At 39.6% G+C, this 72,089-nt stretch overlaps 2 protein-coding genes and 2 long non-coding RNA genes across 11 annotated transcripts in view; 2 read left to right on the plus strand and 2 right to left on the minus strand.

Annotated features, from left to right (window-relative positions):
- Nucleotides 1-15,308: 15,308 nt before the first annotated feature.
- On the minus strand, nucleotides 15,309-17,702 carry LOC131696396 (uncharacterized protein K02A2.6-like). The gene is made up of 2 exons (XM_058984940.1): nucleotides 16,952-17,702; nucleotides 15,309-16,684 (listed from the first exon to the last, which is right to left on the minus strand). Exons 1-2 carry the CDS (start codon nucleotides 17,700-17,702, stop codon nucleotides 15,309-15,311), a joined length of 2,127 nt encoding a protein of 708 aa, XP_058840923.1.
- Nucleotides 17,703-31,035: 13,333 nt separating this feature from the next.
- On the plus strand, nucleotides 31,036-31,763 carry LOC131678067 (uncharacterized). Its single transcript, XR_009303579.1, has 2 exons — nucleotides 31,036-31,285; nucleotides 31,345-31,763. It is a non-coding gene; the product is annotated as an uncharacterized LOC131678067 (long non-coding RNA).
- Nucleotides 31,764-34,029: 2,266 nt separating this feature from the next.
- On the plus strand, nucleotides 34,030-42,111 carry LOC131678066 (uncharacterized). Its single transcript, XR_009303578.1, has 5 exons — nucleotides 34,030-34,272; nucleotides 40,774-40,863; nucleotides 40,943-41,196; nucleotides 41,290-41,421; nucleotides 41,492-42,111. It is a non-coding gene; the product is annotated as an uncharacterized LOC131678066 (long non-coding RNA).
- Nucleotides 42,112-57,248: 15,137 nt separating this feature from the next.
- Nucleotides 57,249-72,089, minus strand: part of LOC131678068 (uncharacterized) — a 133,498-nt gene continuing 118,657 nt past the window's right edge. For 6 of the 8 annotated variants that reach the window (XM_058958201.1, XM_058958203.1, XM_058958198.1 and 3 more), the window contains 5 exons: nucleotides 60,252-60,329; nucleotides 59,730-60,197; nucleotides 59,364-59,669; nucleotides 58,886-59,311; nucleotides 57,249-58,834 (listed from right to left, as the gene is read on the minus strand). In XM_058958201.1, coding sequence (XP_058814184.1) covers nucleotides 58,653-58,834; nucleotides 58,886-59,311; nucleotides 59,364-59,669; nucleotides 59,730-60,197; nucleotides 60,252-60,318 — 1,449 coding nt within the window. In that variant the 5' untranslated portion in view covers nucleotides 60,319-60,329 and the 3' untranslated portion in view covers nucleotides 57,249-58,652. Of the gene's footprint in view, nucleotides 58,835-58,885; nucleotides 59,312-59,363; nucleotides 59,670-59,729; nucleotides 60,198-60,251; nucleotides 60,330-60,438; nucleotides 60,568-72,089 lie in introns of those variants that run through there. The other 2 variants (XM_058958205.1, XM_058958200.1) reach the window with 2 other exon arrangements.

The raw sequence follows: 72,089 nt of genomic DNA on the forward strand, positions 1-72,089 counted from the left end.
AGCCGGGATTAGGTTGACGTTTTTCAGAGTGATTGCATAACCTTTCTATATGAGAAAGGCAAAAATGTGCAAAATCCAAAAACGTGAATCTTCGTCAAATTTTTTTCGTGTTTGCATCAAATCTCGACGTTTTATGCACCTTGAATACATTTAGCATCAAAAATAAAAATTCTATTTTTAATTTTTCCTATAGTTTTTATGCGAAATTTCTGTGTGGCCGCACTCTGAAACCCGTAATTCCGGAACCAGAATTCCGATCGATCCAAAATTCAATAGCAGCCGATGGGAAGGTTGCACCTTTCATTTGAGACTAAGTTTGGGCAAATCGGTCAAGCCATCTCTGAGAAAAATGAGTGACATTATTTGACACATACGCACATACATACACACACACATACACACACACATACATACACACATACACACACACATACAGACTTTTTCCGATCTCGACGAACTGAGTCGAATGGGATATGACACTCGGCCCTCCGGGCCGGGATTAGGTTGACGTTTTTCAGAGTGATTGCATAATCTTTCTATATGAGAAAGGCAAAAATGTGCAAAATCCAAAAACGTGAATCTTCGTCAAATTTTTTTCGTGTTTGCATCAAATCTCGACGTTTTATGCACCTTGAATACATTTAGCATCAAAAATAAAAATTCTATTTTTAATTTTTCCTATAGTTTTTATGCGAAATTTCTGTGTGGCCGCACTCTGAAACCCGTAATTCCGGAACCAGAATTCCGATCGATCCAAAATTCAATAGCAGCCGATGGGAAGGTTGCACCTTTCATTTGAGACTAAGTTTGGGCAAATCGGTCAAGCCATCTCTGAGAAAAATGAGTGACATTATTTGACACATACGCACATACATACACACACATACACACACATACACACACATACATACACACATACACACACACATACAGACTTTTTCCGATCTCGACGAACTGAGTCGAATGGGATATGACACTCGGCCCTCCGGGCCGGGATTAGGTTGACGTTTTTCAGAGTGATTGCATAACCTTTCTATATGAGAAAGGCAAAAATGTGCAAAATCCAAAAACGTGAATCTTCGTCAAATTTTTTTCGTGTTTGCATCAAATCTCGACGTTTTATGCACCTTGAATACATTTAGCATCAAAAATAAAAATTCTATTTTTAATTTTTCCTATAGTTTTTATGCGAAATTTCTGTGTGGCCGCACTCTGAAACCCGTAATTCCGGAACCAGAATTCCGATCGATCCAAAATTCAATAGCAGCCGATGGGAAGGTTGCACCTTTCATTTGAGACTAAGTTTGGGCAAATCGGTCCAGCCATCTCTGAGAAAAATGAGTGACATTATTTGACACATACGCACATACATACACACACACATACACACACACATACACACACACATACATACACACATACACACACACATACAGACTTTTTCCGATCTCGACGAACTGAGTCGAATGGGATATGACACTCGGCCCTCCGGGCCGGGATTAGGTTGACGTTTTCCAGAGTGATTGCATAATCTTTCTATATGAGAAAGGCAAAAATGTGCAAAATCCAAAAACGTGAATCTTCGTCAAATTTTTTTCGTGTTTGCATCAAATCTCGACGTTTTATGCACCTTGAATACATTTAGCATCAAAAATAAAAATTCTATTTTTAATTTTTCCTATAGTTTTTATGCGAAATTTCTGTGTGGCCGCACTCTGAAACCCGTAATTCCGGAACCAGAATTCCGATCGATCCAAAATTCAATAGCAGCCGATGGGAAGGTTGCACCTTTCATTTGAGACTAAGTTTGGGCAAATCGGTCAAGCCATCTCTGAGAAAAATGAGTGACATTATTTGACACATACGCACATACATACACACACATACACACACATACACACACATACATACACACATACACACACACATACAGACTTTTTCCGATCTCGACGAACTGAGTCGAATGGGATATGACACTCGGCCCTCCGGGCCGGGATTAGGTTGACGTTTTTCAGAGTGATTGCATAACCTTTCTATATGAGAAAGGCAAAAATGTGCAAAATCCAAAAACGTGAATCTTCGTCAAATTTTTTTCGTGTTTGCATCAAATCTCGACGTTTTATGCACCTTGAATACATTTAGCATCAAAAATAAAAATTCTATTTTTAATTTTTCCTATAGTTTTTATGCGAAATTTCTGTGTGGCCGCACTCTGAAACCCGTAATTCCGGAACCAGAATTCCGATCGATCCAAAATTCAATAGCAGCCGATGGGAAGGTTGCACCTTTCATTTGAGACTAAGTTTGGGCAAATCGGTCCAGCCATCTCTGAGAAAAATGAGTGACATTATTTGACACATACGCACATACATACACACACACATACACACACACATACACACACACATACATACACACATACACACACACATACAGACTTTTTCCGATCTCGACGAACTGAGTCGAATGGGATATGACACTTGGCCCTCCGGGCCGGGATTAGGTTGACGTTTTTCAGAGTGATTGCATAACCTTTCTATATGAGAAAGGCAAAAATGTGCAAAATCCAAAAACGTGAATCTTCGTCAAATTTTTTTCGTGTTTGCATCAAATCTCGACGTTTTATGCACCTTGAATACATTTAGCATCAAAAATAAAAATTCTATTTTTAATTTTTCCTATAGTTTTTATGCGAAATTTCTGTGTGGCCGCACTCTGAAACCCGTAATTCCGGAACCAGAATTCCGATCGATCCAAAATTCAATAGCAGCCGATGGGAAGGTTGCACCTTTCATTTGAGACTAAGTTTGGGCAAATCGGTCAAGCCATCTCTGAGAAAAATGAGTGACATTATTTGACACATACGCACATACATACACACACACACACATACACACACACATACACACACATACATACACACATACACACACACATACAGACTTTTTCCGATCTCGACGAACTGAGTCGAATGGGATATGACACTCGGCCCTCCGGGCCGGGATTAGGTTGACGTTTTTCAGAGTGATTGCATAACCTTTCTATATGAGAAAGGCAAAAATGTGCAAAATCCAAAAACGTGAATCTTCGTCAAATTTTTTTCGTGTTTGCATCAAATCTCGACGTTTTATGCACCTTGAATACATTTAGCATCAAAAATAAAAATTCTATTTTTAATTTTTCCTATAGTTTTTATGCGAAATTTCTGTGTGGCCGCACTCTGAAACCCGTAATTCCGGAACCAGAATTCCGATCGATCCAAAATTCAATAGCAGCCGATGGGAAGGTTGCACCTTTCATTTGAGACTAAGTTTGGGCAAATCGGTCAAGCCATCTCTGAGAAAAATGAGTGACATTATTTGACACATACGCACATACATACACACACACATACATACACACACACATACACACACACATACATACACACATACACACACACATACAGACTTTTTCCGATCTCGACGAACTGAGTCGAATGGGATATGACACTTGGCCCTCCGGGCCGGGATTAGGTTGACGTTTTTCAGAGTGATTGCATAACCTTTCTATATGAGAAAGGCAAAAATGTGCAAAATCCAAAAACGTGAATCTTCGTCAAATTTTTTTCGTGTTTGCATCAAATCTCGACGTTTTATGCACCTTGAATACATTTAGCATCAAAAATAAAAATTCTATTTTTAATTTTTCCTATAGTTTTTATGCGAAATTTCTGTGTGGCCGCACTCTGAAACCCGTAATTCCGGAACCAGAATTCCGATCGATCCAAAATTCAATAGCAGCCGATGGGAAGGTTGCACCTTTCATTTGAGACTAAGTTTGGGCAAATCGGTCAAGCCATCTCTGAGAAAAATGAGTGACATTATTTGACACATACGCACATACATACACACACACATACACACACACATACACACACACATACATACACACATACACACACATACAGACTTTTTCCGATCTCGACGAACTGAGTCGAATGGGATATGACACTCGGCCCTCCGGGCCGGGATTAGGTTGACGTTTTTCAGAGTGATTGCATAACCTTTCTATATGAGAAAGGCAAAAATGTGCAAAATCCAAAAACGTGAATCTTCGTCAAATTTTTTTCGTGTTTGCATCAAATCTCGACGTTTTATGCACCTTGAATACATTTAGCATCAAAAATAAAAATTCTATTTTTAATTTTTCCTATAGTTTTTATGCGAAATTTCTGTGTGGCCGCGCTCTGAAACCCGTAATTCCGGAACCAGAATTCCGATCGATCCAAAATTCAATAGCAGCCGATGGGAAGGTTGCACCTTTCATTTGAGACTAAGTTTGGGCAAATCGGTCAAGCCATCTCTGAGAAAAATGAGTGACATTATTTGACACATACGCACATACATACACACACACATACACACACACATACACACACACATACATACACACACACATACAGACTTTTTCCGATCTCGACGAACTGAGTCGAATGGGATATGACACTTGGCCCTCCGGGCCGGGATTAGGTTGACGTTTTTCAGAGTGATTGCATAACCTTTCTATATGAGAAAGGCAAAAATGTGCAAAATCCAAAAACGTGAATCTTCGTCAAATTTTTTTCGTGTTTGCATCAAATCTCGACGTTTTATGCACCTTGAATACATTTAGCATCAAAAATAAAAATTCTATTTTTAATTTTTCCTATAGTTTTTATGCGAAATTTCTGTGTGGCCGCACTCTGAAACCCGTAATTCCGGAACCAGAATTCCGATCGATCCAAAATTCAATAGCAGCCGATGGGAAGGTTGCACCTTTCATTTGAGACTAAGTTTGGGCAAATCGGTCAAGCCATCTCTGAGAAAAATGAGTGACATTATTTGACACATACGCACATACATACACACACACACATACACACACACATACACACACACATACATACACACATACACACACATACAGACTTTTTCCGATCTCGACGAACTGAGTCGAATGGGATATGACACTCGGCCCTCCGGGCCGGGATTAGGTTGACGTTTTTCAGAGTGATTGCATAACCTTTCTATATGAGAAAGGCAAAAATGTGCAAAATCCAAAAACGTGAATCTTCGTCAAATTTTTTTCGTGTTTGCATCAAATCTCGACGTTTTATGCACCTTGAATACATTTAGCATCAAAAATAAAAATTCTATTTTTAATTTTTCCTATAGTTTTTATGCGAAATTTCTGTGTGGCCGCGCTCTGAAACCCGTAATTCCGGAACCAGAATTCCGATCGATCCAAAATTCAATAGCAGCCGATGGGAAGGTTGCACCTTTCATTTGAGACTAAGTTTGGGCAAATCGGTCAAGCCATCTCTGAGAAAAATGAGTGACATTATTTGACACATACGCACATACATACACACACACATACACACACACATACACACACACATACATACACACACACATACAGACTTTTTCCGATCTCGACGAACTGAGTCGAATGGGATATGACACTTGGCCCTCCGGGCCGGGATTAGGTTGACGTTTTTCAGAGTGATTGCATAACCTTTCTATATGAGAAAGGCAAAAATGTGCAAAATCCAAAAACGTGAATCTTCGTCAAATTTTTTTCGTGTTTGCATCAAATCTCGACGTTTTATGCACCTTGAATACATTTAGCATCAAAAATAAAAATTCTATTTTTAATTTTTCCTATAGTTTTTATGCGAAATTTCTGTGTGGCCGCACTCTGAAACCCGTAATTCCGGAACCAGAATTCCGATCGATCCAAAATTCAATAGCAGCCGATGGGAAGGTTGCACCTTTCATTTGAGACTAAGTTTGGGCAAATCGGTCAAGCCATCTCTGAGAAAAATGAGTGACATTATTTGACACATACGCACATACATACACACACACACACATACACACACACATACACACACACACATACATACACACATACACACACACATACAGACTTTTTCCGATCTCGACGAACTGAGTCGAATGGGATATGACACTCGGCCCTCCGGGCCGGGATTAGGTTGACGTTTTTCAGAGTGATTGCATAACCTTTCTATATGAGAAAGGCAAAAATGTGCAAAATCCAAAAACGTGAATCTTCGTCAAATTTTTTTCGTGTTTGCATCAAATCTCGACGTTTTATGCACCTTGAATACATTTAGCATCAAAAATAAAAATTCTATTTTTAATTTTTCCTATAGTTTTTATGAGAAATTCCTGTGTGGCCGCACTCTGAAACCCGTAATTCCGGAACCAGAATTCCGATCGATCCAAAATTCAATAGCAGCCGATGGGAAGGTTGCACCTTTCATTTGAGACTAAGTTTGGGCAAATCGGTCAAGCCATCTCTGAGAAAAATGAGTGACATTATTTGACACATACGCACATACATACACACACACATACACACACACATACACACACACATACATACACACATACACACACATACAGACTTTTTCCGATCTCGACGAACTGAGTCGAATGGGATATGACACTCGGCCCTCCGGGCCGGGATTAGGTTGACGTTTTTCAGAGTGATTGCATAACCTTTCTATATGAGAAAGGCAAAAATGTGCAAAATCCAAAAACGTGAATCTTCGTCAAATTTTTTTCGTGTTTGCATCAAATCTCGACGTTTTATGCACCTTGAATACATTTAGCATCAAAAATAAAAATTCTATTTTTAATTTTTCCTATAGTTTTTATGCGAAATTTCTGTGTGGCCGCACTCTGAAACCCGTAATTCCGGAACCAGAATTCCGATCGATCCAAAATTCAATAGCAGCCGATGGGAAGGTTGCACCTTTCATTTGAGACTAAGTTTGGGCAAATCGGTCCAGCCATCTCTGAGAAAAATGAGTGACATTATTTGACACATACGCACATACATACACACACACACATACACACACACATACACACACACATACATACACACATACACACACACATACAGACTTTTTCCGATCTCGACGAACTGAGTCGAATGGGATATGACACTCGGCCCTCCGGGCCGGGATTAGGTTGACGTTTTTCAGAGTGATTGCATAACCTTTCTATATGAGAAAGGCAAAAAGTGCGATAGAATGAGAAGGAAGAAGACAGAGAGAGTAGGGCAGTGATGCTTTCGTATGTAGGAAATAAAGGTGGCACATTTTATTGTATATATTTGTGGCGTACAATTTGCTAGGCGGCCGACCGAAGCATTTCCATTTCGCAGAGGTCGTTTCACAACACTGCTTTCTAAAAACGTGACCTGGCCTGTTGGAATCTCGCACTTGCTTTGAAAGTTGGATTTTTGATGCACTTCGCATTCATACTTTTTTCACGGTTGCCAAATGAAATGATATGAAATCGACTAAAAATTAACGTTTTGGATCAAATATATTATAAAAACCGGGATACTGGCAGCCATGCTAACCTAGCAGCTACTAAAAGTGCCAGATAACGGCAATATTACATTGGGAGGAGATACTTCGCAGTATGAAAAGTTGAACATAGAATGTACTGGAAATAATCAGTTGCTAGTAAATATCGCCTCAATTGCAAGGCCAGATGTTAAAATTAAGTATATGCTTGATACAGGAGCATTCCTTAATGTAATAAGATAGGACACTCTCCCGAAAATTGGAGCCAGAGTCATCCATTATCGAGATAAAATAAATATTACTGGTTTTAATCTGACACAAACAGAAACTATTGGGTCAGTAGAAACCACTTTCATAATTGGGAATTCCAAATATAAAATAAAGTTTTATGTCGTAAAAGATCTATGCGTTCCAGGAATTATTGGAGCAGAATTTTTAAAAGAGCACACAGTTTTTATCTCTCAGCATTTGGACTACATTGCTCTCAGTAAATCGAATGAGTTCGACAAAAAGTCAAATGAAGATAAGATACAAAGTTCTGATAGGGGAGACTGAGGAGACTTGATCCCCTTTTTTATTTTTCAGTCCAACTCCGTGGAATGATAAAAAACTATGTATTTTTTTGTAGTTTTATATTGTTTCTAGGGATGACTAATAATCATAATAAAATTACATAGAAATATTATACTGGACATGAGCTATGAGCATTTCTGGAAAACAACAAAAAAATGGAAAATTCTTAGATTAGTGGAGACTCGATCCCTAATTTGGGGACACTTGATTCCTTTATGAAAACGTGTTTAAAAGAGGATGTAGGGTAATAAGCCTATTTTTGCCCTGTTTCTACTATCATCCTACCCTACCCATCTGAAGCCTTTGGTTAGAGCAGCGTCTGCCATCTTTGCTCAACGCATTGTCTCAAATGGTATTGCGGTAATGGGGGTACTCGATTAGAGATTTTTCTGCGCTTAAACAGAAGATTTTCACCATTCTCAACACAATTTTATGTTATATTGCTTCTTAATAAGAGGCGAATGACCTTAACGTTAAAACCTCTATAATCGAAATAAAAAATGGACCTTAATAGCAAATCAAAGAAGCTGAAATAATAAAATTATTGTAGTAATAATGTGGTACCCTTCTTAATAGGGCAAAAACGGGTACATTACCCCATTCAATTTTATAAATGGATTGTAGTATTGATTAAATTGTTATGATTGGATATTGTTATATCTCACCTGATTTTTTTACGAATTCCCACAAATCTCCGTGCAATTATTTGAAAGCTGTCTTTATTATGGTTGAGGAACGTCAAATGTGGGATGAATAATTGCTACGTATACTGTAGTAAACAATTACAGTTATGTTTCTTTACGATGAAGCGTTCATTTTTGACATTTTTTTATGACAACAATGACTTCAATTGTTCTGGTGTAAATTTGGTTATTTTCAGTGGTGTGTATGAAGTATGGCGAAGGGGATCAAATCTCCACGAATTTGAAGGGATCAAGTGAACCCATAGCATCTATTTCAGCAAACTTTAGTAAAAATATAGTTAAACAAAAGAATCAGCTCAGTCATAACGTATTCATATAATTGACATTCTCCTGTAATTCTGTATGCAAAAGTAAAGTATGTAGTGGGTGATTTTATCAATTTTATAAAAGTTTGAAAATTTGAAAAATAAATCTTCTTCAGTTCTTCTGAGACTTGTTTTTAAATTGGTAAAAATCCGGTTACACAAAAGTCCAATTTCTTTTTTCTGTGTTAATGAAATTTATGTTTAGATAAAACTACGCAACTTTATAGTATATTCGATTAATGTATTCTGATCCGCCTTTGAGTTACAATGATGGGATCAAGTCTCCCCGGGGATCAAGTCTCCTCAGTCTCCCCTAATATCAAGTCAATAAAGGCAAATATTCCGTACAACACGGATGGAATGAGTTCAACTAAATATGTTGAAGAAGTACCACGTAACAAGACCCCAAGAAGGGATGCGATAAATAAGAAAAATCAAAATAAAATAACAAAAAGCAATGAAATGTCTGAAATATGTCGCGAAAACGCGAAATTCTAGCCGAAAAGGTAAGCCAGAGAGAGGAAATTATAAAATATACTGATGCTGGATCTCAGTACAATATGGAAGAACTAAAATATCAAATTGATACACCTCATAGAAGAAAGTGTATGACTAGCATGATTCCGGAATGCGGATCAGAAAATATGATGGTAGACCACCACTTCAATGATAACGAAACTGATAAGAAAACTTACTTTAAAAATAATTACAAAAGAAACAACAACGAGTATGCCAGAATAATTAAGGCACATGGCAACACACCAGAAAGAATAGAATTACGTATGAAGCGGGACATCACTAAGTTACCGCGAATAAAACTAGATAACGGGAACGAGCCGCTAGGAGATGTAAATTTCCTGTTGGACACAGGAGCAGGAGGTAGCATGATCCGAAAGGACATAGCTGAAAGTATAGGTGCATCCAAAATTGATAAATCGGAAACGATCAGATATACAGGAGTGGCAAATGTACCCAAAACTAGTTACGGTACGGTAGAGATTACTTTCTGGATAGCAGGAAGAGCCTTTCCAGCCAAATTTGATGTGGTGGAAGACTTGATGTTAGAAGGGATTTTGGGGGCGGACTTCATAAACCAATATGTGGTTATGATAAATAATGCCGCTGGTACTATAACAATCCAGCAAGACCCAATAAAATTTAGTCCAAAGTTCGAGCTATACTCGCTGGACAGTTTTTTTTCCGAGCGAAGGCCCAGGGAAAAATGGGACTTTCTTCGCGGAAGATGTATTCGTAGAGGAAAGTACATCTGGCACACAACGATATGATCTACACCAAAGTACATAACGTTGTTGCTACGATTCCACCGATTAAAAACAATAATACCGCGGAAAGGACCCACAACAAAAATGGGTTTAAAAAGACAGCCGAGGAATATTCAAACTATAATGAAATTGACCTCGAATTACGCAAGGATTTCGATTTCATGGAAAATGCTAAGTTCAGACCTTTACTCGGACAGTATAGAGTGAAAGGTTTAGCTAGCGAGTTAGACCTTAGCCATTTAACGGAAGACATGTTTCAACCAATCAGGAACATGGTTGAAAATTATAATGACGTGTTCTTTTTAAACGGCGATAAGCTATCACATACGAATATCGCTATTCACGAAATAGAAACATCAACTAATACCCCCATCAACAAGAGACAATACCGAATTCCGGAGTCGACAAAGACCCAAATCGATCAACAAATCGAAGAAATGGAGAAACAAGGCATCATCAAACCTAGTAGAAGTCCCTGGAATGCCCCGGTCCTTTGTGTGCCGAAGAAACCGGACGCTAATGGTAATAAAAAGTATCGAATCGTAGTAGACTTTCATGCTCTATTTTTTTTCATGAAACGTTTATTTGACACGGCATTTGCAAAAGTTTTTTTACGCCGGGTTTTTTTTTACATAACATGTTACAAAAGTTCTTAAGACTATCAAATTCACTTTCTAATGCTAACACTGAGGATAATCATCATTTTGAATATTTTTATTTACACTCTATTTTCTTGAATTTCATTGTAAACCTATTGATAGTTTTTCTGTAATTTTTGTTTATTTTTTTTCTTTATTTATATCGTTTTATCTAACTTAACTAACTGCGAAGAAATCTAAATTGTTTGTGGGTAGCAAGGGAAAAACTAGCAACATTGTGGGGATAATTATATTTGAATATTTATTGTTTTCAGGAAATGATAATTATGGCCCATGTATGTAAGATCTCGTAAAGCGAGGATATCACGAACAGGAACATAGGGTGGTTTTCTTCTGGCTCGTAAGGAGTCTATTAATTGGGATCTGGCTTCACGATATTCAGTGCAAGACCAAACAATATGTTCAATGTCTTCGTAACCCTCTCCGCAAGCACATTGATTATCTTCTGCGATCCCAATACGGCGGAGATGCGCATTCAACGTATAATGGTTGGACATGAGCTTAGACATCACACGAATGAAGTTTCGACTTACATCCAACCCTTTGAACCATGCCTTCATTGATACTTTAGGGATAATTGAGTGCAACCACCGTCCCAGATCTCCATTGTCCCATGATGTTTGCCAACTAGTAAGCGTCCTCTGACGAGAAGCGCTATAAAATTCATTGAAGGCAATAGGTCTTTCATAGATGTCACCGTCCAGTGCTCCTATTTTGGCTAAATTATCCGCTCTCTCATTACCCGGTATGGAGCAATGAGCGGGAATCCACACTAAGGTAATTTGATAAGATTTATTTAGTTAAGTATTCTCGTATCTTCTTCAAAAAGAACGGAGCGCGATTGTCAAGCTTTAATGAGCGTAGTGCCTTAATTGTGCTGAGGCTATCTGTGAGAATGAAATAATGGCTCGGAAGTAAAGTATCAATGATTTCCAGACTATAGTGAACTGCTGCTAGTTCGGCTGTGTAAACAGAGGCAGGTTCTGCAAGCTTGAAAGAGATCGAGGTGTTATTGTTGAAAATACCGAAGTCAGTGGCCTCATTGATTCGTGACCCATCAGTGTAGAACATTTTATGGCAGTCAATGTGTTGGTATTTAATTATGAATATTTTAGGGATCTCCAGAGAGCGCAGGTGATCCGGGATTCCACGAATTTCCTCCTGCATGGACGTGTCGAAAAAGTGGAATCGGGAGTATCTAGTATATTAACACCTGTCATAACATAACTAGAAGGTGTTATTTCTTGTGACATGTGATTGAAGTACACTGTCATGAATCTGGTTTGGGATTGAAGCTCGACAAGTCTTTCAAAATTTTCAATTACCAATGGATTCATAACCTCACATCGTATAAGTAAACGAGAGGAGAGATCCCAGAATCGATCTTTTAAGGGAAGAACTCCCGCTAGTACTTCAAGACTCATCGTATGTGTCAATTGCATGGAACCTAAGGCGATTCGTAAACAACGATACTCTATTCGTTCCAATTTAATAATGTGAGTGTTTGCAGCTGAACGGAAACAGAAGCACCCATATTCCATTACTGAAAGTATCGTTGTTTGATACAATCTTATCACGTCACTTGGATGAGCATCCCACCAAGATCCGGTTATTGTTCGGAGAAAATTTATCCTTTGTTGGTACTTCTTTATCAGATACCTAATGTGGCCTCCCCATGTACCTTTAGAATCGAACCAAATTCCGAAATATTTAAAGGTCATGACTTGGGCTATCGTTCTACAAACCAACTGAAGCTGAAGCTGAGCTGGATCACGCTTCCTTGAAAAAACAACCAACTCTGTTTTTCCGTAGAGAAATCGATGCCTAGCTTCAATGCCCAACTTGATAAATTATCCAAACTATCTTGCAGTGGTTATTGTAAATCCATGGCTTTTGGTCCTGTAACAGAAACCACGCCATCATCTGCAAGTTGCCTTAGAGTGCATGGCCTGACAATACAATTATCAATGTCATTCACGTAAAATTCACGTAAAAATTGTAGAGAAGGGGGCTTAAGCAAGAACCTTGTAGGAGACCCATGTAACTTAGTCTGAATGTTGCCAAATCGCCATATGAAAAATGCATGTGCTTTTCTGACAATAAGTTGTATAAATAATTATTAAACATTGGTGAAAGACCACATTGATGTAGTTTCTCTGAGAGAACATCAATGGAAACAGAGTCGAATGCTCCTTTTATGTCTAAGAACAGACGCCATTTGTTCTTTTTTTGCGTAAGCGAGTTGGATTTCTGACGAAAGTACCGCCAGGCAATCATTCGTTCCCTTTCCTCTCCGAAAACCAAACTGGGTATCTGAGAGCAAGCCGTTCGCCTCAACCCAATTGTCGAGACGTCGTAGGATAATTTTTTCCAACAATTTCCTGATGCAGGATAGCATTGCAATCGGTCGATACGAGTTATGGTCGGAGGCTGGTTTTCCCGGTTTTGGAATAGCGATAACTCTCACTTGTCTCCAGTCGTGCGGGACAATATTCTGCTCAAGAAGCTTATTGAATAAATTCAACAAGCGTCTTTTTGCTAGATCAGGCAGATTCTTCACCAAGTTGAATTTAATTCTGTCTGGACCCGGAGCATTATTGTTGCATGAGAGGAGTGCAATTGAAAATTCCATCATTATCAAAGGCCAATCTATGGAATCGTTACTTGTGGGAGCATCGCGAATGATTTTCTGCGCAGGAGCAGAATCTGGACAAACTTTCTTGGCAAAATTAAATATCCAGCGATTCGAAAAATCTTCGCTTTCATTAGTTACGTTTCGATTCCTCATTCTTCTGGCTGTGTTCCAAAGAGTACTCATTGATGTTTCTCTTGACAAGCCATCAACGAAACGTCTCCAATAACTAGACTTTTTGGCACGACGGAGACTGTCAAATTTGTTTTGTAAAATCGAATAATTTTCATAATAATAATTTTCTCACGTGTACACCCTTTCCGTTTCATATTTTTTTTGTAAGCAACTTGTCTAGCTTCATATGCATCCGAGCACTCTTTGTCCCACCAGGAATTAGGAGGCCGGCTGTTCATTATCATGCCAGGATTGCATTTCGTTTGGGTTTGTTCTGCTGCTTCAATAATCAAACCCGCTAGAAATTCATATTCTTCGGTAGGATAGTAGCTCTTCCGTCGAAACAAGAGAAGTGGAAATTAAAGATTGGTATTTTTTCCAATCAATATTTCGTGTCAAGTCATAAGGGACATTGATTGAATTCGTGAGGCCTAATTTACTGTTAATTGAAATAACGACTGGCAAATGATCGCTGCCGTGAGGATCACGTACAACCTTCCACGTGCAATCTAACCGAAGTGATGTCGAGCATAGAGATTGATTTAATGCATTTGGTCGTGCGGGTGGTCTGGGAATGCGTGTTGCTTCGCCTGTATTTAAAACTGTCATATTGAGCTCGTCACAAACATTGTACATCAAAGAGGATCGATTATCATTGAAGAGGAAACCCCACAATACTCCGTGCGAGTTGAAGTCTCCCAGTATCAGCCGCGGAGCAGCCATGGATTCCACTACCTCGAAAATCTGACGTTGTCCAATTTGAGCTTTGGGAGGTATATATATAGAAGCGATAGACATGTCTTTGCCTTTAATGTTCGTTTGGACTGCTACAGCCTCAATGCCCGCAAACAAGGGGATGTTAATTCTATAGAAAGAATAGGACTTTTTAATTCCTAGAAGCACTCCTCCATACGGGGTGTCTCGGTCTAGGCGAATAATGTTGAAATCATTCAAGTTGAAATTAATGTTTGAGGTAAGGCATGTTTCACAGAAAGCAAAAGCATCGCATTTCAAATTATGCAGCAAAATTTTTAAGGAATCAATTTTAGGTATGATACTTCTGCAATTCCACTATAAAATAGTGATGGGATCTTTCACTGGAGAAGGTGCATTATCCATCGAAAGATACAATCGCTGCAAGGAAGGGCCATTGAGCAATCAGCTGCTCTAAAAATGTTCTAATTGTTGGGAGGAACGCTGAAAGTATACTTTTTAGTGGTTCAGAAATATTGAATGCTTTGAAAATCCAATCAACAATTTCAGAAAATTTCAATAACCCTATCCCCTTCTTTCATGCGCTAATCACGATTACAAAACAATTTGTATACCCGATTGTGGTGTCGGGCCGAGATGGAATAACACGACAGTTAATGGTTAAATAGCTTTTTATTATTTTAGCGGTTAATATTTTTCAAGCCGTTCTTACTCTGGCGAATTCCTATCACTTTATGTGTTTTTCATGCGCGAGGCAAGGAATCTGTCAAAATCAGGAGCAAGGTATTAGTGTGTAAGAGGTTTGGCTGCTACTAGTTCCAATATGATATAATGAAAGGTATAACACTTCTCCCTCTCGTAAAAATATGTTCATGGTAATTAAATAAAAACACAATCATAGATTAAGCTTCTGTGGATGTTTGATAATCCTATTTGAGCGCCTGATGGGCATAGTTGAAGGTCTTTCTGGGTATCCTGGTACTGTTCTAGAAGGAGTAGTGATGCCTTGATTGACCTTGACCGGTGTTGTACCACTCGCGTTCTCACTCCCCAGCTCTGCAGCAGGTTCGATTGGAGTGTCTTTACCAGCCACTGGATTGGCAGCAGTGACTACAGGGTTCGTAGCCATGGATACAGGAACATAATGATTGATAGCCGGCGTTGGAGATTCGACAACATCTTCACGAAGATTTTCGCCTACTCCGACCATATGATCGATGTGACGTTCCCAGATTCTTCCATCGTCGATACGAATAATGTATCGTAGCTTTCCAGTCTTCTCGACGATTCTTCCAAACTTCCATTTATCGTGAGATAGAAAATCCCGAACTCGATCACCATCTTTAAACTCTCGTACCACGCGGTTCGGCGCGGCGCGAGCTTCGTTCTTTGGCAATAGAAGGTCCAGTCTCGACCGAATTTGACGGCCAAATACCTGCATGGAAGGAGATTGGCCTGTAGCTGGATGCAGCATCTTGCGGTACATCAACAATATGTTGGACAACTCTGTGTTCATCATTGATTTCGAGCACTTGAGCGCCTTCAGCTTCTGTTTGAATGTTTGCACGTATCGCTCGGCTTGTCCATTCGTAGATGGATGATATGGGGCTCCCATTTTATGAATTATTCCGTTCATCCGTAGAAAATTTTGGAATGCTTCCGATGTGAACTGTACACCATGGTCGCTAACCAGAACCGAGGGGATCCCAAATGTGCTGAAGATCTGACGACACATGTTAACTGTACTTTCAGCCGTAATTGACTTGCACACTTTTATCTCAGGCCATTTGCTGTAGGAATCTACAAGAATAAAGAAGTAGGTGTCCATGAAAGGACCAGCAAAGTCCACGTGGACTCTTTGGAATGGTAATGTCGGAGTTTCCCAGTAGTGCAGTCTTGTTTTCGCTGGTTCAGATCTCACCGATTGGCACTCGGCACAATCTGCAATCATCGTCTCAATGTCTCGGTCCATACCAATCCACCAGCAGTAGCCTCTAGCCAGCGATTTGGTACACGTAATTCCGAAATGTGTTGAGTGTAACTCCTCCAACACCCGTTTCCGAAATACCTGCGGTGCGTAGACTCTGATTCCTCTCAGCAAACATCCCTTCTGTAGTGAAAATTCCGTTTGTTCTACACCAAATCGATCCTTGGAGTCAACGTCCTGTCTGTACTTGATTCCTTGGACCAGCACACGAACAGTTTGATCTTCTGCAGTTGCCTGCGCCAGCTCCACCGCTTTTATCGGCAGCGTCTCAATTTGGTTTAATTCTACGATGGTTTACTCCTCGATGTCGTTCTCTGGATCGGCCTGCGGCAATGGCATTCGTGACATGGCGTCCGCGTTTGCATGGTTGGTGGACTTCCTGAAGCGAATCTCGTAATGAAATGATTGTAAGTAGGTGGCGTAGTGCTGCATCCTCAATCCTGACATGACCGGTAATCCTTTATGTTCCCCAAAAATTTTAGAGATGACTTGATTGTCGGTGATCAAAATGAATTTCCGACCGTATATATACTGGAAAAATTTCTTAATACCGAACAATATGGCATACGCTTCTTTGTCCACCTCCATGTATCCTTGTTGAACTGACGTTAGGGTTTGGGACGCGAACTGAATGGGACGTTCCGTGCCGTCCGGGTAGAGATGACTAAGCACAGCTCCCACGCCGTATGGTGATGCATCTTTAGCTAGTGCCAGTGGTAACTCGGGTGAATAATGGACTAGGCAGTCCTTAGATTGCATTTGCAACTTAACAGTGCGAAATGACTCCTCACACTGTTTTGTCCACACGAAGGGGACGTCTTTTTTTAGTAAATTGTTGAGAGGATAGAGCACTGTGCTAAGATTCTTGAAAAATCGTCCATAGTAATTTATCAGACCAACGAACGATCGTACCTCCTCCTTGTTCTTTGGAATTGTCATTCCATTGATGGCTTCAACCTTTGCCCGAATTTTATGAATTCCCTCTTTATCGATCATGTAGCCGCAATACTCAATAACGTCCGCAAAGAATTCGCATTTGGACCTATTCACTCGGATGTTCCATTCACTCAGTCGCTGAAGGACTTCTTCGAGCCGACGTAGATGCGTATCTTGATCACTGCCAGTTATTTTGATATCGTCTAGGAATACACTCACCCCTTCGATGCCTTGCAGTATTGTTTCTATCTGTCGTTGCCATATTGCTGTGGCTGAAGCAATCCCATACATAAGCCGATTTGGTCGGTACAGACCCCGATGTGTATTCAGCGTCAGGATTTCTCGATCCTCCGGAGCGACTTCCATTTGTAAGTAAGCTTGAACCAGGTCGATCTTGCTAAATTTTTGTTCACCGACCAGCGAAACGAATATCTCATCTACGGTAGGCAGCGGGTGTCTGTCCACCAAAAGATGTGGATTCACGGTTTGTTTGTAATCCCCGCAAATTTGCACACGACCTTGAGATTTCTTTACCGGAACGATTGGTGTGGCCCAATTACTTTGGTTGACTTTAGTAAACACATTCGGCAACCAGCTTATCCAATTCACTCTCGACCGCACCCCGCATGTTGAATGGGATCTTCCTTGCCTTCATAAACACTGGTCGAGCATCATTCTTCAGCGGTAGGTGTGCTTGTACGTAAGAAATCTTCCCGATTGAATCGTCAAAAACTTTCGGATATTTCATCAACACTTCTTCCAGCGCAGTGGTGTGATCCGGAATAGCGGCAGCAATCACATTTACACCCCCAAGTACTCTATTCCAATCGATCGAGATTTCCTGCATCCACTCGCGCCCGAGTAGCGGATGCTTTTCCGAAACCACCACATACAACGGTAACTTAACATTTAAATCTTCATATTCAACTCGCGCATCGAAAATTCCCAACACTTCGATGTTAGTATTGCAGTAACTCATCAGCTTGGTTTTACTTTTACGCAATCGAACGTTCGGAAAGAGATCTTCTTTGTCTTTTGCGCTAATGATACTGACCGGCGATCCAGTATCAACTTGAAAAAGAATTTTCTTCCCATTCACCCGCAGATTCAATCCGTACTTTGCATGGCTCGATTTAGAGTCTACGATACAAACTTCGCGCACGTTTGTTTCGACATCGTCTGCATTCAAATCGGATTCGTCGACGTAATTTGCTTGAACCGAATTAGATCTTCCCGACCAATTCACCCACGGGATGCCGCTAAGACGGCATTCTCAACCAACTGAGGTCATTTTGAATTCACTAGAATGCCAATGGGACTTAAAAATAGCCCAGCAACATTCCAAAAACTAATGAACACAATTTTATATGGTTCAAAGGGTATCAAAGCCTTCGTATATTTGGACGATGTCATTGTGTTCGGTCGAACAGTAAAGGAACACAACGAAAACTTGGAGAGATTTTTGAAAGCTCTGAGGGAGCACAACCTCAATTTGGAGCCTGGGAAATGTCATCTTCTCATGGAGAGATTGCAGTATCTTGGACATGTTATCTCGAAGGACGGAATCCGCCCCAATGGAGACAATGTGGTAGACAATCAAGAACATGAATAGACCAAAAACGGTGAAGGAAGTTAGATCCTTTCTTGGAACCGAAAATTTTTAAGGCAAATTCATTCGAGATATTGCCGCAAAGAGGAAACCTCTAAATGATTTACTTAAAAAGGAAGCAAAGTTTGTGTGGAGTCCGGAATGTGAAAACGCATTCAACGAATTAAGATTACACTTAACTTCGGACCCAATATTAGTAAGACCAAATTACGAAGACACGTTCGTAATTACTACGGATGCAAGCGACTTTGCAATAGGCCCTGTGCTCTCCAACGAAAAGTCAACAGATCGCCCAATTACATATGCAAGTAGAGGACTGGTGAAAACACCGGTGAAAGCATTGGACGAACCGCAAGAAGGACAGCAGGGGTGCACACCAGGACCATCGTAAAGTTAGGATGTTAAAAGAAAAATGAAAAGATGATAAGAAAATTGTAAATATTCCGTTTTTTTGCTAATAGTGAATAAGAAACATAATTTTGTAATGGCAATCTTAGGTATTAGGACGCAAAAGACTTTTAACACATACCTTTTTTTAATGACCCGCGCAATCGTCTTGATGATGTGTCTCTCCGAGGCATCATCAAGCTCAGTAAGTAAGGGGGCAGGCAGAATCCCTAATTTTCTCCGGTTTCAATCCCGGTAATATTTTATCATCATTTGCCCATCTCTTGGATTTCCGATTCCATGAGTTAAGTTGCATCATAAATATTTAGCCTTAAGCTAAGCAAGTTTCATTGACGCTGCGCTTTGCATACGTGAAGGCAATGTTTAATGATAACAAAATTGTTTGTTTACGCCGCGACCCTTCCGTAGCAGGGGCATGGCATTACCTCGGGAAACGACCCATTGTTTTAATTGGGTCGGCTAGCAACCGACAGCTCTTGTGAGAGCTTTAGAAATGCTTTCAAAAACTTCGTGCATCTCTCTCAGAGATACGCGAAAGCGATCTAAATCCACGTGGTTAAAAAGTCTTTGCGTACGAAAGTTGGGGGTCTTTCGTTTAAGTCGTTCCCGCCCGGCTGCGTTCGGTAGGCAATTGATTGTAATAGTTCTCGCCCGGCCGCGGCATTATATTTAGTGACGGCGTAAAAAGGCTTAGGCTTAGCCTATGATACGCCAGCATTTCCGACTTTATATAGTAGTTCGGCGCAGTTAGAAAGCCCAGGTTTTGATAACAAATTTTAGTGCAAGAAAGTGAAAATATAAACTAAAAGAGTCCATGTTACACGAGCTACAATTTGACATCGCATTCGGAAAGTGAATTTGGTAGTTTCCTTCTTACCTTGGTGACAGTGCCCCAACCCTCTCCCGCTTCAACACGACCATCGCACATCACACCGTCGCACCACCGAAATACGTTCCACAAACGGGGGGCGCTCAGTTGGTCAATCTATGACGGACTACATTCGCCAACATCTTCGGCCACCCTGAAATTCTGGAATTTCTGAAAGAAAATAATAAAGGAAAACAATTCCTCTGGAACACAGCATAGTCGATAGAAGTCCTCGAATTCTGTTGGTTGCATTCAACCGTTACTCGGCGTCCTGCTTCGACGATGGCAGGATGCATATCTTCTCCACAGACCTCAGCAGTCCAGTCGCGGTTTTCAACGTTACCACTCGTACTACACCATCTTCTTCAGGGTGCACTTGATCAATGTGAGCCATTTTCCAACGAATGGGTGGTGTATTTTCATTCAGAACCACAACCAACTGCCCTACAGATATTGGGACAGGAGGTTGCCAACGTTTAATTCTTCCCTGCAGCTGTGTCAAATATTCTAGTCTCCATCGTTTCCAGAAGTCCTGAAGTTTTCGTTGTATCAGTTGCCAATGGTTCAGTCGGTTCGTTGGAACGTTGGTTATATCCAATTCAGGAAGCTCTTGCAAAGACGTTCCGATCAAAAAATGCCCCGGGGTGAGTGGTTCCAAATCAGTGGGATCGTCCGACATCGCTGTTAGAGGTCTCGAATTTAGGCAGCCTTCGATCTGCACCAATAAGGTGCTCATATCGATACCACTGTTTCCCCCAGGCACCTTCAAAATATGTGTTTTAGCCGATCGAACTGCCGCTTCCCAGAGGCCTCCAAAGTGAGAAGCCCCAGGTGGATTTAAATGCCACTGAATCCCTTCTCTTGAACACTCTCTAGTTATCACTCGATGATGCTATTTGCTGCGTAAAAGATTCAAGAGCTGGTTTAGTTGATTTCGTGCTCCAATAAAATTAATCCCATTATCGGAGTAGATACCGGATCATCTACCCCTTCTCGCAGTGAAACGACGCAGCGCCTGTAAAAAACGTTCTGTGGACCGTTACGTTACCGTTACGCATGCAGTAGGAAGTTCTCCCATGAACTGTTGTACAGGTTTAGGTCTCGTTCTAAAGCAATGGAGACACTTGTGCACAATTTGCTGACCACACTGCGGCCTCCTAATGGCCAATATTTCAATCGAACTACTCCAAGAAGTAGCTGCGGCCCTGCGTGGAGTAAACGTTGGTGATAATTCTCTAGCAACATCTTAGTCAGAGGGTGTCTAGCTGGAAGTACTATCGGATGTTTCTTGCTCTCTGCTTCACTTGAATAGCTGAGTCGACCTCCTACGCGAATCAAGCCATCGTCATCCAACTGCGGATTAAACCAACGTAGGTGCGAGCTCCTAGCTACTGACCGCATCTTCGACAAAGCCACCCATTCTTCCTTAAAATAATCATGCTGGACCTTTCTAATCAAAACAAACTCCGCTTCTCTCAATGCCCTTGTTGTTAAAAACTCTTTCGGCTTTTCCCCTTCTGAAGGCCTCAAAAACCTCTTCCATCGTATCCACCAAGCTGTGCGCCGAATCATATCAGTGAATGATGAAAACCTTCCGATGTACCAATCTATGAACGTTTCTTGCTAAGCTCCTGTACAGTTAACGGTCGACTTTCGTCTCTCTCCTTCCACGTCCTCTGTATTCTCCTTCGTCGATAATCTCGGCCATGTAGTTCTAGGTTCTATAAGCCAATGCGAAGCTTGCCACCATAATCTGTATCCTACAATCTGCTCCGGAGTAATCCCACGTGATATGAGATCTGCTGGGTTTTGCCCTCCTGGCACATGTCTCCACGTATGCCCTTCTGTTATCCCTTGGATCTTAGCTACTCGATTTGCTACAAATGTAGTCCACGTCGAGGACGTTGCCTTGAGCCACTGTAGTACACACGTAGAATCAGTTCAAAAAGCATGTCGATGTTTAATTCTAATGAATCTGTGACCTTTTCTGATAGTTGTGCAGCAAGCAATGCTCCACACAACTCCAACCTGGGTATTGATTGGCACCTTAGTGGTGCCACCTTTGACTTGGATGTAAGCAGTGCAACCTTCACCGCTTCTTTCGAATCTATACTTCGAACGTATGCGCAAGCTCCATAAGCACGTTCAGACGCATCTGAGAAGAAATGCAATTCCACGCGTACTGCTTCTGCGATGATCACACACCGCCCAATGCTTAACTCATTCAGACTCGGTAGCTGGTCTTGGAATTTTCTCCATTCATCGCTCATATTCCTTGGTAGTGGTTGATCACACTCTAATTTCCTTCCTTTCGCATCTTCCAAACACCAAATCCTTTGCAAAAAGATTTTTGCAGTGGTAATGACTGCGCCTACCAAACCTAATGGATCAAATAATGTTGCGATGATTGACAATACCTTCCATTTAGTTAGACCTTCGCCAGGATTTGATTTATCATTCTTAAATTGGAACCTGAACACATCCGTTCCGGGTCGCCAAACCAGTCCAAGCGTTTTGACTGTTGGGTCTGGGTCAAGCTGTACTTCATTCATTGGTAGTGCCAGGGTTTCTTCTGGTACGCCCTGCAATACCGTAGGACAATTTGACGCCCACTTCCGAACCCGAAATCCTCCGACCCCCATCATAGCATCTAGTTGAACTCGAAGATTCACTTCCTCAACATTGTTGGCCCCCGTTAACACGTCATCCATGTAAACTTCCTCGTTAACGACCTTGACAGCCAGCGGGTAGTGTTCACCTTCTTCCAATGCTAGCTGCTTCAGTGTTCTTGTTGCTAAAAATGGGGCCGGTTTGGTGCCGTGGGTGACAGTGAGAAGCTCATACGTTCCCACTTCTTCTGCACTATCTTCCCGCCATAAAATGCTCTGTAGCGCGAGGTCCTCTTCATTAATCCAGATCTGACGAAAAATCTTTTCAACACCCGAAACTAACATTATTTGTCTTGTTCGGCAACGTAGGATGATTGACCGGAGATCCTCCTGGATTACCGGTATGACGAGCAGTGTATCGTTGAGAGATGTTCCAGTGGCAGTCTTGCATGATGCATCGAACACCACCCTAACCTTGGTTGTGGTGCTCTCTTGTTTAATCACGGGATGGTGCGGGAGGTAGCATCGTTTTCCTGTGACAGCCAAAGATGCATGCACCTTACGCATGTGTCCAAGCTCCAGATACTCTTTCATGAAATTGTTGTACTGAAGATGCAGGTCGGGTTCCCTTGATAATCTACGTTCTAATGCCTGAAACCGCCGGTTTGCGATGTCCCTCGACTCGCCCAACCTGGCCAATACGGTTTCATCCTTGGGTAGTGAGACTGTATAATGACCATCCGTCCTCCTATTCACCGTCCGTGTACACTGCTCCTCACAGCGTTGTTTCTCCGGCGAATAATTATTAGGGGACCCTACTTCCTCACAGGACCAGAAGCGAGATAATATCTCCTCCAAATCCACCGCCATGTTGCAAGATATATGGTGTGCATTTTGCAATCTTGCTATCTTTCCTGAGACTATCCAGCCAAATACCGACTCGGTTAACTTTGGTAAACCTTCTCCAAGTGAGAATTCACTTCCTGTGTTGAAGAACGCGAAGAAATGCTGGATGCCGAGCACCAAATCTACCAATCTGGTTGTAAAGAAGGCTGGGTCTGCCAATTCCATTCCCTTTGGAAACTCCAACCCGGTCATATCGATGTCCCTTATTGGCAGATTGGCTGTTTCCTTGGGAAGTAGGAGAAACTCCATTTTTCTCGTGAAGTCAGATACTCGTGACCTCACCATCGCTGCAACCTTATGTCTTACTCTTGTGGTGGCTTGTCCAATTCCAAACACCGTGACATCGGAACGCTGTCGTTGGACCTTTAGCTGTTGACATAGTCGTTCCGACATAATTGCAATTATTTATACTGCTCCCTTCCGCCTGGCCAGTGTTTCCTTCGCTGGCGTTGGAACGGAAACATACGAAAGTATGATGCTTATCCATATAATTTCGGCACACATACTTAGAAGAACAATCCGTTGCTTGATGTCCTTTCCTGAAGCAGTTGCGACATAATGAATGAGTCCGCAGTAGCTAATCACGTGCAACCACAGCCCTTGAAATGCTGGAAATTGGTAAAGTAAATGAGCATCGGAACATGCGACACAACGGCCTCCAGCCGTCTGAATGGCCCCGTAACTAGTGTGCGCGACCGGTTGCCTTTTCCTTGACGATTGAGCATAATCCCCCTTGGTATCAGACGTCTTGGTTGGTAGTGATCCTAATATTCGGACTCTTCTTTGTAGGAATTCGGTCAGATCCTTGACCGTGTCATGTTCCTTTGTCGAAGAGTATTCCTCCCACCCTCTTCTAGTTGTTGGATCCAACCAGGCACATAATATATCCAATAGTAGCAGGTCTTTGTAGTCACCTGGTTGCAACAACTGATCCAACGTCTGTACAGTCCTTTCAAATCCCTCTAGCAATAATTGCAATTCCCTGGCAGACTCCCTTGCCATAATTGGTAGCTTGAACAAAGCTTGCACTTGACCTCGCTTTAACAATTTACTATCGTTATAACGCATAGTTAACGTCTCCCAAGCCACCTGGTAATTCACTCTAGTGATGGCTAACGGATCGACCAATGCCTTAGCTTCTCCTGCAAGGCATCCCTTTAAGTAATGAAATTTTTCCACATCCGGAAAGTCGGGCTTCCAGTGGATAAGAGATGTGTACAAATCGCGAAAACTCAACCACTCATCAATATTACCGTCAAAAATCTGTAATTTGATTTGCGGGAGCCTCACGTGCTCGATGGTGGGTTGCTGAGTAGTGTCGAGCCCTCGTGCAGACACGTTAAATGCGGGATGTACATCTAACTCCTTGGATATATCAAGCAATCTTGATTTTGTATAAAAAAACGTGTACAGTAATGTTTCGATTATATCACGGTCGGTCTGTATTTTAGCGTGATATATTTGAAGCGTGATATATTCAAAACAAACCAAAAAATTGCATTCAAGCATTAATCCATGTATTTCTATAAACAAAAAGTAATGAAAAGGTCAAGTTAGTCAAAAGAATAAATCATAGTAGGGTAATGGGCCTATTTTTGCCATGCTTCTATAATCACAATACCCATTTGAAGCCGTTGGCAGCGTCTGCCAACTTTGTTCAACGCATTGGGTAAAACGGTATGGCATCAGTGGATAATTTTTCCCCACACAGCTTCACCTTACGTAGCACATACCGTTTCTTAAAATAGTTGAACCACCCAAAACTAAACTTAAAGGAATCTGCCACATTAAGGTTTTGGACAAATATCTTGACTATTAAAATCAGTGTATTCGAAGAGATTACGATTCAGTTCTCGTTGTTTCAACATCCATAGAAATAGTCTCATCACCAATTGTTGATGTCGTCCTTTCAAAAGAAAAGTATTCACATCGATACAAGAGAAAATGCATATCTAGGCATACCTATATCTTGCGTAATTTATTTTTCTCATTATAACAACTAACTAACAATTTAAAAAAGAAGTTGATTTGTTTACTTGCTACACCAAACGGTCCCTCCAGATTGTCCCTTAAGGACACGGCAAATAAGTTACGAAGAATTAAAAACTAAAATTGAAATCGGTCAAAGAATATTTCGGCAATCCTAGTCATTGCAACAACGTCTTGGTAAAACATGATTTCGAGATTATTCACGTTTAAAGTTTCGCGTCACGCCCTTAACTTGAAGGAACAAGATAAACAGCGCTATAACTTTGCTTCTACTACTTATACCTCTATAAAAATTTCAGATACTTCCTTAAAAACTATACTTTAAGATAAAAGAATAAAAAAGTTCGACTTTTTAACCGACCTCATCATATATAAACCTTAACGAAATAGTCCGAAACCTAATAATAGGCTCATTGCCCTATATGTAAATAAGCAAATCAATTGTAAAAAAACCCTAAAAGTGCCAGAACACAACATGTGGCTTAATTGGATCAAAACGTATCTGTTTTTTCAAAAAGCGTGATATAATCGAGATAAAACCGTGATATATTCGAGGGTGATATAAACGAGTATTGATATAAACGCATAGTGATATAATCGAAACATTACTGTACTAAAATTAGCCTGTTCAGTTGCACACGCGTCTTCACCAGAATCGTAATCTTCATGCGTCTGCATGTCCAATAGCACTTCATTGACCTTCTCTCAAAGCTCCTCAAGTGCCTCTAACCGAACTGCAACCTGACTAGCAGTTGTATCCCCACTCGCAAGGTCTACTAACCGACCGATGTCGTTGAATGTTCCTGGTAGCGACTTCAATTTAATCTGCAAAGCCCTTAAAGTCGGCGCCTTCTTTGTTGTGGAAGCAGAAGTTGATGGCATCGCAACGTAGTTTTACTTTCGCCAAGAGATAAATAAAACGTATGAGTTTCTGTTCACTTGACCTAGCTTCGGCTAGACACACACTGTAGAGTTCTTACTAACCTGCCGGAAAAAATGATACTCCGTCTCTACAGGTATGCTTCTCCAATGTTGATTAAATATCAAACCCCAGCGTGGCGAATGCAATCTCAAAATTGCACTATGCTCGGATGAATCATTCACTACCAGTGAAATATACAGATGCGATCGTCGTTAGTATATGTGTGTGTTCGTGCGATGACAGCTCGATGAATAAGGTTGGTTCAAGTGCAGATGATGTAGATCGGAAAACAAATCAGTGTAATATCACAAAATCCAGCAGCGGCTGGACATATACTGTTTTTATTTACCTGGAAAACCATGGCAGTCCACCCGGTTATAAGCATTGCGATATCCTGTTTCCAGCGAGGACTTCGCAGTACCAAAATATAGTTAGTTTCTTATGACGAGTATGAGTCGCATTTAGAGTTGAAATTAACCTCTCGCCTCGATGGGGACCGGTTTGCCAGTAGCAGTAGTTAAAAATACGGTGTTAGTATTACTGTTGTACCTAATTTCGACTGGACATCGTACTAAATGTTCACTAACTTCGGAAACTGGTTGATGCTCTACCCAATTAGATACGATGACAGTAATCTAAGGTGTTTTACGATTTTGAGTTCCTTGGTGATGTGATGTTGCTGATGATGGCGGTAACTGCTGATGGCGGCAATCTCAACTCGCAAGCCCGCAAAAAATCCTCGAGGGCGTCTATACCCTTGAAAGCTCACACAATAGGGTTTCGTGATGGCGGAATACCTTTGATACAGATTATCCGAAATGGCGTTGCCCTTATTGAGTCCGATGGTTCCGTAAGAAATTCTTTGGTATCCAGCGCTTGTTGATCCGATAGTGATCCGGCTCGAAGGACCAATGTTAAGGGGGAGCGCTGGTCCTTACCAAATCTGGGAGTTCTTGGCTCGTAATTCCTTTGTTCAAATATGGGTTGCCTTCCTTCAGTCCACTGGCTGGAAATTATTAGGGTCACCTTTTCTCTCGGAATATTATTGGTAACAATTCCACTCCCGTCCAAGAAACTACACTTTATTGTTCACTAACTACACTTCATTTATTATTTTACAATTAAATCGCCGACCTTTATTCCTTCTGAAATCTATATTTCTACTAACTCTTAAATTAACATTTTTAATTCATTTTATGGAAAAAACATTGTTATATCTATTTGGCTCTCAACCAATCACGAAATTGCAGCTCTATATATTTTGCTTATGAGTGTGTTTTATACACGACCATCGCACATCACACCGTCGCAACACCGAAATACGTTCCACAAACGGGGGGCGCTCAGTTGGTCAATCTATGACGGACTATATTCGCCAACAGATACATTTCAATTAACGACGCTGAATCCCTCTGGACTGGCCTTTGGATAAAGACTAGACACGTCTATAGCGGACCCTATACGTGTCAGGAATATTGTCAATAAATATATTGATAGGACTGCTTCAATCCATCAATCCCAATTAAATTCTACAGAATCAATATTTTCAAGATGACCTTACACTAACATTATAGAGTTCTATGCAAACGATTTCACCCACACTACTTGGGGGTTTGTTTTCCTCCAGCTGTCATATATAAAACTGTCAGCCAATTTAAACATTTGAATTAGCTCTCGTAAAGTATTTATAATGATGTTGAAATGCTCTATGTCGCTGTAAAACTTATTCGGGGGACGTACAATTCCGGTTGGTCATATTCCATCATGAAAATAATCCGACCGAAAAGTTATTTTCGATTTGTTTTCCTCCATCTATGACAGGTGGAGGAAAACAAACCGTTGACCACACTAATACAGTTACAGACTGTCAAGTACCGTAAATCGGGGTGACTTTGACATTCGGGGTGACTTTGATCACTCGAAACTTTTTTCGTAGATCGCTTATTACACCAGAATAGTCTACCGAATCATTTTAGTTTGAAATGATTTTTACTCTAAACTTATGAAATACTGGTTTGTTATACTTTTTGAGTATTTTGTTCGGTTTTTGGGTACAAAAACTACAAAAAACCGAAATTTGACTTCACCTTATTTTTACGAAGCTTCATAAAGTGTCTATTTTTTTATAAAACAAATAAATCTCAGATTTGAGCAAGAGTGATAAATTACAAGCGAGATTTTATTTTCCTTTAGAGTGGGATGTACCAAATTTACTTTTAAGAGTTTGTTTATTTTAAATACAATGTTTTGTGAAACTAGTTGGCAATTACTTCAAATTTTTTTAAGCTAAAACTCGTAACTTTTTTTATTGTTCAATATTCCAACGTGTTAAAATGGATGAAACATTTTGTACATTGATAAAGCACTGAAATAAAACAATTTTAGCAGTTTTAAAGGTTTTCAGAATCTTTTATTCTAGTTGGACACAAATTATACGAATTTTGGTTACTCAAATTTTACAGTACATTGAATACTTTGTATAATACCAATTAACATCTATTTATCAATGAGTACCTTTCCAGAATTAATTTAATCAAACATTTGAATGAAAAACATTGACATCAATAACTTAATGTGGGTGAACATGCAGGTTATCAAAGTCACCCCGGAATACGAAAACGGACATCAACTTGAAATCATTTTTGGAAAAATAGCTGTAAGCGGACAATTTTAGGTAAAACCATCCAATATTGTTCTCCATGCATCAGTACATGGTTTAAAAATATTAAACTTGAAAAAAATGTGTTGCGTCTAAAAATATGCAATGATTACTTCGAAAAGTGATCAATATCACCCCGGTTTACGGTACTATATATTGATCAATATATGATTGTCAATATTTCTGCTCGGGTCCGCTTAGCGTTTGTTTACCATTTATCTGCCAGTATTATTATTCCAATCGAGCACGAGACCTGTCAATGGCCCTCGTTGCTGAATGATTCCAAGCGATTTTCTACGGATTGAGTGCTTTTGACAAGTCTGTTACTCGATTGGAATGACACTTACAGATAAATAGTAAGAATAAGATAGAGATGGCGAGTCTTATCCAGAGGGATTCAGCGTCTTTATTTTCAATGTCAATAATCTGTTCAATCAAAGGAGTTGCACTTTTGATCCACTTTCAACTGTGCAATTCGATTTGGTGGGAACTGTGCAATACTGTAGCTACAACCGTGTGTGGTCCACCTCGGTGGCACGGCTGTCATCTACATACACTTGCACGGAAAGAATGTGGTAACCAAAACGTGGGTAAAAAATCCTCAGCGGTTAGTTTCAGTGCTGCGAACTTAAAATTAGGTATTTTTTTGCAAATGGCGATTACTCCTTGAGTGTGTAAAATAGTTGAACCTCAATTTTGGGTAATTTGAAAATAGTAAACAAACCGCTATCGGCCGTAATGTTTTTAATTGCGTGAAAATAATTTTAGAAAAGTATAAACGCCGTGTTTTTCGGTTCGGTTGTTCCGGTAATATTACTTGTTGAAAATAAACTTTTGCAAGATAAAAAAGTGTGAATGCGAAATTGGTCTCGTATCAAACGAGAGAAACTAGAGGATGTTGAACGAACCGGTATCGTAAAATTCTGCTGAAGGTAGTGAATTGACCGAGACATAGCTGCAAACAGCAACCATCAATGTAAGCCAAAGATAGCTGGATTTTGATGCCGGTTCCTCGTTCAAAGGCTCGTACTACTTTGCCCTTCTTAACCGGTCGAATGATCTAGATAACTACTTATCCCGACCAATCGGAGCTGTCCTGGGTCCAGCTTAGTATAATGTAAGTATAAAAATCATCCATTCTAATAACATCCTTAAAGGCAAATCTTTGTTTCAAGAACACACCAATGTCGTCAAGTACATGAGCTGAATAGACCTTTCTCGTCAAAAAATTTTATATGATAGGATGCTTCCTTTTTATCCCCAATTCGTTACTGCCTATTGCCCCGATGATTTGGTACCTCTTACTATTGAAAAAATCAAAAATAGTGCAAGCTGCTCATTTAACCCCATATTCTGAATACCTATCTTGCCTTGTTTCCCCATATTTTTACACCATTTGGATGAACTTCCTGTGGGGAATACTAAAAGGATGCCAGATCTGCATATATATTAGTAAATCTGCAGATTTTGCATTTTCACTGCAGATCTTTTGCAGATTACAAATATTTAGCAGAACAAAGCCTATGCCAGCCATTTAAATTATATACACACTACATTTCTACGTCGCATTTATTGAAGATTTTTATAGCATTCGGCAGACTTTTATATTTTTACTGCAGGCTATTGTTTAAATAGACCTGGCATCACTGATGCTGAAATGATTCATTCATATACCTGTCAATAATATAGAGCATTGTATGAAAATGTATAACCTCACTTTTCTGACGGTTCGGTGTGCTTGTTTGCCTAAGACTTGTTTACACGGACTTTTAAAATTTACATTACTTGAATACTTTCGATGCTCTTTGAAAGAATATCAACTCAAGAGGGATTGGGATTGGAACAATGGTAACCTGGTTCATACATTGACCAATCGGCGCTGGATGTAAAACCCGGTGGCATATGCTGAATCGTAAGATCAAGCATTGGGCTATAAAACGATTGCTTTCTGGATGATGGATAAGGATTTGTACACATTTGTTTGTTTGCTCGTGGGTTAATTCCTAACAAGATGATCCGATTGATTATTCATTTTTAGGTGGTGAAGTTTACCTGAACTTTATAGGTAACGAATTCGGTCGATGATAAGTTGTTGAAATGATTTTGATCGTTCAATGCCCATATCGAAGAACGTTTCCATTGGTCAGAATGCCTACCAGCGTATGATAGCTGCAAACATGAGGACAACAAGGTTATCGCTTTCGAATGGAACAATTATTTATTATTCGTGTTCAAGTTCCATTACAGCAAAAGTTTCGTCGATTATCGCATTGTCGTTGATTTAGCCGGCAAATGCAAAATAGCGCTCGGCACTGACAATAAGGAGTAAGAAGGATTTGATTGGAGTGATAATAATAATGCAGAGCATTATACATTCTGGTAGAATATCAGAGAGGAGAAATTATATGTAAATTTATATTATATCCCGAGTAGCCATCATTTTGGCACCGCAATAAAGCTATCTGCTGTATTGTTCAAATTGGCACCAAATAACTAGGCAGCGAATAATAAATTTCTTAGTCAATTTATTTACTTTTTCGGAAGGATAAGTAATTAGTATGTCGTGAATATATGTGTCGCCGGTGCCGTGTGTTATGGTATTACCGAACGGAACCGTTGGTCAGAAGACCGTCCTTGTCGTACTGGTCATAGATGCGAGGTTTTTTCTCATCTGATGGCACTTGACATGCTTCGGAGATCTGTCTTAATGCTCTCTACTTAGCGCAGGATACGCGAAACCGCTGCTAGCTTTCGAAAAAAAATTCCTAGCTGCTGCTTTTCTATCAGTCTCTCTCTCTCTCTCTCGACTGAGGACTACAATTTCGGTCGACTAAATTGTGCTATGAAAATTGTACTTCCTGGAATTTCACCTAACGAGATCAATTCATTGTGAGGAATTTCGCTGCGTTCCAATATTGCTTGCCTCTGTAGGTGATGATGTGTGTGGATTCACTTCGGCAGCCAGCTCTTATGTTTTGGATAATTTTGCTATCTTATTCTGCTGAATAAATCATCTTCCTAAAGCCTCGGCAAGTCAGTAGGTTTGTTCCAGTACACGGAAGTCACTCCGGAATAAAGAGGAGCAAAAATATTTGCTCCTTTTTACTCCGGTTTGCTACCAGAAGAAGAAAAAAGAGAAGAAGAGAGTACAGGAACGATTTTCTCCGGTTCCAGTTTCTCCTGGTAATGGAACAGACCTAGTCCTGGCACTCTTCTCGACTATTCCTGGCACTATACCGCTGGCGTCGCACTTATGACGGTGATCAAGATTGGCGAGAGTGGCAGTGGTTACGTCGGAATTGTTCACTCGACAAGCAGTAAGTGCAAGGACTCTGCTACTTATGCCTGAGCCCCTCATTGAAACCTTCGTCCTACCGGAGTGTTAGCTTCGTCCGATACCGGAGCGTATTGCTGAACCGAAGCAGTCTGCTACTGGCGCTGCTTCCTTCGAATCGGAATCGCTGAATATTCCCGTTAGTCGAATGTGTCCAACGTGGCCGAAGGTAAACCGATTGCAGCAACACCACCAGCCGTAGCTGACCTTTTAGCCTTTAATCCAAAAGAAGTTTTGGTCGAATTCATTATAATTCTATGTAAAATTTAATACTGTTTTATTTAGTTTGATTGCGCATATTGTTTACATGAGACACTCCCCTTAATTCGTTGAGTAAGTATTTCACTGCCTTTATAATCCTTTTGGAATCAGTTACAATAATCCATTATAATCATTTTATGATAAGTGTATTGCTAGTTAGGACTTTTATATCAGCCGGGCTCTTTTATAATTTGTTATAAAATCATTATCTAAATTCTTCATAATCCATTGTTACGTTATGTTTATGCACATGGCCAGGTAGATAGTTTTTAACTGGGACGTGACGTGTGGATACGAAAAAACCTAATGTCAATTGCAGCCAGGGGGAGCTGTCAAATGCAGCCAAAGGGAACCGTCAAATGCAGTCAGGGGGAACTGTCAAATGCAGCCAGTCCATTTAAAATATGTGAGGAAGAAAGAGTGGCTATGCAAAACAAGAGATCAAATGAACAGAAAAAAAACATTTCCAGGTTTTGTCCCAGGACTTTAATAGAGAACATGAAAATTCGATTTGTTTGCATTTGGCAGTGGGCCTTTTTCAAATGTTTGGCTAGAAATTCCTTACTTCTACAATGAGTCATGTACATGAAAAGTAAAAATGTTAAATTTAACGGAACAATGTATGATGCCGACATCAAATAAAAAATTACAGCTGAGCGACCTTGTTTGGAAAGTGTTAACATTTGGCAGCGAACCAAACCAAGTTTCTCATACTATGATCGAATCAACAAAAATTCCAAGACCATGTAAACAATCTCTCTGAACTGTCAAAAAAGTGAGGTTAAACATTATCATGCAATGTTCTCCACCGAGAGGTTCACTTTAGTTTGTTTACATAACCAATGAACTTTGTACCGCGACTCACCACTTCATTTGCCGCGTTGCCAGGAACTCAAGCAAAAATATACAAAACAGTGTTGCCTAAACACACATTTTGAGTCCCACCATTCTTGCAAAGGTGAAAAAAATACTCAACATTCTTGCATTTTTCAAATTTAAAAAAATCATTAAAAAATCACGATAGCTCCAAATAGTCTCATTTCAACGGCAATATTCTTAAAAATGTGTAGTCTTTTGAATAAAAATAAGAAAAAAGGGGGTTAGGTCGGACGAGAAAGGTCTATTATCCTCAACCGTGATGGATCTTCCGGCTCCTGCAGCCAGTATTTTAGGTTATTATAATTGCGCGTGATTGATCCGGTTATTTCAGCGATAGCAGCCAAGCTTATGCGCTTTTTGCTGGAGACGAAATCGTCAGATAACAACATCAACTGCCGTCAATATGTACGAACTGACAGCGGTTGGGGTTGGAACCTTGAGGTTGGACCTGAGTTTCGCAGCCAACGGCATTAGTAACCGAGACAAATAAAGGTAAGTGTTGTATGGCTATATGTATAAGTGTTTTTTTTAATCAAGGGGGATTCTTTAAGAGACCACTGCCGACTTGGCCGGGATACTGTCGGATTCATACTGCAACTCTTTCTCCAGCAAGCCTACGTAGATACTCACCCTCCTGTATCTACGTATGCGCTTTCTCCCGCGACCACCGTTGGGTATTACTTCGGGAGGGGAATATGCTCTTGCACCTTTTCTTTCCTAGGGCTCCTTGACTCCTCGACGGCGCGTGTTCGCTGTGTGGGTGTTTTATCGAAGATGTAATAATAATAAATAAACATTTATTTATTTATTTGTGTGTATTTACTGATGTGACCAAGGATGTGACTGTCAGTATGCCAACGGGTGTTCGTGAGAGTATGTGAAGTGTGTGGATAATTTGTGTAATTTCCAAAATACATTTTAACATAGCACAAATGAGAATCTATTTCGTCAACAACTAGGTTGTGTTTACGTTGTCTCATTCACTCTGCATATGCATACTAGACAAGACCGTCTTCCGATATCCATGCTAAAAAAACTTACTGGAAAGTATAAAACTTTGCATTGAGAATAAAACGGAAGAAGCAGATTCATTGTTTTCAAAATTGATTTATGTGAAACAGGCTGACATAACACTCAACTAGATTAAAATTCTTTAAAATATCGGTTAATTTGAATATCCTCCCTGAATTGGTGGTACAAGAGATAAGAAACAAATCTCGACAAACATATGATTACGGCTTAAAAACCAACTGTCGAAATTCTCTTTGAAAGAAAATTACGCACAAACCGTTACTGGCTAAACACAGTTCATAGCAGTTAATGGAAGAGGAAACTTCTCTTTTTTGTTTACTATCAAGTTCTGTGATTGGCGAGTAACGGTTTGTCCGGAATTTCCTTTCAAAGAGAATTTTGACAGTTGGCTTTTAAGCCGTAATCATATCTCGACAAACATATGATTACGGCCTAAAAGCCAACTGTCAAAATCCACTTTGAATGGAAATTCCGGACAAACCGTTACACGCCAATCACAGATGTTGGTAGTAAACGAAAGAGAAAAGTTTTCTCTTTCATAAACTGTTGTGAACTGTTTTCGACTATTAACGGTTTGTCTGAAACTTCAATTCAAAGTGGATTTTGGCAGTTGGCTTTTGGGCCGTAATCATATGTTTGTCGAGATATGTTTGTCGAGAAATCTCATAATCCCCTTGGTCGAATATGACTGAAATTACACGTTAGAAGTTTTTTTTAACACGCGAAAAAGCGAATAAACGTATTGTTAAAACCTTTATAATTTAAAAAAAACGATTTAATCCACCTAGCAGTGCGATGACATAATTTAATATCACTGATTGCTCATTCGTTAGATTGCAGAACCCATGCGCAGTCTAGGGTGAGACAAAAGTTAGATTCCTACTCCGAGCAACTTTTTGGTTACCATTTGGGTCCGAAAACAACTGAAAATTCTTAGCACGATTGGTGAAACTGTATTTTTGCGCCAACGGTTTAAGGTGTTATAATAGGGAAATTGACTTTCACAAATTAATTCTGCCAGGAGTCCCCCATTGCATCCTAAAAACAAATCGATATGCGATTTTCATAGGAGAATTAACAAAGAACAAAGTCTCGACACTCGTAGAAAAAAATATTGAGCAGAAACTTATTGATGATCTGACGATTGATAAAATGTTTATTGTTCCTAGCACCCCTGCTGTTAGCTATCGAATTTTGTGCAATTTGACTTTCTCTTATTGTGTCCAAATTAATGATCTTAACTGTTTGGTAGCTACACAAAAGTTTTGAGGGATCAAATGAAGCTTTTTGTGCACAATAAAGGAAAGTTAAAATTGTCCTCCCCTAGGTTGACGGGTTTGACGGTAATGCAAACATCATCAAGCATATTTGTGCATCGGTTTTAAAGAACCTCTGACAGATAACTGCTTTAATATGGTTATTGCATTACGCCTCGATAGTGGTGCATCGAGGAAACCATGAGGGCTTGTGGGTATTTTTAATGTTTTGTGTTTTTTCATACTCTGTACCAGCCCAAACTAACGGTCAGCGTTATGTGCTAGTCTATCTGTGTATGTATTTGCGACAGATGGCTTATGGAATGGATGCAAAACTGGCGTATAGTGTAGAATAATGGGTAATCCTTCTTGGGATTCGTCGGTTACTTTTTACTTGTGCTCAATTCGCGCATTCGATTCGATTTATTTAGGAAGATCGGATTGGATAAAGCAAGGTACGTTTAACTTACCGACGCACGTGAATCATCCATTTCCGGCCAGCATTGCATGAAAAACTTCTAACGGTATGCATAAATAAGTATCATTTGCTGCGCTTTAGACGATTTCAAATAGTTTGATTGCATGTTACATCTTACATGTTATACTACTCATGTGTACCAAAAATAGTATCAATCAATTTTGCTTCTACTAAATTTCTTTCCTTTTTTCTTTATTTGGTACAGTAGGATTCCGTTGTTGACAACAATTTTATTTTTTTCAGTTGCCAAAACCGGAGCCGTGCCAAAAATGAAGCCTTATTTTTGAGTTTTGGTTCAATTTACGACTTCAAACATGTTTCAAGGAATTTATTCATGTTTTTATCAAATTCAGGTCGCACAGTGATCACCTTTCATACAAAAGTCGGACAAAACCTCAGAAATGGTTTGAATATGATGAAAACTTCACATTAGGGTAGTTTTACGTCGCTGAATTCATATTTGGTGTTAATTTTTTATTTTTTACCTCGAAATTTTGGCACCTAGGGTGGTTTAAAAATTCAACATTTACGAATATAAAGTGCACCATATCTAAAAATTCATTTAAAAAAATTGGTTTAGTGTATTTTTAGCAGAATGCACATTTTTTCAATTGTTGATAATGCTAAGAGACATTCATAAATTATATTGCGAACACTGGGTAATCAAACATCATCATGCGTCTCCTTCAGACATATCTTGAAAAATCACCTTTTTCATACTTCGGGGCAGAAAGGGGCAAAACAAGACATTTATTTTCGAAAAGTACACTAATTTTCAAGAATCGTGCACTACAAGCGATCTTTCCGAACTGTTTATAAAAAAATACAGCCGCTCTGAATAAATAGTTTTAATTTGATGCACGATTTATTATTTGTTCTTCGTAAAGAGTGACTGAGAAGAAAACCTTGTATCGACTAAATTGAATGGCAAATATAAGTCCGCCGAATAACCTTAGTAATGAAATCAGTTCGACCCTAATCTGAATGTTAACTAAAACGATATATTCATTTGAATAACATAGATTTGAACACATTTTTTTCCAGAATTGATCATCTATTTCACCTTTGAAAGTCTGTAAAAAATCTATCTTTTGTCCTGTCCTCAAGACTTAATATTTTGAGAAGACTCTATTCAACCTGTTCACAAACAGAGAAAAATATTAAATCATGAAAAATCCAAAATAAAATTTTGAGATTTTGTACGACACTGTGCGTCGTCCAGTAGAATTCTCACAATCTTCACACACTTCTCGAGTACAATACCCCTCATTACGGAGCTGTAACAAATCATTTAATTGTAATCGCTTTTCTTCGGTCCACTGGACGTCAAAACTCAAACAATTCACTGCATGGTAGTGTTGATTTCGCTACTGGAGCTGTTCTCCATCTTTCTAAAAATTAATGAACAACTTTTCAAGAGCCACCCTACCCCAAATCTTTAAAAAAATCGTAAGAAATTAACAATTAACGATAGCCTTGTTTAATCAGCAAACTTGCTTCTATTTATTTGTGTTATTATATTGTAAGGCATTGCGCAGGTAAATTTCACACATCACATATTTTGAACACCCTAACCACAAGGACCACCCTAATTGCATTCATTTCAAAAAATCGCAAAAAAAAACTAACAAATTTGCCAAAGACATCATGAAGCTAAAACAAACTATTTGGGAGCTATCAGTTTTGTATTCCTAAATACGGGCTTTCGATATGTACTGAAAATTTAGTGCCAAGTTTTGTAGTGACGTCGTAATAATCGGTAATGGGTCTTACTATAAAAAGTGATTCCATCAGACACTAGTTACACTGTTACCAGTTATATTTTACATAAATAATACATTTCTATACTTATTGTAATCATTAAATACGGCACGTATAGTGTAAAATATGGTAACCCTTAAATGCATAACGCTGTTTTGAAACAACATTGCGAAAAACATCTCAAAATTATCACAGTAATGTATTGAAACTGTGAGACAATTTTAACAATATTTGGAAAAAAATGACTCCCATGTTTGGAAATAAAGTCAACTGTGATGTCAATTGATACGAAAAAAATATCTACTGCACACATTTCAAAGATTTATTATGTACAATAAGAATGTTGCCAAAAATGGAACCCATTTGTTGCCAAAATCGGAGTGTGCCAAAATGGGAGCGTGCCAAAAACGGAATCTTACTGTATATTATTTTTTCTTTTATTGCTATATCTTAAATTAGATCCATTATAACATTCACTAACACAATAAATTGCTTATTCTCTCATACACACTCACAATCTCTCTTCTCTCTCTCTCTCTCTCTCTCTCTCTCTCTCTCTCTCTCTCTCTCTCACTTCAAACGTACAAACGTGGCCTTCGCGATAACACAAATCTGGCCACAAACGCGAACGCCCGCGATCTCGCCAACATTCAAACACTCTGGTAATTAAGTAAACGTTTTAGCACATAAATTTACACTCGTCGGTCTCAAGCATTGACCTATCGAAAAATCATGAATCGATCACGTCCGGAACACTACCCTCGATCATAGCAGCCCAAACTCATGCCTTCAGCTGAACCAATAGAAAAAAATTAAATAGGTTTTATTTTTTGTGGTTCGAATTCATCTCGTCAGTAACTAGCACCAACTGGGTGTCTAGTTAGACGATGTATCTAAACTAGTACCCAAATTAGCACTAGTTGGACACACAAAAATTCCAAACAGTTCACACGACACATGAGAACGTTCAAAGCAACTGACTTTTCCCGAGTGATGTCTCGGGGAGCAAATACAGAAGCTCAGGTTGCAGTGCTATACTCTGTTGTACATTATATTCCAGAGCGTTGAGCCGAGTATGGAGCCCTTAGGTACTCCCGTTGTGACCCTAATCGACCTCTGCTTCTATGCTTCCGCCGCGCTCGCGATGACTGCGGATGGTGTCCGCCGTCGTGCCTCTGCGATAGTTCGTTTCCACTTTCAGCCTGTTAATGACGATCCTTTTCAGAAGTTTACCAAGGCGTACAGGCATTAACTGCACATAGGTTGCAGAAAAAGGTTGCTGAAACAGCCCTATTGCACACTGATAAGAAGCATAAACAACAAGATTCAGAAAAATGTTGTTCAAATGTTGCCTTGTTGTATGGAAATTAACTGAAAAGACGTTCTATATCGCCATAAAAAAATTGAAGCGAATTTTTTCCCAAAACTCCTTAGCCCCCCCCCCCCCTTCCTAAAATTAGAGCGACGCAAGTCAAAACTCCTAAAGATCACACTATAGCCCCCAGACGATATTTGATAGCATAAGAGCGCATGCTCAGGACTGGCGGAACGGAGATAAGGAAGATGAGTTCTAGTGTTGAACGTGCTGCACACCATTGCCTGCTTTAGTCTAATGATTAATGTTTTTGTTGTCAATACATTCTCTTAACGGACTGCTTTGCGGCTAGGCTGACAGTACAAGGGTTCTTGGGTGTTCAGTCCTGCTGGTCCGGCTACAGTTGGACCTCGGATTGGTGGTGCGTTTGCATGCGCGAGTCAAATTCGTTAGTTGGGCAAGCGTGGCAGTCCGAGCAGTGAAACAAAACTGTGCACGGAGTTTGGGCTCAGTCGAGCATGATCCTGAAACATTAGAGGTTCGAGCGAAATAACCTATTTGGGTCGCTGGGAGGATCCTAGGGGGTCGAATTCGTATTTTTGATGCCAGATGTCTTTGAGGTGTATGAAGTGTCGGGATCCGGTGTCATTTCGAAAGAACTTTTTGAAGCAGACCGACTTTTGGGTCAGGATGAGACTTGGGTTTGCAGGCGCAACACGATTGTTTGTGCCTTGGCGAGCGTACAGTTTTGATATCGGTGAAAGGTGCGCATTGATAATGTTCGATTTGGGCTCGGGTTTCTCGTAAGGTGCTCTAGCTTTTATAATGTGTCGATTATAACAATTCGGGATGATTTTTAATGGTGCTCTACTTTACATCCCGCGACACCCATTCCCGTGATCTTGTAAACATAAAACATGCAAACGCCACGCGGTCAAACACGTTACCATACAAATACTACAGCCCTTAGCGAACAAACCTGGTCACACACGCGAACTGGCAATCGCCATCGACAGCCAATTTATCTCTGCAAGATGAATAACTCCGGCCTATTCGATATCAAAGTTGAGCCTAGCGGCCCCAAATTTAATAAAAATATGTGGTGATATGATGATTTTTGAAAAATATATTTATGTTCACTTTTCTTCTAGGGAAGAACCACTATGGAGCGGCAGCTCGTTCAGTGAGCCCTTTGCGCGACTTCCGAAGGGACAAGTAACCAGATTGATTTTGTCTACTGGGTAAGTTGTCTTTGCGCTGCGTTGCGAAGCCCGGTGCTATTTGTAGATTACATATTAACGATTATCATGTTGCTTATAGGTAATTGTACTCATCTTGCTCGATCATCTTCACTGGTACTAAGGATAGAACAGGAAATTTTGATGTGATACCTACGTAAAGGTAAGCCACGGACTCAGCGACGCTTCCATAAGTATTACGGAGTTGGATTGCAGAACAGGTATTGTCTAGAATTCGCCACAAACAGACAATGCGACCACAAAATGAATATGGTTTTATGCGGTTGTTTGGTTAGTCTCCGAGCACGCGAATATTCAGAGCAAACCTATATTTGGGTAAGCTGTCCTTCTATAGATTTAGTAAAGACCACATGATTTGAAAATATAAAAATGTATACGAATAACCCACAGCTTTATTTATTGTTTTAGGTGACGCCAGATTGCGCTGGATGATCATGCTATCAAAGCACGACGAATACGCATGGAAACAACATGTCAATTATAAATAGTTTAACCGCTGATGAGCAATCAGGTGATATGTTCGATTAGCACGACATGCAGGTATATATCCATGGATAAACAGTTGATGTCAATAGAAAGTTGTCACTGATGCCAATTCTTCTTCTTCTAGTTCTGGTTATTTTCCGTCGGCCTTTTTCCGCTACGAGGCCAAGCACCGACACCAGAGAGGTAACGACTCCCACTATCTGGACTAGATATCCACCCATCAACTCATGGACCCATTCGTTTTCGAGCTCTCCATCGAGACAGAGGTTGTTTTTTCTAGTCCGTAGTGCTGTGTGAGTCGATAAAGAATAGTGTTAATCCGCATTCAAGGTTATTTTGCCAGTTCGGTTCGGTCCTCAGTCTTTTGTTCGCGTGTGAGGATTAAACAATAGCCAGCTATATAAGCTGGATCGGTTCGTCGTTGGACACCAGTTTAAAGCTAAGTGGTTTTTGTCTTTTGTAACACATTTATTGCTTTCTTCCGTCTGCGCGGGCGCTGACCCCGTGCGTTGACGTTTTCTATGGTTCCCTCTCCGGATGGTCAAATGGAAGTTGAATCGGGTTCAACTTGTAAGGCTCCCCCCGGCCCAAATGCTATCCAGAACTCTCAACTGGTCCATTTGTGGTCTTCTTTCGGCCCAAGACTAAATCACTGAATCTTCTTCAGATTTCTAGAGACCTGACGGAACGGTTCTCGGCTGTGACCGAAATTTCAAAGGTCCGCTCGGACAAGATAAGGGTGTTGCTAGCCAACTCAAAGCAGGCAAACGATGTTTCTTGCTGTGAGCACTTTACGCGGGATTATAACGTGTATATTCCGGCGGTAAGAGTACAATCCGAAGGCGTCGTAACCGATGAGAGTTTGACGTGCGAGGATCTACTGAAGTACGGGGTTGGCCGATTCAGAGACCGCTTACTTCAGCCAGTTAAAATACTTGAGTGCAAACGTTTGCACTCAGTAGTAGTTGCGGGGGATGGTTCAAAAACGTACCCCCAATCAAACTCTTATCGGGTGACCTTCGCTGGTACCGCTTTGCCAAATTTCGTCCTCTTGCACAGGGTTCGTCTGCCTGTGCGTCTGTTTGTGCCGCGGGTCATGAATTGCACAAAGTGTAAACAACTGGGTCACACAGCCACCCATTGTAGCAATAAGGCCCGCTGTGGAAAATGCGGGGAGAATCATCTAGATGATTCGTGCAGTAGGCAAGCCGAAAAGTGTCCTTACTGTGCGGAGAGTCTGCATGATATCTCGGCATGTCCCGCGTACAAACTACGCGGGGATAAACTGAAACGTTCCTTTGCGAGGCGATCCAAACATTCTTTCGCAGAAATGTTAAAGAATGCTACGCCACCATCCTCAGCAAACATCTATACTCACTTGCCTCCTGACGAGGGCGAGGCTGGTAACCCACAAGAGGGAACATCTACTAGGGTGCCTAGAATTTATAGGAAGAGGAGGAACATTTCCTCTCGTAAAGTTCCTTGTAAAGGCCAGAAGGTGTCCCTTGAGGGGGCTCCGAAAGTCACATCTATTGGAAGTGTTGCAACCAAACCGAAGCAATTAGCTCCTGGTCTCGGAGGATTAAGCTCAGAGAAGGAGTTCCCAGCACTTCCAGGAACATCAAAAATCCCAAGTGTTCCTTTGTTTCGGTTCGAGAGTAATCACAGCACTGGAATTATAAAACTCTCGGACATAGTGGAGTGGATAATAAAAACTTTCAATATTACTGATCCTATTAAAAGTCTTATGTTAGCTTTTCTCCCTACAGTGAGAACATTTTTGAAGCAGTTGACTGCTAAATGGCCCCTCCTCTTAGCGATTGTATCCTTCGATGGCTAACTCATCGAACGAGGTCACGGATTTGATCACTGTTCTACAGTGGAATTGCAGAAGTATCATCCCGAAAATCGATTCCTTCAAAATTTTAATAAATAATTTGAGTTGCGATGCATTTGCATTATGTGAAACTTGGTTAACTTCCGACATAGATCTCAACTTCCACGACTTTAATATTATTCGCCTGGATCGAGACACCCCCTATGGAGGAGTGCTTTTGGGGATCAAAAAGTGCTATTCCTTCTACAGAATTAACCTGCCCTCGATAACAGGTATTGAAGTTGTCGCTTGTCAAGTAACAACCAAAGGCAAAAGCCTTTGCATAGCTTCCATATATATATTCCCCCCAACACCGCGGTTGGGCACCGACGGCTACAAGACATATTAGAATCCCTGCCAGCACCGCGACTAGTTTTGGGAGACTTTAACTCTCACGGTACAGCATGGGGTTGCCTCTATGATGATAACCGGTCTTCCTTAATTCAGGATCTTTGCGATAACTTCAATTTGACAATTTTAAACACGGGTGAAATGACACGGATTCCTGCTCCTCCAGCGCGCCCGAGCGCCTTAGACTTGTCCCTTTGCTCAACATCGCTGCGGTTAAATTGCACGTGGAAGGTAATTCCTGATCCCCACGGCAGCGACCATCTGCCGATTGTAGTCTCAATCAATAACGGTTCAAGGCCATTGAAATCAATCAATATTTCGTATGACCTCACACGAAATATCGATTGGAAGAGCTATGCTGCTGCGATATCCGACAACATCGAATCTACCCAAGAACTTCCTCCGGAGGAAGAGTACAGCTTTTTGGCTGGCTTGATTCTCGACAGCGCGAATCAAGCTCAGACTAAGCCAGTACCCGGCGCGAACATACAAAAACGTTCTCCCAATCCCTGGTGGGATAAAGAGTGCTCAGACGTGTACGCAGAGAAGGCCGCCGCGTTTAAGACCTTCCGGAACGAAACCACCCGCTAGTTTTCGACAGTACGCGACGTTAGACAAGCGAATGAAGAGTTTGATGAAAGCCAAAAAACGCGGTTATTGGCGCCGGTTCGTCGACGGATTAACGAGAGAAACATCGATGAGCACTCTTTGGGGAACAGCCCGACGTATGCGAAATCGAAACAGTACTAATGAGAGCGTGGAATATTCAAACCGTTGGATATTCGATTTCGCCAAGAAGGTTTGTCCGGATTCCGCCCCGGCACAGAAGATTTACCGCGCCGCGTCTCCTCACGATAGCGCGAACGAAACACCTTTTTCGATGGTGGAGTTCTCACTTGCTCTCTTGTCGTGTAACAATAAAGCTCCGGGGCCAGACAGAATCAAATTCAACTTGTTGAAGAATCTGCCTGACTCTGCCAAGAGACGCTTGTTGAACTTATTTAATAAGTTTCTCGAGGCTAACATTGTCCCACTCGATTGGAGACAAGTGAAGGTCATCGCCATCCAAAAACCAGGAAAACCAGCCTCCGACCACAATTCGTACCGTCCGATCGCAATGCTATCCTGTATCCGGAAGTTGTTCGAGAAAATGATCCTATCCCGCCTCGACAATTGGGTCGAAGCAAATGGCTTACTGTCAGATACACAATTTGGTTTTCGCAAAGGCAAAGGGACGAACGATTGTCTTGCGTTGCTCTCAACTGAAATTCAAATGGCCTATGCTAGCAAAGAGCAGATGGCATCAGTGTTCCTAGATATTAAGGGGGCTTTTGATTCAGTTTCGATCAACATTCTTTCAGAGAAGCTGCACCAGCATGGTCTTTCAGCGACTTTAAACAACTTTTTACTAAACTTGTTGTCGGAAAAGCACATGCATTTTTCGCATGGTGACTTATCGACATCACGATTTAGCTACATGGGCCTTCCCCAGGGCTCATGTCTAAGCCCCCTTTTATACAATTTCTATGTCAACGACATTGATGAATGTCTTGACAATTCCTGCACGTTAAGGCAACTTGCAGACGATGGCGTGGTGTCTGTTACGGGACCCAAAGCTGTCGATCTACAAGGACCATTACAGAATACCTTGGACAATTTGTCTGCTTGGGCTATTAAGCTGGGTATCGAATTCTCCACGGAGAAAACTGAGCTAGTTGTATTTTCAAGGAAGCGTGAACCAGCACAACTACAGCTTCTATTAATGGGTCAAACTATCGCTCAGGTCTTCACAGTAAAATATCTAGGGGTCTGGTTCGACTCAAAAGGTACTTGGGGATGCCATATTCGGTATCTGAAACAGAAATGCCAGCAAAGGATCAACTTTCTTCGTACAATAACCGGAACATGGTGGGGTGCCCACCCAGGAGACCTAATTAGGTTGTATCAAACAACGATACTGTCGGTAATGCAATACGGATGCTTCTGCTTTCGCTCCGCCGCGAACATACATTTCATCAAGCTCGAAAGAATTCAGTATCGTTGTTTGCGTATCGCCTTAGGGTGCATGCAGTCGACCCATACGATGAGTCTCGAAGTGCTGTCGGGCGTTCTCCCGTTGAAAAATCGATTTTGGGAACTCTCATATCGATTGCTCATTCGATGCGATATCTTGAACCCGGTCGTGATTGAAAACTTCGAAAGGCTTGTTGAGCTCAATTCTCAGACCCGTTTCATGTCCCTGTACTTTGACTACATGGCGCAGAATATTAACCCTTCTTCTTACAATCTCAACCGTGTACATTTCATAAATACTTCTGAATCTACTGTTTTCTTCGACACATCCATGAAAGACGAGATTAGTGGAATTCCGGACCACATACGCCCACAAGTGGTTCCAAACATTTTTTATAATAAATTCCGAGAAGTCGACTGTTCTAAGATGTTTTATACTGACGGATCAAAACTCGAAGGATCCACTGGCTTCGGTATTTTCAATCAAAAGTTCACCGCCTCCTACAAACTCAGTGACCCTGCTTCAGTTTACGCCGCAGAACTAGCTGCCATTCAGTATACCCTTGGAGTTATTGAAACATTACCCGCAGACCATTACTTTATCGTTTCGGATAGCCTCAGTTCCATTGACGCTATTCGCTCGATGAAACATGGAAAGCACTCCTCGTATTTTTTGGGGAAAATACGGGAGCTACTGAGTGCTTTATCTGACAACTCTTTCCAGATTACCTTGGTATGGGTCCCTTCTCATTGCTCCATTCCGGGCAATGAGAAGGCAGACTCCTTAGCTAAGGTGGGTGCCTTAGAAGGAGACGTTTACGAAAGACCAATTTGCTTCAGCGAATTTTTCAGTATTACTCATCAGAGAACCCTCGAAAGTTGGCAAACTTCGTGGAGCAGTGGAGAGCTGGGAAGGTGGCTACATTCGATAATCCCTAAGGTATCGACGAAACCTTGGTTCAAGGGGATGGAGGTGGGTCGTGACTTCATTCGTGTGATGTCCCGACTCATGGCAAACCATTACACGCTGGATGCACATCTGCGCTTGTGGCGACGGCTATCACGACATCGAGCACATTGTCTGGGCGTGCACCGAGTACAGTTCCGCTAGGTCTCGGCTAATGGATACCCTGCGGGCCCGAGGAAGACCAACCAACGTCCCGGTTCGAGATGTGCTGGCAAGCCGCGATGTCCTCTATATGTCCCTTATATACACCTTTGTGAAAACCATCAATATACAAGTCTAACTGCCCCTTGTTATTTTCCTTATCATTCTCAGAACCCTCTTCCACCTGTATCAAAGCATTTGTATCGAATGAGCCAACAAACACGGGACCTACGGCACGAACATAACACGCTTAACTCGAAATGTATCCGATCCACATCTGAGCCGTACTACGAAATCGTCTGGAAAAACCCCTGCCATCTTGAGGAGGACCACCCGGCGTCCCAGTACATGATTCCCCTGATGAAGGCCACCCGAGTTTGTGATCCATCCGTTGATCTCACGATGCCTGAAACTGAAATAATTTTCTCTGCCTGCCATCTTTGTCTACCCTCCCTCCCCTGACTCTTATACCCAGAAGTAACACCCCTACCACCCCCTCCCCCAATATCATCACGAAGCATTTAGCTCTTCTTGTCTCTTCTAGTTTTAACTATTATATTATATAATCTCGTTGAAAATGCCCAACTCTACTACCCACAAAAATAACTATAATTACGAATCTTTACAAAATTCAATCATGCCCTCTAGTTATTCCTAGTTTTAAGTTAGTCGTAAAAAATTGTCCCCCTTAGTTAAACATTATTTGCTCCAATTATCTCACTGATAAAAATGTCAAACCATATTGCCACAAAAACTAAATGACCCCCCTAATCTTACGAAAATAATATTATCCCCTTGTGTAGATATATAAGATAGCTATAAAATCGCATTAGTTTCATTTTAAAAAAAATCAATATGTAATCCCCTAGTTTTAAGCAATTTAAAATGTAAAACAAAACAAAATTGGCACCTTTAAGCTAACGCAACGTGCCTTATCAAATAAACGATTTGAATAAAAAAAAACTCATGGACCGGGGACCAACGGCTTTACTTCCCTTCCGAAGGATGGTGTGACCTCAGATTTTTCTCAGATTTCTCGACTGGGATTGAACCCAGACCAACTGGGGTGAGAGGCGGTCACGCTTACCACCCAACCATCGGCGACGTCCACTGATGCCAATGACACCACGCTTGGCTTCTTCCAGATCCTTTTTCGATTATACTAACACGTGGCAAGACGCTGACATACCCCTGATATATCTACCATTTCCAAACGAAAGTTCTAATGGCTGCATTAATAATTACAATCATACGTATTCTATTTCGTGTAACGTATAATTTGAGTTAAGCATGAATCATCAAGTTTTGCGATAGGAGCTAAAGCTTGATTATTTAACTTTTTCGTATGCCAGTTTTCAAAATATTTTAGGAATAAAAAATGCTTTAACATAAGAATGTGCGAATTATGTCAAATAGGAGAGTAGTGGTACAGAAAAAATACAACATGCAATTAAACGGTATCGATCCAAAATCAGATCCAAAATTCACTGTGTGTTAGTATCAGGCCAAATTAACAAAAAACATTTATAGGGATATGTGATTAAATTTAACGATATTAATGAATTTAGTGTAATGTTAATGCTGTGTACCACATTTGTTGAAGAAATAATAAAATACATACCATTTTTCTTAAAATTTATCCTACATTTGAGAATTTCAATAATATTGAGCAATTTTAGTTAAAAACTACCTAATATAAAGTAAAGCACCGCGAACTTAATTTTGCGGAAAAATTACTCATTTTTGAGAAACACCGGAGGATCTCAAGTTGGGTAAAAATTACTCATTTTTGAGAAACACCAGCGGATCTCAAGTTGGGTAAAAATTACCTATTTTTGAGAACCTTCAATATTACCCACTGATTGGGTAATGGGCATTTCAATAGTAATTCTTCAAAAGGGCTAATGAGACTTTTGTAAACAAACTTATTTCGCTCATTATTCCGCTACCGAGTTGAGTTTCATGAAAAATACACATGAATCAACATCTTTATCCTTGGTAGAATCAATTTCAAATGTTTTCTGTGTTGAAATGATAACAAATTAGGAGAAATCAGCAAAACCAAAGTTTGTTTTCAAATCTTATTAGCCCTATTCAAATGTTGATATGGATTTTACCTAATTTTGATGGGATGAAGTTTATGACGTTTTCGATTGAGAACCTAGACACTAACCCAGGTTAGTTGCTTCAAACAAACGTTTTAATGGAACTGAGTTGGGTTCTCGCAAAACAGCGGTAGTGCGAGCGAACCCGAAATATATTTCAGGTTGGAACCCAACTCGGTTTTCAGTTCAGTGGAGCATAACCTAGGTTCGAAACTGGCTTCAAACAAACGGTTTGACAGCATATAGTTCCGAAACTGAGTTAGTTTCTGCCTCAAGCGAAAACGACATTAGTCCGAGATGTTAAGCTATGTTCATATCTAATTTTGTACGACGTCGTCTCTGTGCGTAATAAATATTTACTAAACAATTAATTATTTTATCCGTCATTATGCTAACTAAATATTACTTAACTCCATATAAACATATAAAATGATTGCAGTTGGTAATAAAATCGCAGAGCAACGACATTTGAAGAGTTAATGAATTTTTTTATTTGTGAGTTTCGTGTTTGAAATGTATTGGCTTTCCAGGTAGCTTAACAACTTGTTGAAAAACAACCACTGCAAGAATATTTCTTCCCTGATTTAACCAACGATTCGATTTTCGCACCGATGCACAAACACCAGGGGCAAAAAATCTCAAGTAACAGATAATAAACAAATCTTTCTCGCCGTTGAAATCGATTTCGATTAGCAATGATTGCAGCAAAACAACGAAATTACGAATATCATTTTTCTATTTGTAGAGAAAACGGTTTATTGTCATTCTAATTTTCTGTGTCAAAAATTCAAACTGGTAGAATTAGAGTAACCAACCAAGTTCAAACCCCTAGAGGTACTGACCTTTCGTTTACGTCGAAAAAGATGTATTTGTTATCTCTGGGTCTGTTCAAAACTACTCCGATTAGAAAGAAACTGTCAATGGATTTTTAACTAATTAACTTGAAAATGACATTTTTTAACATCATGAAATTCCTCGCATTTTGGACCCTTCCATTTTAATTTTGACAGTGTCAAAAATATATGTATAATAATCACCCTTAATGTGATCGAAATTTTTTTGAAAACGGTAAAACCCAAAAGTTCATTCAACTAAACCATGATACTGACTCGTTCTTATTGCAGTATATTAAATGTATTTGAGGTAAACTTAGTTAAGGCAGTTTTTAAATAAAGTGTGCATGGAAGAATATCATGAACAAGTCAAACAAATGATGGATCTAAGTAACCAAAAGTTCGGATAATACTTAAATACCTGTAAGGAAACTTGAAAATTGCTTAAAAGGCTATTATTGCATCATATGGTTAGAAAAATTACTTAAAAGGGGAAACTAGAGCACCTCTCTTACATGAACTATTGATTGCTTGGGGGTACTCCGTGTAAACTACGTTTATAATTAGCGAATGCTTAGCAACGGCATTATTAGGAAAATTCCTCTTTCAGAATGATAGAGTTTTACTTTTTATCCAACAATAGAGAAACATAATCAAACATTTGCTTGTCATAATTTCTATTGACTTGCTAATTATTTGAGAAGAAATACGAAAATAATCCGCATTCGTCCTACCGTTACTTGATTTTTTTACATTTTGGTTATTTTAACTTGATAAAACACTGCTATTAAGATAGAAAAACTAGATGTGTCCAAAATAATTTGGTACCAATTTTTGTACAACATATTTTGCACACTATTTATTTTATACTTCTAAGTCAAACTACAAACGAACCTTCTCAAGTACGTGAAATGCATAATCCCAAGACAGATGAAATTATTAGATCATTGGAACACTATTAAATTGTACTCTTTAATCTCATTTGAAAAAAAACATTGCTACTACCGATTCTTCTTGGCAACCGTGGAATTGTGAATTGTTTTCGACAACTGTGAGTTTTTATTGATTAGTAATTACAGATCAACTAACGATGCTGTGACTCAAACATCAATCTAAAGAGTAAAGACAGGCATAGCGTAATTGGTAAATCGATTGCCTTGTACGCAGCTCACCTGGGTTCGATGTCAAACCTCGCCCATAGGGTTAGAGATTTTTCCAAAAGAAATTTCTCTAACCTGAAATGGCCTTAAGGTTATAACCTCGATAAACAAAATAAGAAAAAAAACAATCCAAAGAATGTAGTTTCCTTCATAGTTTAGGTTGGGTTCCCAACATGGTTTTGCGGCAAACATTTTAAGTCTGTAGAGCTATTGCTATCGAAAATGCAAGCATGGAAGGTCTGTTGACGAAAGTTCCTCTAAGGAAATGGTTTTACAAACACGTACTGAGCATTTTAATGTAGTAAGTGTATATCCGTGATATCTATTAAATTTATAGTTTAAATAATAGTTTCGCAAAAATTGATCGACTTTTCGTAATTCTCAGCAAGCATACGCAATTTCATTATAACAGTGGACTACTGTTGTAACTACTGTCAAATGTCACTATTGGCATAAGCTTACATTTTCATTAGACCGTGTTCTATCAACAGCGTTCTTAGTATTTCTGTAATAGGCGATTTAATTTTTTCTAAAATGTCTCGTTTGTGGTTGTGGTATTTTAAATATTTTCGGGTCACCATCATGTGTGACTAGTTGCAGGATCATTACATTTCCTCTACGAACCATCCTCGATGAGATCGCTTGGATGAAATAATAACACCTTGAGGACATCCGCATACACTCAGTTTCCTAATCTTTATTTATCTTGAAGATGCTAGATTAGATTGCTTATGCGAAAAAGCTTTTCCAATGTTAGATAACATTGTAGTGTCAATACCCTATGTAGAGTTTCATGTCTAATTGAAACAATGGAATTAAATTCCATATCCTCACAGATAACAGGCGTTTAGGCTCGATTTGAAACGTGTGTAAATACCCGCTACTGAGATTCCGAATAAATCGGACGTCTGAAACACGTTTGGCAAACGTTTGTAGATGGCGCAGTGATCGATACAGTGCAGTTAGAGCACAGCTGTCAAACACGAATAGCAAACAGTTGCGCAGATGGCAATAGTGAAACACGGATTTCCAATGATTATCGATTTGAAAGTTTACACAGGTTTTTGAAGAAATTTTGTTCTAGCCTAAACGTCTGTTATCTGTGATATCCTATTTATAATGTTGTTGAAATGCTCTGTGCCCCTGTAAAACTAAAGCCAGAGTCATAAAATACTCCTTCAGGTTCAATTACAAAAATAATTCGGATGATTAGGGTCAACTATTTCCCTCCACCTTAATTATAGGTGGATAAAAACAAAATCGTTAGTCACACTAATATAGCTACAGATTGGAAGGACTCCATACCCCTGAAGATTCCGATCACGCGCAACGTTAGTGTAGGCCAGCCCCCTGCTAGGCAGCCATTTTGTCCTAGCCAACATCTGCCTTTGTTCAAATCAAAACAACCCAATGCTATTGCACAGGCGACATGGGCCTAGATGCGGCTAGGCCCACATATGTTGACTACTGTCAAAATCTGTATATCTCCATAGAGGATGACAGGAGTGACACCCTCCTGGTGTAGGCTTATCACATACACGGTTAAATAAACCAACCTGCAGAAAAGTTCATTTAACTTACTTTTGAGTTGTGCGTCGCTTTCGCACTTATTAGTGTTGTCAAAAACAAAAAGAGAGATTCGACTCAGTCGAGGTCTTCCGTGGAGGAAGGTACTTTTGAGTTGTTTGGGGTGAACTCAAAATTAAGTAAATTCAACTTAAATTTGAGTATAAAAAACCTATCAATGAGTTGTAATTTTTGCCGTGGTTAAATGGAAACTACCTTCAACACGGTTTACCTAATTTTAAGTTCCCCCACGATACCACGAGATTGAGTCAAAGGAACTCAATTTTAGGTAGTTTTTCGTTTCCGTGTACTGTTTCTTCAATCGATATTTCCACTCGTTTCTTATTTCAGTCTTTGTCTCGAAACAAATGCAATTTATTCGAATAACATTGTAAACCTTTTAGTAGATTTTAATATCTCAGTATGCATGGGCGCCATACGTAGGAACAGTATGAATGTAGCTTAATAATTTGGTGACAACAACGCCACCACAACAAACGGAAGTTTCAGGAAACTATTAGGCAATCCATTAGACGTTTGTTTGACAATTCAGCGGTGGGTTCTGTCAACAAGTCTACTCCTGCGAACAGAAAAACTCGTCCGACAAATAACTTTGTTAGTCCGATTCGTTTGATGTTGGATCGAGTCAACGATATTGTCGGACGTTGCACCCCTCGGAGTAACGTCAGAATAAGTAAACAAGAAATAATCAGCTGATCAGAAACGTCTCATGGATTGCCTAATCACCGTGCCACCGGGGTGGTGTGGTCGCGACAAATCGTTCCAACAGTTTATAGGACTGGTCGCATAAAGGACGATTCAGACGATACATCAGCTTCCGTAAACGTCAACGGAACGTCACCGTTCCGTCAGTCAGGGTTGTTAATACGATACATTTTCCACGATAATTTATCGACGTTACTCGTTAACGATAATGTATCGTCATCGGAAACTCCGTTAACGATAATGTATCGTCGCCTTCATCGTGATCGTCGATAATTGTATCGTCGTATTCATCGTCATCGTCGGTTCATCGGTTATCGCGATACGTTTTGCGTTACTTTCCCGTTGATTGCAGTTGAAGTTGATGCGGTTAACTTTCAATTGTTTAGAAATAAATAGTTATTGAAGGACATGTTGTTGGCAGTTGAAAATCAATAGTTTTGGACATTTTCAATGCACAGTGGGGCTCGACGATGCGTCAAAATGTATTTTTTTATCGTTCCGGGAAAGTGTATTACATTGAAGGGAAAGTTGTTGGTAGTTGAAAATCAATAATTTTGGACATTTTCAATACGCAGAAGGGTCTGACGACGTGTCAAAATGATTTTTTTTCAACTTATCGAGTAAGTTGGTGCACAGAAGAGTCCCAGGTGCACAGTTTTTCCAAGCGGCAAAAAGATGATCAAAATTGTTTTGACCATGAAGAAAACAAATTTTGAGCTATTGTGTAATTAGTAATTTTTAGCACGCAAAAACATATATTGAAAAAACTACTAAACCCCTATTATTAGGCCATTCAAAAATTACACTACACATTTAAGGTTGGACAGAGAATGGGTAAAATTCGCAAACGAAAAAAGCAGTTTTTTCCACACCGTATGTCAGATCTTCATAAAAATCAATCAGCAGTACTGCAAAGAGAATAGGGAAAGAGACGAATAGTGTGAAGCCAAAAATACCTTATTGAGCAGACCAATCGTGCAATGTAAATAAACATTACTCATGCCTGAGTTGGAGGAGATAAGTATTGTACTTCTATCAAAAAAGAAATTTGAATTTTCATCAGAATTTAGTTCAATCGTGATTGTAAGGTGCATTCTAGAGTATATGTATGAGTAAAAATAAGCTTTAGAATTATTTCATCTCTTTGTTTCGAAATGCACATCGTTTGATAAACAAATCCATCGATCGACATACGGTTTGTTTTCAAAATATAATAGGAGTCATTTAAAGTGCTACCTATAGAAGCGGTTGCCAAAATCCTAGTGTTGAAATCATCATAAAGGGCGTGTTGCCGTTTTGACTGATTTTCACTCTTCGTCTCTTTCCCTATTCTCTTTGCAGTACTGTACCAACATTCTACATACGCTGATTGATTTTTATGAAGATCTGACATACGGTGTGGAAAAAACTGCTTTTTTCGTTTGCGAATTTTGCGCATTCTCTGTCCAACCTTAAGTGGTGTGGTGATTAACAGATGTTATTATAATTTTAATCTAAACTATAAGATTTTGGATTTTAAAAAGGACAATATACATATTTCCAATGTTTGATTTCCTTTTCTAGTTGGGAAAACTTTTAGCCCCCTCCTCCGTTTCTTCTCTCCACTATGTAACAAGATGATTCATGCTTCCTTCTTTTACCCTTAAATATGTAGTTTAATTTTTAAACAGCATCATAATAGAGTTTTAGTCGTTTTTTGAATACAGTGAAGACCCTTTTTTATCAACCCCTTGGTGAATTTTAGGCTGATAAAACGATAACATTGACAAAATCGGCACATATTTTTTCTGGTTCTGAAGAGAAGAAGTCGAAACGCAAACATATTTTTTTCTTTCTTTTTAATAAACCGCAGTGCTTAAAATATTCTTCTTTAGTCCCTCAACAAAGCCTCATAACCCGTTCTGATCATTTAGTAAAAATTTCCCTTAAGGAGGTATTACAGTACAGTATTTTTATTATTGTAAAATTTGCATCTCTAAGATAAGAAAAATATGCTAAAGAAGGAGTTTACTCGAATTTGACTTGAACGTAGGCTAGAGCCCACCGAACGGTTTTGATAGTGTTTGTTTTACAGTTTCGTATTGGTATAGCTTCGTCTGCGGAAATTTGCAGCTTCCATACCAAAATATTTCTTTTTGGACACTAAAACATTCGATAACTTCTAAGTCGTAAGAGATACAAATAAACTTGATTGTATACTATTCCCCCGAAAATCATTCCCCAGAAAGCTATTCCCCAGAATTCCGCTTCCTAGAATATCATTCCCCAGAATATACTATTCCCCAGAAAGTCATTTCCCAGAATGTACCATTCCCCAGAATCCGATACCCCAGAATGCACCATCTCCCAGAAAATCATTCCCCAGAAAAGTTTAACTTTTTTTTATTGATTTGATCTTTTCAAACGTACTACTCGTTCCCACTTCCATCGAACGACATTCTTCGATTCGGTCACATTTGAAATGATTTGCACTGTGTTGAAACCGGAAGTTAGGATGACATTATTTATTCCGATTTAAAATAAAGAATGGCTGACTTTCCCCAAAACCCATTCCACAGAAACTAAAATATCGAAGTGTTTTCCCCAGAAAGGACTATTCTCCAGAAAACCATATCCAGAATGAGCATTGGTTCATAAGTTCATTCCACAATTATAACCATTTCCCAGACATTTTTTTTTTTGAACCGGGAAATTTTTTTGATGAATATCAAAGCATTTCTTTATTAAGTTGGTCATATTGCTCCCCTCGAAGAGTGCACTGGTAGCAGCATTAGACAATAGCAATATTTTTACTTTTCTTTTAATAATATAAACATACATATAGGACAAATTCAGTACAGGTGTGTTTTTCAGTGCCATTTGGCAACAACCATAGAAAGCGATAGCCCCCTTCCTAAACCAGAAGAATTACCTAAGTGAAGGAACTGATGCATGATGTTAAGCTGGTAAGGATAAGTCGTCGAAAGCGGCGGCTCCTCGCAAAAATATCGTTGCACCAATTCGGCCAAAATAAAAGTAGCTACACCTTTTATACACGGTTTCAACCACTCATTTACAAATTAGTTTACCCTCAGGCCCAGGAACAATTGGTATATTCCCCGTATACTTGCGCATATGTCAGTGGCGCCATAATCGCAAATGCGATAACAGTCCCAACTAAAAATATATTCAATTCAAAATGACCGCTAACATTGACAAATAATTTTTGTCGAGTATTATGTCTGTAACTCTGTGGTATAAGTAGCATTTGGCGTAAGGTATGAAAATACTTTCAAATGTATTTAGTGCAACCTGTTTGAGTAAACCGAGCAATCGGGTGGATCGTACATTTACGTACGAAACATTCCCAATACAAAAGAAAGATAAATGCTCTAAAACCCACGAAACCATTTGTCAAAATATGCATTCATTTCGATTTTAATGTGGATTCAACCGAAGCTCCAGAGAAGGAATCAACATATATGTTTGAATAAACCGGGCAGACGAAAAGATCACAAGTTTGCGTGCAAAAGTTATTTGGCGTACATATTCAAAGAACTGCTCATGTTTGAAAGAAGGAACCAAGTCCTATGTTCGAGTAAACCGGTTATACGAGAGGATAAAGGTACTTACAGAGTGGCGGCGAGAAACTGAGCTGGCGCTGATGTTGACATTAGAATGCGAGATGCGAGAAACTTGCTTGCTGCAAACCAAAGGGATGATGTCAGAGTGAAGTGCCTGCTTTTACTCTGACGATATGACGATTTGATATGCTGCAAGCAGGTTCCTCGCATTCTACTATCAGTACCCGCCCCTCAGCCTCTCGCGGTCACTCTGTAAGCACCCTAACAGGTTTGCTTGCGAGAGGCCGCCGCTTTCGACGACACATCCTCAGCAGCTTAACACCGCATAGGTTCCTTGAATTAGGTATGCGCAAACCTTTGGCTTAACCACAAATAATGAATAAACCATTAACTTTTCTGGGGAATGGGGCATTCTGGGGAATGACTTTCTGGGGAATGGGGCATTCTAGATAATGGTTTTCTAGGGATTGGTACATTCTGGGAAATGTCTTTCTGGGGAATGGTACATTCTGGGGAAGGGAATTCTGGGGAATGGCTTTCTGGGAAATGGCTTTCGGGGAAATGGTATACAACCATAAACTTACATTACAAAAATTCTGTATTTTCTTACGCAGAACAAAATCTTGGAACATTTTGAAATTCTACAAAATTACCAGGAAAAGTATTTTGAAAAAAGCAATTTTCAGGGGCATATCAAAAAAATCTCCACAAATGTATATTAAAATCGACAGACAGACACATAGTCACTTCAGCGAAGTTAATACTTACTTTGCCAAATAAAGTTCCTTTTTATTTTCATAAATGATCAAACAAAAACTTGCTCTTCAGCTTTAGAGGGATTAATCACCCAACTAATTCAACTAACTTTTTAAATGCAAAAAAAATATAACTAAACTTTGCTGAAGACACTATAGATAAAAAATGTTTTTTCGTGGTTCAAAGAATTTCTTTCACTTTTTGCCACTTTGTAAACACTGTGCACTGGTGGATCCTCCTGTGAATTGAAAATGTCCAAAACTATTGATTTTCATTTACCAATAGCTTCTTCAATATAATAAACTTTCCCCAAAAGTTGAACAAAATCCATTTTGACACATCGTTGAACCCCCTGTGTACTGAAAATGTCCAAAACTATTGATTGTCAACTGTCAATATCTTTGCCTTCAATATAAAACACTCCCGAAAAGTTGACAAAAATTCCCATTTTGACACATCGTCGGAACCCCCCCTATGCATAGAAAATGTCCAAAACTATTGAATTTCAACTGCCAACAACATGTCCTTCAATAGTTATTTATTTCTAAACAATTGAAAGTTAACCGCATCAATTCCAATAAACGGGAAAGTAACGCAAAATGTATCGCGATAACCACCGATGAATTATCGACGATGGCGATGAAACCGATGATACATTATCGTTAACGGAGTTTCCGATGACGTAGACGGGTAGTTAGCGTTATCGACGATGACGATTAATTATCGATTAACAACCCTGCAGGATAAGTTACATGAAGTTAAATGGAGGCACTCACGCACAACATCAACGGTACGGATCGTTTTGACGTGTGAACGGGTACAAACGCATTTAACTTATCCTGACGGAACGGTGACGTTCCGTTGACGGAAGTTGATGTATCGTCTGAATCGTGCTTTAATCGTACTTAACACGACCGTACGACCTATCGTATCGTGTATGAGCCGCATCAGGGTCCAACTAGCGAATCAAATTCATTAGTTTCACAGAGGATGTGGCTCAACCAGCGAAGCACATCTGAATAACAAAAAAAATCAAGTAGGAGACATGTGTTGTCCAAACATTGTTTATCATTGCATTAACTTTAGAATAAATTAAAATAAATAAATATTGAAACTACGACTATTTTGAACAGATTTACAAATTATGCCCTCGTTCAATGATTTGTTAGGTTGTTATACTCCTAACAAATCATGGAAAATATTTATATAAATTTCATTATTGTACTCTCTAAAGTATTCGGAATAATCGCGTAAAGTTGGTCCAGCTGAAACCATATTTTGGCTTCTTTGATTCTTTGCTATCTATGTCGAGCCCTTCATTTATTGTTTCGTTATCTTCTTCACTTTCATCGTACTCATCTTCTTCATTTTCTTCTGCAGGTGTAACGAACGTTTCTGGAAGTAGAACACCTTTAATTCAATTGTGTCGATATTGCTTAGGTAGGCGTTGCTAAAATTAACCTTCAGTGACTCTCTTTGATTGTTTTCTTTCATCGTCTTCGTTGTTGTCATCGTCATTTTCGGTGCTCTCATCATCGCCTTCGGACACAATAGATTCAACAAAAGCTGAAATTTCGTCAGAGTTATCCTCATCTTTATGCTTTATTTTTGATACTGTGACATTTTTATTGTGCACCTCTGGCACACCTGCTTTATATTCTTTCGTCGGTTTTTTCTCTTGAACATTTTTACGACTAGCATTATTGACACCTTTTTTATGCAAACTCGTGTTCCTTTTTTTTTGGTTGGTAGTGCCAAGCAGATCTCCTAGCAAATCTTCTTCCAATAAACTGAAGCCGGTATAACTCGGATCAGATGATTGAATTTCGGATTCATCCTGCTCAGCAACTTCATCGTCGTCATCATCATCTTCATCATCATCATCATCTAAGAGCGCAAATTTCATTATATGAGCATAATATTACAACAGTAGGCTTACCATCGCCTAAACCAAATGAACCCAACAAATCATCAGCTTCATCATCATCCTCTTCATCATCATCTTCTTCAACATCAATGTCCTCAACAGGTGGCAATGGCTCTGGTTCAGTGACCGACAGGCCACGTGGGCCAAATTTGAAGCATGATACCCGAAGAACCGCCTCGATTTCGTTATCTGCGCGAAGCTCCAATCCTAGACAAGCTTTAAAGAAATCATCTGCTCGTCGACTTATACCATAGATTCGTCCACAAAATCGATTGAATCCGCCAGGTAATGGCATACACACAGGTGTAGCTTTTCGGCCTATTTGAAAAATGATTAATTGAACGGTGTTGACGGATTAGTGCTTTATATTGTACTCACCTGAAATTACACGATTAGCTAACACTCGATCGCCAAATTTAATTCCAATTGACATGCGATTTCCATCTAAGTATTGGATAGTAGCGCACCCAGGCCCTTTAACCGGAACAAGGGGCAGCAGAAAATCACGACAACAGTTACACTCGTATGTAGTACATTTGCAGTAACGGTTTATTGGATTGGCATCATCAACATTGACAACAGGAGCCTCACTAACGGCTTCCTGAGGAACTTGATTTATTTCTTGCAATACCTCATTGTTCTCTGAATTGGCCTCCTCGTCTGCGTTTGCATTGCTAGCTTCATTGCAGTTAACTTCGTAGCAATTAACTATTTCACTAGCATCTGTCTCATCTACCGTATTCGACTCTGATATATTTCCATCCACTGCATTTTCGCTATCGCTATATTCCTCGACATCTTGTCTAAGTACAATAGGTGATTTATTAGTCAACTTTGATATTTTGGCTAGAACAATAGAAATTTTTGTATTGAGTCTAACGAATGGTAATAATATCATACTTTCCAAAACTCTTCCAAAGGACGAAGAAATCAGAGCTAGTACGATCATTAAGCTTTTGAGCTTCATTTTATGTCGATCTAAATAGAGAAGAGAATACACATTTAGAATGTATCAATGCACAGTGGTCCGAGTCCCGAATTAAGGATGAGAAAAATATTTGACTAAACAATATTCGTTCTGGATTACCCTTTTATACAATTGTGACGTTAGCGCTAAATGGAATATTTGTAAGGAAACCAATTTTTGTGTTTCGTGTTTTCTTCTTCTTCTTCTTTTTTCTACTCGAACCGTCACACAGAGGAGTAACTAGAACAAATTCTTGGCCAAAAACCAAAATATTTTTTTTTTCGATTTTTTTGTTTCGTTATATTTTTTTTACATACCTAAGAACCTACTGTATAACGTGGCAAAATTAGGAGTATATCAAAAATTGTTAAAGAATTTTTGCATGTATGCCCAATGGTGATATTTTAAGGGATATTTTAATCGTTTTCGTTATATATTCAGCAAAATCGCTTTCTAGTGATGATGACTGTATTAAATAAGATAATATTATTACAAACGGGGAGTGGGCGTAGCGTATTGGTAAATCGATTGCCTTGTACGCAGCGCACCTGGGTTCGGGTCCCGACCCCGCACATAGGGTTAGAAATTTTTCCTAAGAGATTTTTCTAACCCGAAGAGGCGAATGACCTTAAGGTTAAAACCTCTATAATTGAAATAAAAAAAAAAAAAAAAAAAAAAAAAAAATTATTACAAACGTAGTTCAACACAACCGTTTGTTTAACTTCAGCTTAAAACTAACTAAAAAAAGTAAACTTGCTGTGTATTGCACCAACTTTAAAAAATACCTTGTTTGAACATTTTATTCCAAATTTGAATTATAAAAAAGTTACATTATACGGCTAGATCCGGCAAAGTTGCTGAAGCAGTATTACAATACAAGATTTCAGCTATTCAAAAAATATTCGAACTCTTCCGATCTTGTCCGATCCACCAATCCCAAGCGATTTGAAAATATTGATATTTATACTAATTTGAGGTACGCTGAAATGCTGTAGGGCCAAATACTATGTTTGCCAACATGTATCTCTATGAAAATATGCACAGGCGTCCCTTTTCTTCTCCCTTTCCCACTGATCAAATGTTTATGCAACTGGAAAAATAAATGTATTCACAAAGATCACCTAGAAATGACTAGTATTTGAAAGGATATAGAAAATTGGCCTCTGCACTGGTAAGTGGGTAGATGCCAAATTGTTCCAAAAACTAGTTATTGTCTATTTTTAGTTCATATTAAGGCATAATAACAACAATTGCAGCAGCAAATAATTTTGGCCAGGATTCGACCCCAATTACTCCTCTGTGCGTCATAGACTTTTCTACGGCTCATGTTCATACACGCCACATGACACAAATACTACATCACAAGCTGGTGGAAAATAATAAACAAAGACGGCAAAAGTAAATGGGATTGTTTTCAACCAGGAAACATCATTAGTGTTCGTGAGACCGGTCGCAAAGAACTCAATTCTTCTGACAGCTCTGTATAAGAGCTAGTAACACAGACTATATGCCCTGTTAACCAAATTAACGACTAATGAGATGACTGTATTTGTGCTGATTTGTTTAGTTTAAAAATCCATTTTGGCTTCTCGTACAAAAGCAATGATTTCCTTGTATAGCATCATATTTTTGGTTTGAAAAACATTGATGAGTTTTTCAAATTTGTTTTCAAAGCTGTACTTTAAACGGAGTGTTTCAAAACGTGGACAATGTAAGATTATATGTTCCGCTGTTTCTGGTTCAGAGCAGATAGGGCAATCTTAATCATCTTCTATCTTCATTTTTGCTAGCCAGTATTTGGAAAAATCATGCCCAGACATTAGACGGTTAAGTAATTTGATGTCTTGGCCCTTAAAGTTTACCCCTTGTACCATGGGTCTTTTGAAAAGTTCGGCTGGATATTGTAATATGTTTTTCCTTTTTCGGCTGAGTATGACTGATACTATTGTGAGTTGTTTTTTAAACTGTATTTGAGCATCCCTCAGCATTATCTGATTATCTATCCGTCTAGTCGAAGATAGGCCGTGTTTAGCAAGTTCATCCGCGATGTCATTACCTTTTATGTCAACATGACTAGGAATCCATTGCACCGATCCATTGTTCTCCCTCTTTTGAATGCTGGACGCTGTCTAACATAACACAAGCGGCTCTCGAGTCCGTGTATATGACGAAATCTTTAACATGTTGATCTTCCACACAATCCAATGCCACTCTGATCGCTTTGAGTTCTGCGGATGTTATGCTCGTTTCGTTGTTCAAGCGGTAACTGAGACGCTGTTTAGTATTCTCAATATAGATGCCTATTGCACACGCCGTACCGTCCTTGGACGCATCAGTGTATATCCTACCTCTGCCTTTGTGCACACCACTCATTGCGAAAAGGGCAGCTTGCTTTAACTTCCTGGGGTTAGTGTCTTGTTTAGCTGTATCCAGTGCTTCCAGATGTGTTTGTATATTCACCGTCACTCTACCGTTAAGCTTGCAGACTATCATAATGGAGTTGAACATTTCTTTGTTCTTATAAAATATTCGTTCCATATAGGTGTAGCTGTCCATGCTTTCGATCTTCGTAGGTATGTCTATCGCTTTGAGTTGCTTTGCTACTGTATTGTTCCAGGATATGTATCTTGCTATCTCTCGTTGTGTCACGTATTCGAATCTTAGCTCCAGTGGTTCTTGTCCGCTTAAAGCTGCAAGTGTATTTAAGGGTGTCGTCTTGGTTGCCGCAGTAACTTTCCTCAAGCAGTGGTTGTTTATCACTGATACCATTTTGCGGTTCGTCGTTTTTGCGTTGTTGTAAACTGAGCTTCCGTATTTTATTACACTTCCGCATAATGCTTTGTGTATTCGGGTAAGCGTCTCTGGATGCGCTCCATTTTTCGTCGCATTTAAAACTTTCATCATATTCAATCTATAGCACTATTTAGACTCTCGGTGAAAATGAACGTGAACATGTGTTGAATATCTTTCATTGTTCACGGTGGATGACGCCGTGAACAGTTTCACCAGTGAACAACGATTTCACGCTCAACTGGCAGTTTACAGTTTGTCAGAATGCAATCTGGTATTCGAAGGCGAACGTTCACCGTGAACAGCAATGACATTTATATTCACCACTTCGTATCAATTCCGTCCATCGCCGCGTTTACACTCCCGGTGAACAAGTGACACATCCACTGCGAACATATTTCACCGTGGAATATTTAAAATGATCGGGGAATAGGAATATTATTGCACTGATTCAATTATATCGAATAATTGTGCATGGATTCGCTAAGTATATTAATGTACTATCGTTTAGATCCAGTTTCATCAATTTCTATGCAGTAATAAGTGAGATATTGGAAAAACAATTTGGTGCGCATCGAGTTCACGTTCATTTTCACCGAGGGTGTAAATAGGCCTTATCTTGCACTTTTGTACGAACGCTCTTAATGTGTACGCCGAAGCTTAGGTACCGGTCAAATATAATGCCTAGGTAATTATGATTCCTAACTGTTTCGATATGTGTTCCATTTAATGATATGTTTAGCTCCTTATCGTTATTTTGGAAAAGTATTGCTTTCGTTTTTTCCGGATTTATTTCGAGGTTCAACGACCTCGCTTTGTCGCAAAAAACATCCATGTACTCCTGTGCGGTTTCATTTAGCGAGTCAAGTCTTTTTGCTCTGACCAATATTCCGAAATCGTCCGCATATTGCACGAGGACTACTCCCGTTTTACTTATGTCATGAAGTTCTAGAGTTTATATATTAAAGAGGGTTGGGGAAAGGGTATCCCCTTGTGGAAGCCCATTGGTTACCGTTCGACTGACAACTTTGTCTCGTAGCTGCATGGAGATACGCCTGTTCCGTAGGAAGGAGGAAATCCACTGCTGAATGTCTTGTGGGACATTTATCCTCGATAGCGTTTCTTCTAGTTTATCTACCTTAATAGCATTGAAAGCGTTTGATTGATCTACGCATATTAATGCCGTGACGAACTTGTCTCGCTTACTCTGCTTAATCCAGTTGAGCACGAAGGAACCGCATGTATTTGTTGATAATTTTCGTCGAAATCCAAAGCAGTTTTCAGGGAGAGTGTTTTCAGTGTCGAGGAAGGTCTGGAGTCGCTCCAATACAGCAGTATTTGCAATTTTTGTAATCGTAGGGACCAATGAGATTGGTCGTTTACCGGATGGCAGGTTTCGGTCGCGATTCGGCTTAGGTATTGCTACCACTTTGATGGATTTGAGGGCATCATCGAATAGGCTTCTTCTCCACATTCCGTTTACATCGTCAATGATTTTTTTGGTTACGTCTGGTTGTAGTTGTCTGAGTAGTTCGTATGTTAGTTTGTCTGTCCCTGGTGCTGAAGGTTTTCTTTTGTTTGTCAGAATTCTTGACCAGTTTTCCGTGGTCAATAGGTCGTCCGAACTTATTGGTATTGGCCAATCATGTGGTTGTGGGTAATGTTTTCCAAAGTGTGTGTCTAGAAATTCATTTGCCATCTTTTCGTCATCGAACAGTAAGTTGTTCTCCTTTTTGTACCTGCGTTTACCTGTTAGTCGGAGAACCTTCATCCACAGCTCCTTTGAACTGGTGAACGGACCTACCTCATCTGGAAACTCTTCGAACTTTTTTCTTATTTCCTCCCGTTTCATTCGCTGAAATGCTGCTGCTTTGTGTTTGAATTCGATAAGGTTCTGCACACTCGATACACGGTTAAAATCGTTTCTTGCTGTATTTTTTGCTTTCCAAGCTTCGTCAACTGCCGTTGACCACCAAAACTTTGGGGTTTTCACTTCCTTTTTCCTTTTATTCTTATGTATCTTTATTGCACACTTTGTGGGGTCTTGCACGGTGCGCACTTGCGATGTATCCAGTGTCGCCATTTGCTGCAGAATCTTTTTTTTTTTGTCGTAAAAATAACTTCCATTGTTCTTTTTTCCCATAGTTCATTGTATTCTTATGCCCATGTGATGGCTGCCAATCCCGTAGTTCAACACGCTCCATTCTAATGTTCCAAGCAATTGGGTGGAGCAGAATGTTAGGTCGATTGCTGAGGACCTCCTGTTTAACTGTAGTGGCACATAGGTACTGGATCCGTCGTTCATAACTAAGAAATTGCTGCTGTTGATAATATCCATCATTACTTCTCCTTTTTTGTCGCATACTGCATCGCCCCATGTTGAATGGTGCGTATTGAAATCGCCACCAATGATGACTTGTTTATAATTATTTAGATTTGTGTATATTTTCCGAATATCTTTTTCATATTCTGCGATTGAGATAGCTGGGCTGACATAAACTGATGCTATAACTATGTCCAAATGTGCAACTCTGATTCCGACGACTTGAGTAAGTCTTGAAACCACTGGTATCGATAATATAGTGTAATTCGAACTGTTGTGGAGCAATATTGCAGCCCCACCATAGTTATCATCCTTAGAGTGACAGATGAAGTGATAATTTGGAAATTTATATGCGTTAGAGTTCTCTAGAATAGTTTGCGTCCATGTTTCCGAAAGTATAGCTGCGCTGTATCCTTCGCCAATAAGTTCACGATTTATTTCAGCTTTGTTTTTCGATAGGCTTTGAACATTCGCTTGAAAAATTTTAAAAATTGTGTTATCCATTTCAATTTACCAGCATTTCCTGAGCGAGGTCAGGATTCTTTTTTATATCGTGTACCACTGAATTAGCCAGATTGAAATGTTTTCTGGTGCATACTTTTAACATCTCTTTGATTTCATCTTTCGCTCCTAGCATACCAACAAAATCGGTGTAGAATGACATCACCGATTCCCGGTGAGATCTGCTGTCGACTTCTTGCGCTTGTTTTAACATTGTTTCCCAACGTTCTTTGTCCGTTACGACGTGTGTGTTGTTCAACGCTGAACCGTTAGTGTTTTCGTGTCCTGATGCTCCAACAATCAAATTACGTTGTTTGCTTGTTGATTCTGCAAACTTCTCCATTCGTACTCATTTTCCTCGTAACTGTAGATTAGTTCTCGGTTGTTCTTTGTGATTTTTTACCGCAGCCTGTACTGATCTTCTTTCCTGGTTTGTTTGACTCCATTGTTCTCTCAACGGGTCCTTCCATGTAAAATTTCCTTTCGTCATCGAAGCATAATTTTCTTCGATGGTTGGAAATTCTTCAGCGTTACGTAGAGGTTCGTACATATTGTGGTTTATCGTCGGAAATTGTTCTCTGGCTTCTATGTATGTCAGGTTCCTTTTTGACATCAGAAACTTAATGTCCTGTTGTCGTTTACGTTCAGGGCATCCTTCATCTGTTGATGTATGTTCTTTGCTTCTGCAATGTATGCACCGTATTGCATTCTGGCAGCTGTTGAGTTTGTGTATACTATTGAAGATTTAGCGTGTAAGTGTATTAAATTAAACTTTTTCATTTGTTTATCTGGCTCTTTTCCGTTTACTGTCATTAGTTTAGTTTATTTTTGTGATATAATTTTTGTATTTTTTTTTGTTTAACCTAGTATACTAACTTCAATAAAACTACTACTATTTAATTAAGCAACGTACACTTTCGGAAAACATATATTCATGTGAACGTTACCGTTTAAGATACCATGGGCCCACTGCTGTATAGAGACCCAGAAATCCAAAAGAGACCTTCTGCGTCCACCCCGGAACATCCATACCAGGTGTTGGGGCTTAGCCTAGGTTCTTTTATGGAACCGGAATTAATTATCTGGGTCCAAGGCAGCCATGCTTCTTAAACGGTAATAAAAAAAATAAATAAATTTTGTAACGGAAAAACCGCAACGAAACAAAAGACGGAAAACGACCGCATTAATAACTAAACCCCTTAAAAAACCCAACAGTTTGAACAGCGAAAATTATACCACCTTCATGGGATATTTTGGCTGCTCACCACTACTGTATCCTGCAATGGTCGAAACCGGGAGAGGGAGAGAGAATTAGAGAGGTGAGGACAGGAAAGGGAGAGGAGATGGATAAGAAGGAAGATAAGGAAAAGTCAGCCGATGGCAGACCAGAGAAGGGACAACACGATTTAGCCAGTGTGTTACCCCAAAAGACAGTTTGCTACCTTGATTAGCCGAAAATAAGCAACCAAAACCCGTCTAGTAAATGTGTGCAAAATTCCTACGGGAACGAAGAAAAATCTTTCGGTGTAGTATTCGTAGGGTGAAGTGTGTGTCCAACCAGAAGACGACCCCGATATTATCCGACGGACGGCGCCATCGGCTGGACGAAATCTCCGGGAACGAGTACGTTTTGGTGGAACCGTCTGGCACAAGGATGCGGCTCCAAGAACCCCGAATTCCCCACCGCCACCTTCCACATAATGCAGCGCAAAACCCCTCGTCGCCAAGCGCCGAGATCGACGCACATCCCTCTTCGTTCTGGGAACAGTGGACCTTCGGAACGTGGAATACAACTATCGGCGAACTAACCGACCAACGCCGCCTGCCGGCCGGTAATTCATCGCTTCTGGTGAGTTATGCCAAGTATGCTATTCTCCTCTCCCTCTCTGCCGTTCAGCAATGGGCCCCAACGTACGACAAACCGCATGGTACCGATGCAAATAAAATTGTAATCAAGTGAATTCTCTTTTCATTCAGAGCCAGTACTCCATTCAAAGACATCTCTCGCTAAATTCGCTTCGAAACAAGGAAGTTCGGGTTCATCGAGTCCTCCCCAGGCGGTTGCCGACCCTGAGAGAATATTCATTGAGCTAGTTGGGTCGAGTGTGATAACCTGCACTTACCATTGGCGATCCCTCTAAAAATACAAATATTCTAATCTTCAATTAGAATATTTTACCCGTACTCGGGGAGACTCGAAAATAATTCGTCACGTGTCTCGATCATTTTCCTTAGGCTTCCCTCCTGGAGTCCCCGCGTGAGATGGAAACTGTTTGAACCATTGTAATAGAAGAACGCGTGTATATAGTTTGTTGGAAGCCACGTTGAGTTTAATTGTGTTACATTGTTCTAACGCACCTCCTTGAATTCCATTGTGCGCGGGTTAGGATCATTCGTTCACGCGGCTTTCTCAGATAAAATATTGCGATCAGTAGGGTTTGTCAGCGTATGGTAAATGCGTAAGATGTTTTCTAGGGAGAAGGTACTAAAAAGGTACGCCGACGTGCGAGTAGATTTTTATTTAACAAAAAATGGTGAACTGCTTCAAAAAAGTATGGCTTGTGAAAGCTGTGGGCGGTTCAACAGATATCAGCAAATTCCGAGTCACAATTTTGGCAGTCGAAACAGTGCTAAGTCTAAGCAATGGAGAAAATTCCGAGCGGATCAATTATTTCCAATGCACAGGGTGGCCAAAACCAGAGTAATCAGGTCACTCCGAATCGATCAACAGTTTAGCTAATCATACCAACCCCAACATTTAGAGTAGCCTTATAACTCCCAGTGACTGCTACCGGTACCATCGCCGAAGTTTCAATAACTATTTCAACAACAACCGCAAGATATTCCAGACCAATTTCTTTACCCTTAATTCAACTAGTATGACTGTAACTTCAGGTATTCCTCATAATCCATTTCTCCAAGCAGAACCCACTCTGTTTAATCAATCCTTGACAGATGACCTTAGCCCTACATCGTTTGCCAATCAGATTTATAATACTGTAACCAGCGCAGCCGATTTGATTCGATCACTTTCATCTCCAAACCCATGGTACACTAACAGGTACTTCGAACGAGCTATCTGCTTTCCGAATGCTCTGCCGCGATGTGTGGTCTTAATAACCACTCGATCGGTTTCCGCATAGTACTAAGATTCGAAAAAGAGAAAGTCATCAGTCAGCCAGACGATAATGTGAACTTTCAATTTTTCTATGGCGCCCTAAACAATTTGTACCCACCCCAATTCACCCATTCGATACAAATTATAATGGAAGATGGTAATCCCCCATGAACGAAGGGAAGTAATTTTAAAATAATGTCATTATCATTCTACGCACATAGGAGTCGCGAAAACCTTGGTGTTAATCCGACAAAACTATTTCTGATCATAACGTGAATAGGGGCTGGAAGACCTTGAGTTTCGGGAGTGAACTGCAAACAACCTGAAGCCACCATAATTTATTCGAATTATCAAATTATACACAACACTCCGTATCCATCTTTATTGATCCAATCGGCAGGTCCAAAATTGACATGACTCCCTGCCGGCCCCGCTTGATCCCTAAAACTACGATAACTACTGATCCCTAAAACTACGAAACTACTGAGAGAATATTCATTGAGCTAGTTGGGTCGAGTGTGATAAGGCACTTACACAGCACTGATAATCCACTGTGTTTTCGTGCCGTAGAGTACATTTACCGCAACGTTTCGCACCTCTGCAATTTTCAGTACGGTGTCCATATCGCAGACACTTGAGGCAAATCACGACTTTGGGTGTGAATGGTGTGACTCTGCTAGCGCAACAAAAATTTTTTATTCTTGTCGGTAGTTCATTGGCTCTGAATGTGACCATCAATCGGCTCAACGGGACTCTTCCAAGTTCGGGGTCTTTTCTCGTCATCCTTACGATATTAACAATCGGAACCTCACATTCCGTATCCGCTTTGGTTTCGTCTACACCAATATCTACGGGAATGCCGGAAACGACGCCAGTGATGCAAACCAAGTGTTTTGGTATGTATGTTTTATATACGCTACTTCCAGTGTTTATGGTCTCCACTAACCTGTTGGCTTTAACGTAGCTGCTTAAAACACCATAATCTTATGCTGTCCAATGTACTTCATATCGGTGATGTATTGTTTGAAATCTCCCATATTACGGAGCATTGCTCCGAGCGAGAATTTGTTTATCCTTTCGATTCCGCCGTTTGCTCGTAGTTCAAAATATATGCGATACGGGGCGCTGTCCATACTACAGTACTCGATGTTCGTGAATTCTTCTTTTCAATTTTTGGATTGTCTCCGTATTTTCGTCGTTATATATATATATATATATATATATATATATATATATATATATATATATATATATATATATATATATATATATATATATATATATATATATATATATATATATATATATATATATATATATATATATATATATATATATATATATATATATATATATATATTTAAATTACACCGTAACACAGCGAATCACGACTATATAATTCTCCTAGAAATCTCTTTTATTCAAAGTAAGCACTTATCAGTGTAAATTTAGAAAATTGTCCAAGAAAACTAATAATTCCGTAGCTTCCTCAAAAAACATCCGATCACACGCGACGCGAAAAAACGAATGTTCGTGTTTTCAAAAGCACGATTAATATATCCATATTAAATTTGCAAAAGGGCGAATAAGATTTGTAAACAAACTTTTATTTTGATGGTTTCTCTTAATTTACAATAATTTCGAAGCAGAAAACAATTGAAATTACTTCTACGAAGGGTAAAAATTTACATTAACGCATATTTTTCATGAAATTCCACTCTGCAGCAGACTAATGAGCGAAACGTTCGTTTACAAAAAACAATTTCGCCCTTTTGACGAATTAATATTGATTTCAACTATCTGTTTTGTACAAAATGTGTGTTCAAATGTGTAGATAATAGCCAATTGCTTTATTTTTCACTTTTTTACATTTCTTACAAAAGAAATGTATAGGATTCGCTCAAACTTTGAAAACTTTTTCCGAGGCCCGAAGGGCCGAGTCTCATATACCAATCGACTCAGCTCGACAAATTGAGACAATGTCTGTATGTGTGTATGTATGTATGTATAAAATGTCATGTAATTATCTCAGCAATGGTTGAACCGATCTTAATGAAATTAGTTTCAAATAAAAGGCCTAACATTGCCATTTGACACTATTATTTTTGATTTTCGATATGTTGTTTACTTTCTGAGATATGGGCGATTTTGTCAAAACACAGCAGGTTTTCGCAAATAACTTTCAAACAATATAATTTGTCCCACAAACTGCACACAAATAGAAAGCTTGTAAAAATACCTTTCTAACAAGCTATAGATTGTCTAAATCCGTGTACGAGCGGCGGAGATAGTGAACATTTTGTATTATTAGTCCGCGCTTACTAATTTCCCCTAACTAAAAATGAGATTGTTTCATACAGAGTATTGCTTCACTGGTGTTTAGGGGCAAAACTAAACCGATTTTGAATATCGGGGTATGAAAACACATCTACGTGATTCAAGGAATTCGATGTTGAGAACATTTTGTGAATTACCTTTATAATAAATTAACTATTTCTCAAAAATCAATATATAAGTTCACTTCAAAGACAAAATAATGTGTTGATAAAGAAACAGTGAGTTCTAGTATTTATCCCTTGGATTAGGCATTGCGTTCAATCATGAGGTAAATGTTGGATTGTATATCAATACACAGATCAACAAGTAATTCACCTAGTAGTGAGATAAAAGATTTCTCATATAATTATACTCGTGGCGTCACCGAAAGCAACTGTATGTTTGAAGCCCAAAAATCTAGCGAAAATTTAACTCTTTTGCAAGATTTAGGTTATACTGGTTATGGCGCAAAAATTACTACTTACATTATTTATGATAAGAATGTAAGAAATCAATATATCATAATTATATACCTATAAAAATAATGTCACTGCATTAACCATCATTTGCCATTCCTCACACGCTCCCCCCCTCCATCTCTCTCTCCCTCCCCCCCCCTCTCTCTCTCTCTCTTACTCTCTCTGTCTCTCTTCTATCGCATCTATCTAACTATTTCTGTATCCATTTCTAAGTTGTGTGATAAGATCTTCTGCCAATCTGAAA

This window comes from Topomyia yanbarensis, chromosome 1, assembly GCF_030247195.1.
Source record: "Topomyia yanbarensis strain Yona2022 chromosome 1, ASM3024719v1, whole genome shotgun sequence".
NCBI classification, from domain to species: domain Eukaryota; kingdom Metazoa; phylum Arthropoda; class Insecta; order Diptera; family Culicidae; genus Topomyia; species Topomyia yanbarensis.

Bases quoted from the DNA above. Each gene is read 5' to 3' on its own strand.
- LOC131696396 (XM_058984940.1), bottom strand. From the start codon at position 17,702: ATGGAAGTCGCTCCGGAGGATCGAGAAATCCTGACGCTGAATACACAT. The intron at 16,685-16,951 runs GTATTAAGAAAT...AAACCATCGTAG, and splicing joins AGCGTATGCCATATTGTTCG to AATTAAACCAAATTGAGACG.